This window comes from Abrus precatorius, unplaced genomic scaffold (assembly GCF_003935025.1).
Source record: "Abrus precatorius isolate BTA unplaced genomic scaffold, Abrus_2018 Scaffold3, whole genome shotgun sequence".
Taxonomy (NCBI): domain Eukaryota; kingdom Viridiplantae; phylum Streptophyta; class Magnoliopsida; order Fabales; family Fabaceae; genus Abrus; species Abrus precatorius.
Genome location: NW_020874373.1, coordinates 24,918,385 through 24,969,474, shown reverse-complemented (window position 1 = coordinate 24,969,474; position 51,090 = coordinate 24,918,385). Strand labels below are relative to the sequence as shown.

The window sequence follows — 51,090 nt, the reverse complement described above, 5'->3', positions numbered from 1 at the left end:
CAACAGAAAGTTGGACAGAGAACACTATTTTATAAAGATCCTCATTCACTTAAGCAATGCTTAAATAGCTTAAGCAAAGTTAAATTTGCTTAAGCAAAAATAAAATAGCTTAAGTGAAAATTGGATAGAGAGCATTATTTTTTAGAGATCTTTATTCGCTTAAGTGTCTGTTAAATAGCTTAAGTAAAGTTGAATTTGCTTAAGCAAATAAGAAATAGTTTACACAAATCTTGTGTGCTTAAGCAAATATTGGGTTGTTTAAGCGAATAATGCAAAATTTGGAGGAAAAAAAAGAAGACATATCTAAAATTGGTCATCTAAGCCAAAACATAAGTAAATACAATAAATTTTAAAAGAGAATGAGATTTTTATATTATAAATAGAAATTCCAAACATGAAGTTCTTTATATTAGATGTCCTTGAAACACTGTGAAATTAAATTAAACATGAATTAAAATGTGAAGTGAAATGAGGAAAAATAAAACTAAACATTTGGTCATTCTTTAACATCATCATTCATAGGATGATCCTCAAGCAGTTGATCTCCTCCCTTTATAGCATGCTACTCTTTATGACCCTTTTCCTCTTCAACTTGATCCTCCTCTTAAGGCTCTTGTGTGACCCATATCATCAGCCTTTTGTTTCCTTTGTCTTTGACACTTCATATTAGTTAGGGTAATTTGGGAATAGAATGGTGTCTCTTGCCCATAAGACATATGTTGCAAACTCTTTAGATGTAGGTTAGGGGAATGTTGAAGTGGCTTTGTGGTGTTTAGGATAAAGCTGTAGAATGACTATTCACAAATAAGTGTACACATCAAAAAGTAATAAAGGATTATAAAATAAGTTTCTAATATTGTCTCACAAATATTGTTCCCAAGCACCAAGAAATAGCTAAACATATGAATTCTTATCTAAAAGTAATGAATTTGAGATATAAAAGGATGCATAATGAAATAAAATAAAGAATATCCAAATCTAGTGGCTCTAAAGCATCGACACCTTTGTTTGGTGGAGTGTCCGGGTGTTGGACATGGCTCCGACACTAACATTGGTGTAATGTGGCCAAGACACATGTTGAACGTGGTTCTGTAGGTGACCAAATTTTAAAACAGTTTTTTTGTGGCTCTGGCACAACTCAACATGGGGGACAGAGTCTGACACCAAAAAATATATTTTAAAAAATTGGTTAAAACTTAAAATGTTAAAAAATGTTTCATATGCACAAAAGCTCCCTTCTTCCCTTCCTTCCTTCCTTCCTTTACACATTTCCATTTCTGCTCTGTGTAACACCTTAAATTTAATTTCAATCAAATAATAATTTCGCAAATTCGAATAACCAAATTTTCATAAGATATTTCAAAATAAGAGAAGGGTTACAAATTAATATCAAATAATTACTACAGGACTAGTTCAATTACAACACTTTCAAAATAAAATCTAAGTCCTATAGCAGTCCATCCATCCTTTCACTGAGTCTGGTGCTGATCGTCTTGATTACTTGAAAAATGAATGTAAAGATGACTACTTTACACTACTCAAAATACAACAAGCATAGAGTCTCACCTTACCTCTATTTTACTCAAAGTAAGCATAAACAGCATTTCATACATTTCAATTGAAGTTGACACTGATGCACCTATAGCACCAATCAATAATGCACACTCGCGCACTCAAGGCGCGCCGCCACGCTTACATTGGCACTGTGATCACAGATTTTGACTATAGATGGTCGCCGGTTACCCTGCCTCACGGATACCACGTGGGCAGTCACGGGTCGCGTAGTAAAGGTAGTGGTCAGAGGTCTAGTCAGGAAAAGAGTGTATGACCCGTGGTACACCTGTTCCACAGTCGGTGTCACCACCACTCTCTCCTCTCCAAGGTATTTCTACCGTCGTCATCTTCTACACCCTCAGTGTATCACTGAACCATTCACAACACATTATAACGGCGCTACACGCCCCATTCACACATTTTATTCACACCCGCAATATTCATGCTTGCACACGGCACACAGCCTATATTCAATTCACATTACACGGCACGTGGCCCACATTTTATACATAATAGACAGCACATAGCCTTCATTTATTCACAATATCATTAATTTACCAATCAATGGCATCCCATCACACAATCACCCCCACGGGACCTAACTATTCTAGCACACATCACATTGCACACCAATTTCCATCAAACACAAAATTTTTATTCCCTATCTCAGCCACATTGCATTAATCAACAAAACACACAAGAATTGCAACACATTGAGATAGGGTAGAGTCCTCCCTTACCTTGGATTGAAGACCTACACTCGAACTCAACCTCGAACATGCTCCCCACACAGATCTCAGCCTAAACACATGGAGAAACTCCATGAAAATCCCAAAAATCACCAAAAATAGAGAAAAGAGAGGAAAAACAAAAACTCTAACCGTTTAAAACTCACCTCCAACCGTTCTCCACACGGATTCAAACTTCAATTTAGCTTTCGAACAGCTTTGGAGGCAATTTAATTGGTGGAAAAGGGTCTGGGAATGAGAGGATCCAAGGAACTTCGAAGGGAATGAGAGAAATAACCTTCTCTGAATCCTAACCCCCTTTAAATCCTTTCTGGTCGCGACACTCTCGCTACAGCAAAAAACTTAGAGGAATCTGCACTCTGGTTTCTGCAGAATCTCGCTATAGCGAGACCCTTTCGCTATAGCGAGATTGCACCCAGAAATGCATCTCAAACTATCGCTCTGTTGCTACAGCAAGATGTCTCTCGCTGCAGCGATAAGGCGACAATTTCGGTCCTTCCTCCCAAGGCCCTCTCACTACAGCGAGAATCCTTTCGCTGCAGCAAGGACAACCCCGTATTACACCCTTAACCTGTTTTCAGCATCAAAAAATTCAATCCAATCATATATACACATCTATCCGCACTCATATGCATTTATACACATCACCATTGAACATTTACTACGCACTCAAGTGTCAATTCCAATATTCAATTACATTTACACACACACACACACACACACACACACATATAATAATGATCAAGGTTACCAAAAATTTCGGGTGTTACACTCTACAGTGTTGTGTTTTCTCTGCACGTTTCCTATGCTTGCCATTCACCCTTCTTCAATCATCACTCGTCGTTCTCATATTTGTTTCATTGTTTTTGTTTATGTGTTTTATTTATCTCTATTTTCTGTTATCATTTTTTGTTTCTGCTTCTATTTTTGTTTCATCTTTGTTTTGTTGTTAAAGAATGTTTTCTCTGTACATTTACATTATAGCTCCACAGAGTTGCTTTTTTGGTTTGTTTTCTTCCTTCTTTTGTTTCACTAAATCCTTTATTTTACAAATAAAACAAGTCATATGAAAATATTGTTAAATACAATAATATACACTAAAATAATGCTAGCTCGTGTTTTATACTAAGGGATTTACAACAAATCAAACATCATAACATCAAATCATTAATATTTCAGCATATGCATTAAGACCATATCATTTCATATATTCTTGCATAGATCAACATGTCATAATGGATCCAGATCCTCTGCAGTGTTGGCGGGAACTGCAAGGGGCGTAGTGCATTTTCGCTTCAGCGAAAAAATTTGCTTAAGTGAAATTTGTAGCAAATTCGTTTAAATATGAAAAAAGGCTTAAGCCAATAGGGAAAGGGCTTGACAGTGCGCCCAAGCAAGTCACAAGAAAGCATAATCAAGTGTCGCTTAAGCCCATAATTTCTTTTAAGTGATTTTCATTTAGCTTAAGCCCTTCCAAGTGAAAACAATTAAACCTAAGCGAAAATGGACCAGAGAGGCATGTATTTCAATAACTCTTTCACTTCAGTGGATTGTAAATCACTTAAGCTATTATATATTCGCTTAAGCCTTGACAAGCAATTTTAATTAATATTAAGCGAATTTCAGGTAGAGAGCAATGGTTTCAAGCATACAAAATGGCTTAAGTGAATTTGAATTGGCTTAAGCGAATAATGGCAGGGCTTGAGCCCAGATTTGAATTTTTCAGCTAATACAAATTCGCTAAAGCAAATATGTGTGCTTAAGCGAATATATCATAATTTTAAAAAATTATACAGACACAGACAGCATGCAACAAAATGGCTTAAGTGGAGATTAATTGGCTTAAGCGAATGGTAGCAGGGCTTGAGCCCAAAATTTAATTCCCCAGCATATTAAGATTCGCTTAGGCAATTTCATGAGCTTAAGCGAATAAATAAGAAAATGCAAACATTTTGTAGAAACAGACAGCATGCAAGGGGGCAAAATACATTAGATTACATCAGTTCTTGAATTTACATCTTCCACCAAAAATAGTTTATAACTACAAATTTAGCTTAGAAACAAAAGAACTTTTGCCAATTGCGTAATCAAATTTGATCAAGGATTGAAGTATTGGTATCATCAAGTTGTTCCTACAAAATTAAAAGAGATATAAGAACACACATAATGAACAAGAATGGATGAAAGAAAACAAGAATGGGTGGAAGTTGAATAGTCTTACCTTCAACAAATCTATGAAACTTAATTGATTGACTAATGTTTGAAGGGGATCATAATATAGAGGTGCTGAACAATGTACTTGAAATGAATAACAGAGCATTGGTTGATATTCCTTAAACATTTAAGTACAATGAAATTTATGATATGGTTATAAACAAGGAAATTAAAATAAATGCAAAGTACCTGAGATGTTGATTGACCTAAAGTTGGAGCTCAACCCAACTTTTGAATCTTTTACACTCTTTCCTCTTGGTAGTAGGTCTATGCTTGAATCCCTTAGGTTTTATACCATGAATATAGATCTTATTAACACCATTATTGTTATTATTGTCATTGTCTTGTGGTTGTAAGCAAAGCTTTGTGATTTGATTGATTAAAGTATTAATACTATCATCCACTAATTGACATTATTCTTATGAACTAGAAACCTTAGAGGCCAACCTAATCATTTTACATGCTAGGTGTCGGTATCTGTGTGTAGTAATTAGTTTAGGATCTCCTTCCACTGGTATTCTTTTTACATTGTGAATAATACCACAGCTTCCTTGTGTTGTCCATCTCTTTAGTATGTATTTGTTAGGAACAACCTTTACATCATTGGCTTCAAACACTTTCAAAGCATGACAACAAAGTATACTAAATGTTTCAAACTTTTTACGAGCAATTGATAGTAGTTAAGGAACAATCAAATGTAAATGTTCATGATCTTTGTTGACTAATTTTAGTAATTACATATTCAATCAAAGGGAGAGTTTCAATCCTTTGCGATATGCAACAAGCTAAGAATTGAGCAAACTCTTGTTGAAATAAATTATACACTATATTTGTGTAAACCTTGGCCATTTGTATTAGTATTGGTGATACCTCATATTGCAACATGGCTAGTTTGTGACGAGAGTCATACTCACACTTAAGCTCGTTGTAACGTTTGTCTTCAACCACCTGTTCAAAGTGTCCAAAGAATTTGTTGATGTCAACACTAGGTCGCATACATGCCTTGAAGTCAGAATTAAACTTTCACTTAACTGAGTGCTACGCATTCCAAGGATTAAACAATTTTTTAGATAACATGATGCCTATTTCTCCTTTATAGCATACAGTGAAGTAATCCAAGTATGTTCTTCAACATTGTATTCTGTAATCAACCTTATCCAAGCCTCCTCAAAGTCAATTGAAGTATCAAAGTCATATAAGCATCTTTTCAAATCTCTTAAGAAATGACTCCCTCCGTTCATCAAATTTCCTAAATGTTTTATGCCATTTTTCATTAAGTGTCACGTGCATAATGTATGACATGTCTCAGGCATTACATGGACAAGTGTCTTTGCCATTGCTTGATCTTAGTCTGTAAAAAGAGTTTAAGGTTTTTTGTTGTTGTGTGCTTCCAAGAAAGTCTCAAACAACCATTGAACTGATTTGGGGGTTTCATCATACAACAAGGTTGCCCTAAAGATAACAACGCCTCTATAATGGTTAAAACCAGAAAACAATGCTAAAGGTCTATTAGCTTTATTGGTGCAATATGTAGTGTCTAGTGATACAACCTCACCAAAAAAATCCATAATCAATTACCATCTTTGCATCTATCCAAAATATATTTGTGATTTGCTCCTACGCATCCATTTGGTACGCATGGAAAAAAGATGGGTTGTCTACTAATTATCGCTGGAAATATTACATTAGACAATCTGCTTCTCCGTATACCATTCCCCTTTGTCTCTTTGCCTTCAAGTAATTTTTTGCGTCTAAGCGAGTATACCCAACATTAGCTTGGTGTCCGGCAAGTGTGCTTATTAGTCGAAATGATGCCTTTTATCATAATCTGGATGCCTCAGCCAAATCAATTTCATGAGCTTGGACGTTAGTTATATTATGATGAGAAGCAAGCATATGTGTTGTTTCTGGCAATTGTAATGGGTGATTATGCTCTTCAACAAATTGATGAATAACATATTTATTATTGTTTGCCAAAGACAATGGTATTCTTATAAGACATTCAGTTGTAGTTTATGGCCGATACTTTTTCACTTGTGGATCCCTTTTATCTTCTTTTCGATGCCCCCCTTTGCAACAAACATATCTGCAATTCGTAATAACACCATCTCCCTTTCGCTTGTTAAAGTATTGTTTCCTCACTCAAAATCCTATTAGCCTTCCATATTCACACCAAAATTGCCATGCTTGTTCAAGACTCTCAAACTCTAACCTGACACTTGGTTTCCTTGTGACATCTATCTTTATGACTATCTTTATACTCCCATAACATTACAATAAACATGATAAATATTGATTCCAGTAATCTTAAATTAAAAAAATTATGGAATATATGTGTACCTTTACGCTTTCTCTATTTGATGATGATGATGTTTGCTAAAAAAGTAGGATTAGAATGTTGTCAAATGCTATGAACTTGTCAAAGCTTTTCCTCACCAATGAACTTCCTTCATCATTTGTTTCTTCATTGTTTCTTTATTAAAAAGATTAGGAAAAGTGTCTTTCTTCATAAATACGTCACTACAAATGTATTTGGCACCAATTTATTTGCTCAACACGCTTAAGCGCCTATTTTCACTTAAGCCCCTTTTCGCTTCAAAATTCACTTAAGTGAGGATATTCGCTTAAGTGAATTTTCACTTAAGCCAAAAAGTTCGCTTAAGCGAATTTCATGACTGTTGGTTTTTAAAAGATTGAATCTTCTCTTTCTATTTTCATTTTCAATTTTCATCTCTCTGTCTACTCGCTTCAACGCCGTTTACCTGTGTCCTCTCTTCCAAAGCTTGAAAGGCTTCAGAAATCCCTCCTTTCAGGTACAATACAAAACCCTAAACCCTTGTATATTTTATGTACCTTTGTTTGCTTTATATTGTATTCATTACAGTGTATGGTGTTAGATTGTTGATAGAGATGTATTGTTTCCAAGGATTATAACCCTTCACATCCATTTTATATTGTAAAGAAAGACATTTTTAAATCTGATTTGTGTTGGACTAATTGAAAACTTTGTCGTTGGTTAGACAAAATACCTTTTTGCCTTTATTTTCTGCGCTGCAATTTTCGCTTAAGCTCTTATATTCGCTTAAGTGATTCTGTCTAAAAAATGTTCTCTGGCTTTGGTTGCAGGATGGCACCAAAAAAATCTATTCCTCAAAGAAAGAGGCAGAAGGCAGAAGTTGGCCAATCCTCATAGCAGCCTGCTGAACCTATTGATGAACAGCAACAATCACCAGTTGAAACTCAAACACAAATAGAAATCATATCATGGGATAGATATAGGTTCAAAACCAGGGCCAAGGCTCAGAGATTTCTTGATTTACAGGCTAGGGAATTGCTACTTGGGAGGAAGGTGTCTTTAGCAAAAGGAGAGTATGAAGATTTTATGCAATTGGGAGAAGAAAATGGGAATTATTGGCAAATCTCCCCAACCATATTCATGATGTAATCATGAAGAAATTTTATGCAAATGCATGGGCTTTGATACCAAACAAGTCAGAAAGAATGTCTTGGGTTTAAAGGCATTCAGTAACGCATGACAGAGATGCAATTTCAGCTTTGTTAGGCAACCCTCTTACCTTAGAACAAGAGGAGCTATGCCAATACCCGCAATGCCGGAAGCAATTCTCAGGTTTTTTGGATAATAGGGTAGCTAGTCTTATGCATCCCTGGAAAGTCCTATGAAACAAATTCAACTGGGAACCCACTAAGATTCAAGAGACAATCTTTGAATACTTTGGCTCAAATTTGGTCATCCTTCCTCTTTGCCAACATATCCCTAACCACACATACCTCAGATATCCAGATGCGTCGAGCATATCTCATATACAGCATCATGCAAGGGATATTTGTTGACATAGCAGCAATCAATTCAGATGAACTGCACCAATTTGTGATCTCCAACGTATCCAGTACTGCATCAGCTACAAAACCTTTGGGATTTCTAGCACTCATCACTGCCTTATGTGCTTCCCAAGGAGTCACTATTCCAGATTGCTCCACTCAAACTTTTAGTTTGAAGAAACCAATCAATTCTCAGTTCATAAAAAATTACTGCATCAATCCATTAGAATAGTCTGCATGACCTTCATCTCAACCCTCCTCGTCTTTGCCACCTACGTCACAGTCAAGACAACCACGAACAAAACCATTCATGCCTGACATGCCACAAACGGATTCAAGCGTCCTACACCATATGAATCACGTAGAGCAATAATTGGCAGCAAATAACCGCACTTACACTCAGCTAAATGAGTCCTTCTACATGTCAGCTCTTCTCTCATTTAATATTTTAAAATATCTAATCATATTTGCAACACGTTAACCTGATCTCCTGAATTCCGCAGGTTCACTCTACATCAACATCATGGTGAGACATCAGCTTTCCTATGGCCTACACCAGAGCTTTTTGCAGCAGCTGTATCATGGCCTGGAGACAACCCTACCTTTCCACCCGAAGAAGAAACTTCACAAGATCATGTGTCATAACCACATGAAGGAGCGTTTGATGACATTCAGAACAATGATGACATTGAAAGGGGAGATGTAGAATAAAGTCAACACTTAGAGGAAGAAAGGGGACATAATGAGGGAGATGAGTCACAACCTATGCAAGATGAGGATAATGTAGGAGTTAGAGACCCATGATTAAAATTAAGATTACATTATATTTTAATGGATTTTAGTAATTAAACATTTTCTATTATGTAATGGATTTTAGTTTTAGTTTTTCAATGTTGAACTCCATAGTTTTCATTGTTAGATTTTAATATTTATCTAAAATGGTGCTTATTATAAACTCTTTTGGATGATACCAATGCTTCAATACTTTATGCAATTGCCAATACTTCTTTTATGTCTGGGCTAAATATGTATTTATAAACTCTTTTTTATGTAAGATGTAAGTTGAAATCATATTATGTAATGTAATCAACTGTACTTGACCCACCTTGCATGTTATCTGTGTCTACATAATTTTTTTAAATTCTAATATATTTGCTTAAGCGGATCTGTATTTGCTGAGAAATTCAAATCTAGGCTCAAGCCTTGCCACTATTCGCTTAAGCCATTTTGTATGCCTGAAACCATTGCTCTCTGCCTAAAATTTGCTTAATATTAATTAAAATCACTTGTCAAGGCTTAAGAGAATATATAATAGATTAAGCAATTTATAATCCACTGAAGTGAAAAGAGTGATTGAAATACATGTCTCTCTGGTCTATTTTCGCTTAGGTTTAATTGTTTTTGCTTGGAAGGGCTTAAGCTAAATGAAAATCGCTTAAGCAAAATTATGGGCTTAAGCGAGACATGATTCTGCTTTCTTGTGACACACTTGGGCGCGTTGTCAAGCCCTTTCCTTATTAGCTTAAGCCTTTTTCCACGCTTAAGCGAATTTGCTACAAATTTCGCTTAAACAAAAATGCACTGCGCCCTTTGCAGTTCCTGCCAACACTACAGAGGATTCGGATCCATGTCATAATACGTGCTTTATAATCATATTAATTGATGCATTACGACTACACTCATCAATGTATTACAATACTTATATTATAATTACACCAATCAATCTATTATGACTCACGTATTATAATCACACATTTCACAATTTCACAATCATTGCCTGTGGGACCCCTTGAGGTCTTGCATAAGTATAAATAGTCGCTGGTTAGCTCATGCACATGAATACAATACATACAATAAAGGGCCCTTCAATAAAAGTATAGTCAGGAGTTTAATCAAAAAATCAGTGTGAGGCTATGTAATGCATTCTCACTATTTAAATGTGCACCCATAAGCGAATGTCATTCACTACCCTACATTTCTTCCAGATTTTCTAAATTGTCTCCATATTTTATACTCTAAGTGTAACTATCCATACACATTTTAGTCAGTTTTTCATGGCACATTTTCTCGATAATTATTCTCAAATAATCACCTCCATTTTTTTTTATCACTTTTCTCATAATAATACAATTTACACTCTTTTTCATTCTCATCATAATATAATTTCACCATACTAAGCCATTAATCAATTTGCCAGATGTTGAACACCCTCAAACTCAGCCCTAATCGCATATTTTTAATAAAACATATTTCACTTTATTCATTACTTTAAACAAACAACCATAATCTTAACTCATATTTCCAAAATTAAAAAAAAAATACGTAATCACACACACACCAATAGTCTTTCTAAGATTTTCTATCATATGCAATCAATTTCACTTTATACAAATCAATACAATATGTCAAAAGTCAAACACCTTCGAACTCAACTCAATCGTATCGTTTTAAAAATACATTGCTAGAGATCATACTTTCTTGGTCTATATAAAAATCATCTATACTAAAGTTTATTCTTCTACTTTCCATTTTCTAACACACACACAAATATATATATATATATATATATATATATTGAATAACACATTTATGAAACTCATTCTTAAACCATACCATCGGTTTTCCAAACTCAAAAGTCCATTTTTAACCAAACAATTTCAAGAAAACTTTATAAATTTGTCGTTTAAAATAAGATAGTTTGAGTTATCTAAGTCAAGATGTATAAATGAGACTTAGGATTTAGAATCAACTCCCATTACCCAAAGGGATAAGAGATGGTGTCTCTAAAGCTAAGATCTCCTAGGATTCAAAGGGAAGTGCAACATTTTAAAGGAGAAATTGTCCAAAGACCAAGTTCTTCCTATACATTACAAAGGAAAGTACTTTAAAGAAATGAGAAAACAAAGAAATAGAAGTGAGATTGAAAGATTGAACTCTACGGAACTTACTTGGGATCAAAAGAAAGACATATACAAGCTTGGATTCAAAGAGATTTGGAGTTCAAAGGTGTTTTCTCTGACAAAGGAAGTGACATAATAGAGAAAAAGATGAGAATAGTTTCTTGGTTTGACATATATGTCTTTAGAAGGCCAGAATCACTTAAATACCCCTTTTTCTAACAAATTCTCATTTCAACGAGAAAACCAGTCAAAAATTACTATTTTTCTACTTATATTTTTGCTCGAGAAAGAGTATTTTTGCTTGAGGAAAACATGGCAAAAAGCTACTTATTTTTGTCATGAATTTTTGCTTAAGTGACATTTTTTTTTGCTTTAGCAAGAAATTTTTGCTTGAACTAAAAGGAATGTTATTTTATTCTTTTTCTTTTTTTCCTGTTCTATTTTGAAAACAAAAAAATGCAAGGAAAAAATTAGGATGTTACAGAGAAAAAATTTTCCTTTATTTTAATTTTATTTTTTATTTTTATATTTTTATTTTATATATTTTTTTAATTCGATAAAATTATCTTTAGTGTATGTTCACTCATTCTAAGTCTTTTACAGCTTGCTCATTTAATCTAGAACTTGATAGAACTATGAGGAAACAACGAAAAGTGTTGAGAAAGAAAAAAAATGGTTGAGTCAAGGAGATCAATTTAATATTACATCACACCTACTGTGAGAAACGCTTTTCAAAGCATCGTGGCCCCTAATGTGGAGGACAACAATTTTGAGTTTAGGGTTTAGGGTTTGGCGTTAATTACTATGGTACAAAATTCTACACAATTTAGAGAAATGTCTAATAAAGACCTCAACCTCTATCTAACAAAATTTCTCCTGCTCACAGACACTATAAAGTACAATAGAGTCACCACCGATGCTATTAGGCTTCACCTATTCTCATTCTCTAGCAGGAAAAAGGTGAATGCATAGTTTGCTACACTCTCCACAGGCTCCATCACAACATCAAAATATTTGACTCAACAATTTTTGGGAAAATATTTTCCCTCATCCAAATATGCTAAGCTTATGGCAAAAATTTATAGTTTTCAATTATACAAGTCGAAGTCTCTATTTGAAGCATGAGAATTATTTGGAGAACTTTTGAGGAAGTGCCCTCACCATAATTTCCTACGTGGAGACATATGCAAATCTTTTACAATGGCCTATCAGTCTCCAATAGGGCCACAACTAATGCATCAGCTAGAGGAGCCCTCATGAGAAAAGACCTAGATGAGATGTGTAAATTGGTGGATGAGATGACATTTGCTAGTTTTCAGTTGCATACAGCTGACCCTTTCAAGAGTAGAGAGAAAGGGACTGCTCCAATATATTCAGCAAAAGACAACAATCTCCTAATCACTCAATTAGAAGCTATGCTAAGCAGGTGGAATCCTTATTGAAAGTATAGGGCCAATCAACAAAACCACCTACAACTTCTTTGTGTGAGCATTGTAACTCTTTTGGCCACGATAATAACAACTATCCAGTCACTAAAATTAAATAAGCAACTTCCATAGGCAGTAATTACAACTCAGGGTGGCAAAGTAACCTTCCTAACTCTTGGAAGAATGGTCTTAGAAGTCAAAATTCAAGTGTTTATCTCCATATACAGAATCAAGGAGCAAGACTATAGGAGAATGAGGCCTCTAGATTCCTGTCCAACTTTTAAGAGTAAATGATGCAGTATATGCACTATTCTTATAAGAGGATGTCAAAAATTGAGTGTAAGTTAGAGCAAAACATTCAAAAATAGGATAGAAGGTTTGCAAGAATTAAATCAGAGATGAAATTACATTCTTCAAAGGTTGATTCTCAATTGGAATAAATTACTCATCTCTTTAGTTAAAGAATGTTGTGAACATTGCCAACCCAGCTTGAACCTAACCCAATGGAGCAATGCAATACTATCATTCTACGAAGTGGAAAGAAAGTTCAAAAATTGCATAATAGAGCCATTGCACGCCCAGTGCTTACTGAAATGCATGTCCCTACCCCCTAAAGGCGCACCCTTGCTTTCTAATAAGCAAGCTCATGCTCCAAAAGAAGCATGACCGTTCTTGACCACTGTGAATTTTGTGGTGCTTGACATGGAAGAGGAGGATGCTCCAATCATTATAGGCATACCCTTCCTGACCATTACAAGAATCATTATAGATGTCTAAGAAGGAAAGCTCACCTTGAGGCTAGAGGATGAGGAAGTCATTTTCTAAGTTTTTAGTTCTTTAAAGCACCCTTCTAGCCAAGAATCGTGCAACTTTGTGAGCACTGTGAATGTTACCTCTCTTCCTTTAAATTTTGTGAAGCATGGAACTCTGTGAAGAAGATCAATAAATAAGCAATTTGAGAATGAGGAGAAACAAAAGTTTAAATTATCAACTAATAAACCCCAAATTTATAACTTAAATTTTCTTTTCATTATTTTAATTTTCCTCCTCTTTCTCTTTCTATGATTAACCCTTTTGATGTAACAGACGTTATGGAAGAGAAGTTGCTGGGAAGACAACTACATATTAAGGAAGTTACCTCTATAACTCATATCTTCTTTTCCACCATAATTTAATAGGACCATCCGACTCATGACGTTAAACAAGCACTTCCAGGAGGCAACTTGTATCTTTCATTATAATTTTATTCCCTTTTTTTTATCTAAGTTTGTTTTTATTTATTTTTTTAGGGTGAAGAATAAGTATACTAGAAGCTCGAAGAAGCTAAGTTGATTATTACTGTACAAAGAAGTAGCTAAGTTGATCATTACTGTGCAAACACTTTGAGCTCTAATTCATAAGCATGTTCGTTGTCACGACCCCATTTTAGAAAGGATTAATGACATTATGTATTACTATTCCTAGTTCAATTATTTACTTATAGAATAGTGTACACATAGAATAGGCAATATAAATCTTCAAAATTTGAACTTCAGTTTCTCAATCAACATAACAACAATGCTCTGAAGGCAATTTTCATATAACCTAAGAATTTACATATATATATATATATACACACACACACACACACACACACATACACGATGGTTGTTCTGTAAAAAAACTCAAAATACAAGTTTTTAATAATAGTAATTACATCATTGAAGATATAACTAAATAGTTTAGGCCCACTACCCAAACCTAGACTAACAAAAATAAAGTTACATTATTCACAAAACTCCTAACTACATGCCTTCCTCAGTCAGACCTTCTAGCATGAGAAGTAGTTAAAGTACTTGTCACATCTGCTCACGTATCACAGTACGATCATTGCAAGACACACATACACACTAACACAGACAAAATAGAAGGGTGAGCTTATGAAATAACAATCATAATTATAGGAAAAAGATGTGAATATAATTGTTCATACAGCTCATTATTCAACAACTCCCTAACACCTTACTCAGCAATACAACTCTTTTATTAACTCACTGTGTGCCAGCAATCACAATGATGACAATAATAACAACAATATCAACATCAATAATAACAATATCTTAGCTCTACTGGCATCACTACGTTAGTAAGTCCAAAAGGAACCTACAGCTCGGCACATTTGCCTACTGCTTAGCATATTTGCCTACTACTCAACATGTTTGCCTACGACATTTCCATACGACTTCAACACCATTATATAATAAGCATTTAAATACATTATTCATGATGTTCATCAGTCGATCTCAACATAATATACAACTGTTTTTTGACAATTTTCTCAACATAATAAATATTATACCACATAATGAAACATCATAAGATTCCATCACATACATATCAGCTCATCCCATATATCAACAACAATCAAATTGTTCAACCATATTTACTCTAGGTTCTACCCCAAGGTTTTACCCATGTATCAACCTATCCTTAGCTAGAATGACATCTTTATGCATGTATATACACATTTCAACATTAGATAGGTAGATAAAACAAACTGAGGTAAACTCCCCTTACCTGGAATGAGTTCTAAGATTGTGCTCTTAGTGAATCCCAAAGAGATAAATCAAGCGTTTAGGTATGAAATACAACTCGAACAGTCCAGATCTACTCAAAATGACATGGTATAAATTTCTTGAGAAAGAGAAAACAAAGAACAAGAATAAAAACATAGAACTAGGCTCTAGAAACTAACCTAGATCTTGATGAAGTAGATGTTCTCACTTTGATTAGAAAGAAATTCGACTTCAAGAAGGCTTTCACTAAGAGAAAAAGGTGAGAAAACAGAGAAAAAATGAGAACAAAAAAAAGGCTGTCTGGTGAGAAATGAGCATTTCTCTGCGCTAGAGTCCCTTAAATACCCCACCAGGTTCACGCGCTCTCACTTGAGCGAGCTAATCCTCGCTTGAGCAAGCTCTTCTCTCACCTAAACGAGCAAACTAGACAGTGAAATCTCTCAAATTTCTGCTATTCTCGCTTGAGCGAGATGCATGTCACTCAAGCGAGCAACATTCTCGCCTGAGCGAGATCGAGTCCAGAGAGCTACCTAGTTTTCCTGCGAATTCTGTCTGAGCAAGCTTATCTCGCTTGAGCGAGATCCCTTCTCGCTTAGATGAGGAGACAGTTAGAGAGATCTTATCTTGTCTTGCTTGAGCGAGAAATACCTCGCTTGAGTGAGACACTCATCATCCAAGACTCTGAATTCTTCCTAGAATGAGACAATACAAGTCCTTGGCTATAATTCTTAAGTTATCACATATACAACACACTTAATAGTCAATCCTTGACCCATACTACTAATTACTTACAACAATACTATCACACATCAATGCGAATACATTGCTACCTATCCAACAATTATACGACTTTCATATAACCCAAGCGTATGTAACACTATTTAAAAGGAGTAAAGTATTCAATCAAAACACTTTCTACTAGTCTTACTCAACAATCAACCAAACAGCACTGCAACTCATAACTTCCATCGAGCAATAGCACAGCTTACCCATTTACATTTCAGCATATGTAATTTCATACAGTCCAAGTATAAGTAACATAACTTAATAGAAATAATTCATTTATAAATGTGCTAGCCTGACATTCGTGGTAGTGGCAAGCACAATTGTGCATGCAGTCATAGGTGAAGAAGCAGTTCTACTTTATAAGCACGGGTATGCATATGGTCAACACGACCGTGCTTCTCCACCAGAGGTTATTATGCCTAAAGAACCACATCTTGACTAGGCAGTTTCCTCATACTTATCATAGAGTCCCTTTCCTTTCACTTTAATTGACCTCTGTACGTATTTAATTCTTTCAAACATAAAGGAAAATGTTTTGCTTTAAATATGAGGAAATCCCTAATAATATGATTGTTATTGCATCTTCTTAAGTAAGTATTTGTGCCCTTTTCTCATAATAATTTGAAACTTTTATCTCCAAGGAACCTAATTTTTCTAGATAGAAGAGCATGTTCAATGGTTATTATTGGAGTACAATTTTCATTTAGAAACTAATAACTAGCCAAGTTCTCCACTTTCTTGCTTTACATTTAACTTTAACCCACAAATGTTAGTTTTGAGCTTTAAAGGGGATTTTTATCCTAATTTAATTTATTGTACCCTTTTTCTTATTGTTTTATGTGATTATTCCCTTAGAATTTATGCTCTAGAACTTGACTTTTAGTCAACTTAAGGTTACTCTTTTTGATTGCATGTTTTAATATTATTGAGGCATAATAGGATTTTGATTATTGGCCTTCAATATGTTTGAGATACAAATAGTTGCTCACTTTGAGCTTTATTGATTTTTCTTAGTCCCTTACATTAAAATTATGAAATACTTTGATGACCTTAAGTTTATCAATAGAGCAATTAAATTGTTGAATTGTTTGATAAATTATCCTCTACATCTCTTATGTGCAAAAAAAAAGAAAATATGCACAAATATAAAAGAAAATGAAAAATAGCAAAAAGGAGAAAAAGAGTTACAAATGAATGAAAGGAATGAAGAGTAAAGATATCGATTGAACTCTAAGAGCTTCATTTAAAAACTTAGGGGATGTTTATAATTTTTATTATTTATTACCCCTTTGTATATCTCTTCCCTTCATTTATCTCACCTCAATTATTATAACCTTTGGCCATATTACAACTTTAAAAAGACTTCATAATTTTTACTTGCATTCAATTTATTTAGTGGAGAGTTAGTTTATAGTCAAGCCTATGGTGGTACAGCTTTCTTTGGAGGAACTGAGTGATATCTCTTTTTGTTCTTAGACATTTATAGAGAGAGAAGAAAGTACAGTACCTTACTTTGATGTTTGAGTAAGAAGTTAAGGAATATAAGATTCTAATTGAGAAACCTTTTGATTACTTATATTCAGTGATATTACTCTCTTTGTTCTTTTTAACTCACTTGTCTTGGGTTCCTTGTTATGATGATATGTTTCAAGTTATTTACTTATTCTTAGTTAGGACTTTGCTTGAGGGCAAGCAAACCTTAAGTACGAGAGAGTACTAAAATAGAGGTTATTGCTAAACTACCCCCTTCTACATGTGTTAAAGTTGTTAGAAGTTTTCTTAAGGAATCCGAGATTTTATAGGAGGTTTATAAAAGACTTTTCAAAAATAGTTAAATCTTTCTCTGATATACTAGTTAAAGATGTAGAATTTAATTTTGATTATGCTTGTCTATCTGCTTTTAATATCCTAAAAGGTAGTTAATTGATGCACCTGTAGCCATATTCCCTAATTGGTCTTTACCTTTTGAGCTTATATGTGATGCTAAAGATATAGCTATTGGAGCAGTTTTAGGTTAGACGAAAGGCAAGCTATTTATTATGCTAGCAGAACTTAGATAGTACACAGTGCAACTACACCACTACTGAGAAGGAGATGCTAGCCGTGATCTTTGCATTCTATAAATTATGTTCTTATCTAATTATGTATAAATTAATTATTTTTACTAACCACTTTGCTCTTAAATATTTGATGGCCAAACAAGATGCTAAATCAAGAATCATACATTAGATTTTCTTGTTGCAAGAATTTGATGTATAGATTTGAGATAAGAAAAGAACTGAGAACTTGGTTGCTGACCTCCGATCTAGATTGAACCCTTAGTAACAAAGAACACCAAGGTAGAAATTAAGGAGACCTTTCCTGATGAGAGGACTTTTACCATCTCAGGAGCACCTTGGTATGCAAACATGGTTAACTACTTAGTTGGTAAAATCTTTCCCTCTAGACTTTCATCCCCATAGAAAAGGAAGTTCTTATCTTATGTCAAATATTATTTGCAGGAAGAACCTTATCTAATTAAAGTTTATGGAGATAATTTAATTAGGAGATGTATTCTTGAAAGTGAATTTACTACAATTCTTGAGCATTGTCATTCTAAAGAGGTGGGAGGCCATTATGGCCCTACTAAAACTACTCATAAAGTTTGCAAAGTGATTTTTATTGGCTTACACTTTTTAAAGATGTTTATAACTTTACAAAATATTGTGATAAATGTCAAAGGGGTGGTAATATATCTAGAAAACACGACATGCCCCTTTATAATATCTTCGTTTGTGAATTATTTGTGTTTAGGGTATAGATTTTATGGGCCTGTTTTCCTAAGTCTTTTAACAATGAATATATATTGGTCGTTGTGGATTATGTTTCTAAGTGGGTAGAAGTTGTAGCATTACCTACTAATGATGGTACAGTGGTTACTAAATTTCTTAAAAAAAATAATTTTACACGGTTTAGAACCCTTAAAGTAAACATTAGCGATGAAGGTACTCATTTTTGCAATAAATTTTTTTATAATCTTTTGGAAAAATATGGTGTCACCCACAAGGTTGATACTCCCTACCACCCCCAAACAAGTAGGCAAGTTGACGCATCCAATAGAGAGTTCAAAAAGATTTTAAAGCGCACAGTTAATAATTCTAGAAAAGATTGGTCTTTGAAATTAGAGGATGTGTAACACCTTAATTTAACTTTCAAATAAATAAATTTCACAAAAATGGAAAAAATAAAAATTTTCATTCAAACGATTCCCAATATATAGTTTAATAAAGTATTTCAAAATAAAGATGGATTACAAGTTTATATCAAATGATTGCTACAGGACTAGTTCAATTACATCAGAGTTTTCAAAATAACTTTCTAAGTCCTATAGCAGCTTCATCCATTCCTTTACTAAGCCTGGTGCTGATTGTCTTGTTCACCTGAAAATAAATGTAAGGGTGAGTACTCTACACTATCACACACAAGCACAGAGACCCGCCTCATATGTTTCACTCATTTACCAACATAATTCCAAAACATGCATCATACAAACACAAAATAACACTTTCAACATTCCATTCCAATTGACATACAGTGCGCTCATTGCACCATCAAACAAACCACACACATGTGCACTCACTACACGTAGTCACGCTCATTATGGCACTATGATCACAGATTCTTGATGCCCTCAACCTCAGGAACTTACTCAGTTTCACACCATGGATGATTGGCAGATAGCTCCCACTCCACGGATATAAATGTGCGATACTGAGCCTCCCAAGCAAAGGTATTAGTCAAAGGTCAAGTCCACCCTCTCTTCCTCGAGGTATTCCTACCGCCTCCATCTTCCACAACTTTCAGTGTATCGTTGAACCATTCATAGTTTCCAACACAATCATATTCACACTCAACATGTCATTCACACATATTCTCACCCATTTTACATTATTCGACAGCAATCAATGGCATGCAACCACATACAATCACCCACATTCTCAATCATATCACGTTATTCACTTTCACACAGGCACGTATGCCCACAATCACATTACACTCAAACATCCAATTTTCATAGAAACATTACCACAATCAACCAGTTCATCATACACATGTCCAACATGCATTTTATCATGCTCAATTAAGAATCTTCTATCAAAATACGCCTATTCCTACATTATATCTAAACCATATTCCAACTCATAGCAAATAAATAGATTCAAAACAAAAGAAGATAGGGTAGAGTCCTCCCTTGCCTCAAAATGAAGACCCACAACACAAATCAATGGTGAAAACATTCCTTGTAACGCCCCGAATTTTGTAAGGATATGTGTGTGTGTGTGTGTGTGTGTGTGTGTGTTAATTTATTCATGTGAATGTATGTGTGTTGAATTATGTTGCTAGTTTGGTTAATTTGGAAATTGGTCAAGTGTGTAGTGTAGAGTTATTCTTGCTGTAGCGAGAGGACCCTAGGAGGAAGATGTGAGACTATCGCCTTCTTGCTGTAGCAAGAGAGCGATAGTGAGGGATGCATTTCTGGGTGTAGTCTCGTTGTAGCAAGAGGGTCTCGTTGTAGCGAGATTCTGCATCATTTGAAGTGGTGAACATGACTGATTGTTGTCCTGTGTGCTCTTCGTGATGGCAATTTGGATGATTTGAGTGTTATTGCTGATACAAATCCTTGTTAAATAATATTTCTAGTATTGTATATATAAACATGTAATTATCTTGCTTATGTTCATGAGAGATTTAGTGGAGCGGGAGATACTCACTCTTACTAATATTTCAGGTGATGAAAGTGAAGAGATAAAGGTGTCGGGTCCATCCTAGGATCATAATCCAAGGCTATTGGAAGGAAGACTGCTCTGTAGAGACTAGGACCATTTGAAAAATTGTATTATTTTATCTTAACCGTATTTCGTGATGAGTAAATTTGGCAATGATTTTAAATGTCAGATTTTAGAATTTGTGATGCTTGGGCCAATTTCATTGTAATGAATATTTTGAAAATGTTCTTAGTGAAAATTCTAAATTTGTATATATTCAATATAAACCAAATAAGTTACGAGATGTAAACTTAAATTTTATTCATTACATTTGAAGTTTTAGATCATTCCCTTGGAAAATCCTAAACGTTTTAGAATTCTATGAAACTTTCATAAGAAGAGAGTATAAGTCTTGTTTTTATGAAATTCTTAAATCCATGAATAAAAACAAACATTTTTTTTATTTTATCCATTTTTGTTTATTCGTTATAAATTTATTTATTTTGAAAGACGAAATTGAAGGTGTTACATTCCCCACACAATTTGTGTCCTAAACACATGGAAAACTCCCTGAGACATCGAAAAAACAAGGAAGAGGAATGAAAAACCGAAATCCTAACTCTTAGAACCTAACTCCAAGCGTCCCAAACACGATCTCAACCTTCAATCTTGATCACAAACAACTTTGAAGACCATTTAAACGATGAGATAGGGTTGAGGGTTGAGAGAATCGAAGAGAGGAATAGGAATGAGTTTCTCAAACCCTAAACCCCTCAAATACTCCCTGAGTCGCGACACTCTCGCTACAACGAGACATTTCTCACTGCAGTGACACCCCCTCTCTACAACGAAAATATCAGAGGAAACTAAACTCTAGTTTCTACAGATTCTCGCTACAACGAGACTGCAACCTAGAAATGCACCCCTCTTTGTTGCTTTCTCGCTACAGCGAGAACACAATAGAATCACACCCTTCGCTTAGGACCTTCTCGCTACAACAAGAATGCCTCTGCAGTATACACTTAGCCTATTTCTCAAACAACTCCAACTTAATCACAAGCCCACATCACATTTCAACCACACTATACATATATCTTCACAATTATATTCACATCCAAATCATCACACAATCAAACGCACATTCAAACATCCATTCACACATTCATATTAATAAATCAATATATTGTTACAAGATCCAGGGCGTTATAGGATGCGCTTTGGGCTTACCGTACTACTTTTAAAACTTCAATTGGCATGTTTCCTTATTATTTAGTTTTTGAAAAAGCTTGTCACTTACCGGTTGAACTTGAACACAAAGCCTATTGAGATTTGAAGTTTCTTAATTTTGATTTATAGCTTACAAGTGAGAAAAAATTGTTGGAGCTTAATGAGTTAGATGAGATGCGTCTTGAGGTATATAAGAATGTCAAGTTATATAAGAAGCGCACCAAGAAGTGATATAACAAGCACATCCTACATCATGAGTTTTGTGAAGGAGATAAAATATTAATCTTGAACTCACATTTGCAATTATTCCCTAGAAAACTGAAGTCCATGTGGAATGGCCCTTACACAGTCACTAATGTCCTCCCTTACAAAGTCTTAAAAGTTTCTAAGTTAGGGGAGAGACGTTTCAAGTCAATGGTTAGAGGGATAAGTTATACATTGATAGAGTAACCACCACCTCACACGCTATGTTTCTACAATAGCCCAACAGGACATTAGGCTCGCAACATTAAACAAGTGCTCACAGAAGAGAACTATATATTTTATTTTCACTTTTTATTAATTAGGTTTCTCATTCTTTTTCAGGAAGGAGAATGACATATGTAGAATCTAGAAGGATGAGTTTTTTGCAAGTTCTAGCTCTACAAAGACAAGCTTGACTGAGCTTTCATAACATGCACAACCGTGCTTACTAGGTGTGCACGACCATGCTAGCAGCCACATCTAGATTCTAGGTTTTCCTTGCATAAGCACAAGTGGGCGTCAATAAAAGCACATTCATGCTACCCCACCAGTGGCCATTCTTACAGAAATACCTTGCGCTCAAAGAGTCCCTTTCCTCTCTATTTTCTTTTTTATTGACCTCTTTGCCTACAATTAATTTAATTTCTTCCTAAACATTAAGGACAATGTTAGGCTTTAAGTATGACGAGGTTCCCATAACCATAATTACTTGTTCCCAAGTAAATTCCTATACTCTCTTTTCTTTTCATAATTTGAAACTTGTATTCTAAGGAATCCAAATTGTTTGAATAAAAAAAAACTTGTTGAGTAATTATTATTGATTAAAAATTTATTAGGAAACTAGAAAATTAGTTAAGCTCTTTAACTTTTTAATCCACATATATGAGTTTTGAGCCTTTATGGAGATTTTTTTTATCCTAAATTAATTAATGATACCTCTTTTCTCATTGTTTTGTGTGATTTTTTCCTTAATATTTATACTTTAGAACTTGACCTATAATCTACTTAAGGCTACTATTTTGATTGCATATTTTAATATAATTAAGACATATTAGGATTATTTTTTCTTAACCTTCAGCATGTTTCAGATAGAGAAACAACTAGTTGTCCACTAAAATATTTGATGACCTTGAATTTATGAATGGATCAATTGAGTTGTTAGCTTGTTTGATAAATTTTCCTCGTCTCTTATGTGCAAAAAGAAAATATATTGAAAAAAATAGCAAAAAAGAAAAAAAAAGATACAAATAAATGAAAGAAAGGAGGAGTAAAGAAATTGGTCAAATGTGAAATTAAAAGTTAGTCTAAAACTTCATTTATAAACTTAGGGAAAATTTGTTAAATGTCATGATTCATTAACCTTTTGCGTATCATTTTCTTTCATTTATATCACCCCAAGTACTAAAACCCTTTGCCCACATTACAAGCTATAAAGACCTCATAATTTTTACTTGTAGTTAATTTATTTGGTGGAGAGTCGATTTATGGTCAAGTCTATGGTAGTACATTTCTCTTTGGAGAAACTAAGCAATATCTCCCTTTGTCCCTAAACACTTAGAGAGAGAATAGAGTAGAGTATCATAGTTTGATGTTTGATGATAAGTTCGTACTTTGACCCACTTTTATAGCCCATATATTTATGTTTTGCCTTTATTTTATTTTAATTTTGCACAGATTTATATATTAATTTTACATTTTAGCATAAGAAGGTCACAATTAGGTTTAAAGCGCTTTTTGAGCCCAAATTGGTGGCAAAATAGAGTTTCGCAACAGTCAGCATTCCAAACCTTAGAAATAAGCATGGGAGTGATTCGAGCTCATACATGACCATGTTTATGGCCCTACATGGTTGTGCTCATCTGCGACAAGCCTAATTAATGAAGAGCTTTTAGAGTTTTCAAACCCTATTAAAATGGGACCTCAGGCATCTTGTTCTACATCTAGTCTTTGATCTGTGATACACCCTTCATCTTGTCTTTCTTCTACACGGGATCTTTGGCATATTCTTGGTGGAACTTGGAGTTTCAAGCGACCATACTTGAAGACTGAGAACTCATCTCATTCTAGTTTATTTTTCTCTATGGCTTTGTTTATGATTATTTTAGTTCTTTCCTTTAGCATAAGTAACTAAGTCCATAGCTAGGGTTATAGAAATTACTGTTCGTGAATTTATAGGATTTTGAAGTTTGAATCTATGTTTGATTCCTGTATATGATTAGTGTTTATCTAATTGCGCATAATTTTATAACCTCAATTAATTATATTGTCAGGCAACCGTACCTGAATTAGTTAATGAATCTATAGGATAAAACAAGACAAAGGATCGAGTGGACCAAAACAATTTTTCTCTTCTAATCATTATTAAATTAACAAGTTCATAGGTGTTTTACGTTTTCTTGAATTAATATCTTGCATGACTATTGTAGATATTAATTTAGAGCAAAGAATATTAATAGTCCATGACCATTGGGTATTGATAGTATTTGTATGAATGATTAATAAATCACAAGAAAATCGAATTTAGAGTTAAACGAAAAAATAAAATAAATGGTTGAATGAGAAAACTCATATGCTCTAGGTTCCTCTCTTATAAATTCAACTAAGACATGTATATTGTTACTTGTTTTCATTCACAATTAATTTTATAATTAAATTCTTATTTTAATTAATCTCATATCTTTTAAGTTCAAACAATTGAATTAAAAAATTCTTAATAATTAGAAAACAATCCTTGTGGGATAATAATTTTGAGAGTTTAATTTAAAAACTCTATATTACTTTTTGACGGGTATACTTGCCCACCGAACATTTGAGCAAGAAGATAAGAGATATAAAATTCTAATTGAAAAAACCTTTTGATTACTTATACTCAGTTATATTACTTTTTTGTTCTTTTTGTCTCTACTATTTTAGGTTTCTTGTTATAATGATATGTTTTAAGTTATTCCTTTTATTCTTTAGCCAGGATTTTTGCTTAAGGACAAGCAAATCTCAAATATGAGGGGGTTGATAAGTCCATATTTTGATATGTTTTATAACTTATATTTATATACTTAAAGCTTATTTTATGGGTGTTTCACATTAATTTTATTGTTAATTTTTGCAGTTAAGCATAAAAGAATACTAGTGCATTATGAAAATATTCTAGACGAAAATGGGACAAATTCAACCGAATCTGCAAATAAGCACGACCATATTTCGCACACTTCATGGGCATGCTTCGTATTTTGGCATGGTCGTGCCTGAAGGATATGCACAGTCGTGCCTAAAGGATATACATACATGGTCGTGCTACTTGAATCTAAGTTCAAAATTTAAAATTTAATTTTTAAATTTTGAGAGTTTGAATCTAGATAAAATTCACAACATTCAAAGAAAGTTTCAGCTGAAATTTTGAAAGTTCACAAAATTGATTTCCTTTCTTAGAGATAAAGCTTATCTGTTAATGATCATTCTACACCTTAGATAAAGAAGACTTATGCTCTTGACAAAGGCATCCCTTTCTTCACCATTTTCCTCGTCTAAAAATTTTGACTTAGTCAACCATTGAGAGTTGTTGGAAAGTGAGAGATCATTGGCAAATTAAAACGACAAGCATTCCTTCAGAGTCTGAGCAAGTGCTTAATTTTTACTTAGAGAACAAGAACATCTTTCATCTTTCGTCCCTTTTGGGTTTCTTCATTTTGAATCATCTGTTGAGTTTTTATGGATTTGTTTAAATTTTTTCATTTATGTTATTATGAGTAACTAAATCCTCAGCTAGGTTTATGGTGAATCTTATTGCATACTATATGTGATTTTTATGTTTAATAATGATTTTGGTTTCTTTTTAATGTTTGATTTTTATCTTGTTGAATTGAATTTTGCATGTTAAAAATTGATCACCCTTAGCATCTTATAATTAGTTGAATCGTAAGCAGTCGTACCACATGTAATTAATGGAATTATAAGATAAAACGAGACAGAGTTAGGTGGATCAAATTTAATTCTTCTCTTCCAACCATTATTAAGATAACAAACTAACATATTCTTTATGTTTTCTCTACATTTGCCTTACATGATCATTGAGAATAATTGCTTAGTGAAAAGAATATTGACACTACATGATCATTAGGTATTAATAGAATAAGTATGAGTGGTTGATAAATATTAGGAAAACTAATATTGAAATTAAACTAAAGAAAACATAAAGAGGTGTAATAGGTGAAACCATATGTTTTAGGCTCATCTCATCCAATTTATGTCAAGAATTGTTTTATTTTCTTTTTAATTGCTCTTTGAATAATCTTTCTTACTTTTAGTTCACTATGCATCCTTTCAGTTTAAACAGTTAAATCAAAGTGATTTTGGTACTTGATAATAATCTTTGTGGGACGATAATTTGGAAACTTAATTTAAAATACTTTATTACTTTTTGATAGATACATTTGTCTAAAAACAGAAAGAAAGTAATGTTAAAGGATTGAGAACAACTTTTTTAAGCAAAGATTGTCTATTTTTCAGTTGCTAAAGAGAGAGGTTTATTTAAATTTTAAAATAATATAATTTTTTAGAAATTGTTTTATTAATATAAATTTTTTAAATAATAATTTTTTAAAATAATGAGAACATGATAATTACATAACAGTGATAAACTGATATTTAACAAATTACGATTAACGGTAAAAACTAAATCTTTATATTTTGAAAATGTTAGTAATTAAATTCTAACAAAATTTTAAGAGCTTTTTATAGATATTAAAAATATAATTAAGCATAATTTTCTTTTAAGTAAAATTTTAATTCTGTTGTTGTAAATGAAAGGAAAATTAGATATGCGCTAGCATAACTTTATTTTCTTACATTTACCTAATCAAATTTGAATAACAATTTTTTTTTTAATTTTAATATCACATAAAAATTAAAATAATTTTTTAATACATTAAACATTTTGAAATGAATTATATTTTTGACAAGAGGAAAAATATATAGCAAATAGTGGCAAAACATATTTTTAATACACTATTATTATTTTAAATTTATTAAAAATTATGAAATTATAACTAATTAAATAATATTTTTAACTAATAATAAAAAGGTATTTAAAATAGGATTAACAAATATTACCTCTCATCTTATTTATACGAAACAATTAACTAATTCATTAAAAACAATAAAAATAGATACATACTATAAATATTATTGTTATTTTAAAAATGTCCATTATATTAAATGACTAAGCCCACTTGTAAAAAAGAATAGATCGGTGTTTAGTTAACATATCATTATAATAAATTAATTTTTTTAAAAATTAACAATTAATATATTTAAAAATAAGCTTTTATTTTTTATAATTATGAGAGAGAAAAATTTGATAGCAATTATTATTAGCTATCAGGATTGGACATCTGCATAACAAGACTGGATATTTGTGGGCAACTCAACATTCAAACTGAATAGGTTTTGATAGCCTGTTAAAAAATTTGGACCTACCTCACTCTCAAAAAAGAAGGCAGCTGCCCTAGCCCTTATAAAAAGTATCCTGACTCTATTCTTAACCAATGTGGGATATTTCAACAAACGGATTATAAAATTTTTAATCATTGGATAAATAATTATACACATTAACTTAAGTAATAATAATTCCAATCATCATATTGAATTTTTTTCCTAAGGGAAGCTATGCTTTACAAGGAGGAGAGAGAGTATATATTCTTGATAATGGATGTTTTCTGAAGTTACAAGGGTGGTAATACTTTTTGATATCTCCAAGGGGTGGTGTTTCAAAAATAAAATAAAATCTAACGCTCAAGTTAGAGAACATTTTGGTCAAGAATGATGTGTAAATTCTAAAACCTGCATACATCTGCTATGAAAATTCTTTTTTATACAAATGTAGGAGGTGAGTGCAGTTTTGATAGTCTGGTCGCAGTTACATATTTGATTCTGAATCGTATTATATATAATTTTTTGTATAAATGCATTTAAGAATTTTTCACAAAATTAAAACTAATATAAAAAGATGTATTACTTTAAAGCTTAGATGTCCTCAAAACATTAAAAAAATAAAATAGAAAAATCAAACTCACATACTTACAATTCTTGCATCACAAAACTTAATTAATTGAGCTAATTCAGGGGTCAACATACTCGAATTTTTTATAATGTAGAACTAGTGTACCTTCTCTATATATTATAAATAAATAAAGATAAAATGCAAAATTAGTAGGGAAAAAATCAATTAGTTTTTTTTTTTCCTCCTTAAGTTTTATCAACTTTTTGCTTACCATGCATATTCTAATCTCATCAATATCATTGAACTTAAATAAAATATTGACTTGATTAAATTATTAAATGATCGATTTAAAGAGTGATTTAATGGTTCAATTGGTTGAACTAAATATATAAAATAAAATAAAATAATATTATTTTAAAAAAATTGTACAGGAATTATACTCGTGTGTTTCAATTTAATTACTAGTCCATTATGTTTTGTTCAAAACTAGAACATATGCTTTTATATATTCAAAACAAATTAAAAATCTAAAGAAAGGCACATGTGTACGCGTATTATGGTTTCTTCTAAACATTTATAATGTAATAAAAGCTTTACAATATATATTTAATATTTTTCCAAATGAAAAACAAAATCTCTCGCTTTTTTCCTCTTCACTCCATTTTTATGCTTCTATGGTATTACAACAATTTATTTCTATGCTTCTATGGTATACTTAAAGACAACTCTTAACTTCCTTTTCAAAGCATAAAACACCTATATTAGAGTAAAGCACTATTAAAAGTCTTCCAAGCCAAATATTATCTTTGAGTTTCTATTTGCTAGAGCAATCTTTTAATTTTGCATGCCTCGGACATATTAAGAAACACTTGTGTGAGTCCGCTTTCCCATGCTTTGTAGCATTTGTAATTATGAAGTTGTTTCATCTTCAATCTCTATTTTAAACTCTAAGTTTATAAGCTTAAGATGCACACTTGTGTAAAGACTTCACTTCTTTCGTTACTCTTCCCCTCTTTTATAAGTTGTAGCCATTAATTGTGACAAGTATTTCCACTCTCTCCCTCTCTTACCTTCTAACCGTTTATGGGTATTGCTCCCCCTTGTAGGTTGACTTTCGTATTTCTATTATGGAGTTTCATCTGCCAAGTGAAAGGTCAAAGCGACATGAATCTGTTGAGAAAGGAACCCCTTGCTGATTTCACCTTCTCGCAAATCTTGCCCTGATATTACTTGAGGAGACAGGGCTTCATGTTTTGGTTTGTGCATGTGTCACCCAAGCCACACAATGTTGACTTCACAGATGCTTTTGTTCAAACGAGCGCTTCATCTTCCTCTTCCTTATTAGAAAGCACTTTGTTCTTTTCTTTTTTCATTTTTACCCTTAATTTTGTTTATTGTATTCCCAACACCAAGTATTAACAACTATATTAAGAAAGAATCCAAGTAAGAACACCTCCATCTTTCTGCTGTAAACACAGGTTACAAGTTACAACTGCAGCAAAATTTCTGATTTTTTAGCATATTCTCAGCATAAAATAGTGGTATTTCAGACTCAAAAACCAGCACAAAAATCCATTAAAACTCTTCTAAAACCATAATTTTTCTAACAGCAATAATTTGTCATATTTTCAAGTATCAATACAACCTCAAGATAACGTGTGGATTTTAGTATGAATGCAATTATTACATGCAGAAAAGAAGAGGATCAAAACATATTATACCTATTGTGAAAATGAAATTGGGAACCAACCAGGACTCAAGTTTTCCGAGTCAAGAACCATAAAACTCTTCGGTCCAGCAAACTATTCCGAAGCAGAGATGATTCCATCATTAAAATCAACTTTTTGACCAAGTCAAGTTGCAAATCCGTTTTACAACAGCATAGGGCTTCGGCTTCTTCAATTATATTATCATTTGATATTCCCCAATATTAGAAATTTCCACAAAAGGTGAGCATGTTTTATTTATACTATTAGCATTGTTTGGACTAACATTTGCTTACTAATAAGGTGTGTTATGAAGGGATGGAGATGGGGCCAGGATCCCTGGCTTGGTGGTGAACAAAGCGAACCTGGTGTGAATACCTTTCTTTGGAGTTGACAATAGAAGCAAGACCCTTAAGGATGTCTCTAAGGCTTCTAAGCATTTCTCCTGGGATTTGTTCCCCTTTCATATACCATAAGTGCAGGTCTAAGGATGTCGTTGTGAGGGTCAAGGTTGGGAAAGGGTGAATGCACAGTAATCCGGGGCCGGGGACAAGGCACATTCTTTAGATATTGTCAGTCAACTCTAAAGACTAGGAGATTCTCATTTCAGATGGTGTCATGCATTTCAGACTGGGGGAAATGACACAGGACATTTTGAGCTAGGAAAAGTAAGAGACAGGGTAAGTATTCTGAAGGCTACAGGCCCAAGTCCATCTTAGTACAAGGCAGGGATCTAATAAGTTTTCTGGTGTTTCTACGGGGTTTGCCACATCTCAACAACCCTGCCTTCATTAAATGTCATCACATCATCTCCAAGCTACCGAGAGCAACCTACTTCCTAAACCTCAATTGTGATCTTTAATCACACTTCTACAGTTCACTCCCAAACAGACAAGATAAAAGAAAAGCTCTGCAATACAAAACATGTAGTGGCCTAAAGCATGATATTGATAACTATGATACTAATATATGACTCTAAACCACAAACCCTTATCAAGAATGTGCAATACAAATAATTTCATCTCTGTTATCAACCACAAAGCAATTTCCGTACAAACAGCATCTGTTTATAAATTAAACAATGCCGATTCAAAGTATTGTGTTTGGCATACCCAGAGTCCTCACAAAAGCAGGTACCCATTCAGACAAGAGAAGAGAGAAAACATGATATCAATGCCAAATAGTACTATTCCAAACATAGATACAATTCATAGATTCAGTAACAAGAGAAACACCAATTATTTGTTCATTTGTCTGAAATAACATTAATAAACATACCATACACTAAACCGAAAACCTTTATCCAAATAATGCAATATAAATACTTCCATAAATTCCATGTCTATAACCAACACCTCAAACTCAAACTAATCATTAAATTATTGCTTAATTTTTGCTTCCACCAGCATTATTCCCCCCTGCATCCTGCGCTGCTTTTTTTGCTGCCTTCTCCTGCAGTGCCTTTGCATCCCTGGCCATGAAGAAAGACAACATTTTAATTTAAAATCAAAGCTAGGCACAACTAACATTAAATAAATGAAAATGAAAAAAAGAGTTTCAAAATAGAACTGACAAAACACATTAACCCAACCTTTCCCTGCGCTGTTCAGGGGTCAACCCATCACCCTTTCCCTGCTTGGCTTTACCACCGACTCTAGCCTGAGCCCTTTCACGATCGCGTTCCCTCTGGTTACCACGTTCGCTTTAAAGTTAATTCCAAACAATACCAAAACCAGCTTCACAACCGTTGAATTATGCCAAAGGAAATAAAAAAATAAAATAAAATTCAGAAAATTGCGTTCCTCTTGTGTTCCTTTCCGTGGATCCCAACTGAATCAAACTATAAATTCCAGCACAACCCACGAGATCAACAAGAAAAGGGGTTGGAAAGGGTAAAATGAGTTTTTTTTTCCTCGGATTTTCTCGGGCTCCAAACGGAAAGTCAACCCTATCCCTAAATGACGAAAATTCGTGAAAAAGTAGCAGTAAATTTATTAAAGGAACAAAGGATATGAGTCATTAATGCTGATCGATTCTTCGACAACGAAACTCAGCCTTAGACGATGAAAGCCCTAAAAACTGGAAATCAGGAAAATAATAAATGCAATTAACGAAATAAAAAAATAAAAACAGAGTCGGAGAGAAAAACAAAAGGAAGAGCCAAAGAGAAAATACGGTACCTGGTCGAAAGAAATCAGACTGCAAATTATGAAAGCGTTGAAAAAAGTAGAAACGAGTAAGAGATTAAAGGGAGAGAATACGGCCACTTAAAAGATTCGTTCCCAGCTGGACATGCAGTGTCCAAGACATAAAATTATATTTATTATATTTATTTATCAAGCCTAAAATTATTTGTACATATATTTGTATGACTTTTTATATAAGAGTTGCAAATTATTATTATTATTATTTTGTTATCTAAATTATTTGTATTATTTAAATGATTTAAAATAAAACATTATAAAATCTATCGAATCAAATAAAATAAAGGCAATACTCCTTTTTTTATTAGCGTAATTTACATAGTTAATTTTTTATTTTACTGAATTGGTATAAATTTTAAAAACTTTACTAAGCCACACATGAGAGATTATAAAAAGTGAGTCAAATGTAATGAATACATATTAAGTCAAACTATTTTTATAATGAGTCATATGTCTAAAACTATGACATGTGATTGTTAATTTATTTTTTATTCTAACATATAAGTTATATATGATATAAATATTTATTTTAAAATTATTTTGTTTTAAATTTATATTTTGATAAAATATTAATTATAATTATTAAATAAACAAATTAATTAAATGAACATAAATTATTATTATTATTATTATTAATTTTTATGTTTGTATTTATTATATATATAATAAATTAACTGAAACCCCATTAATTAATAATTAATTAATATAAATTAATAATAAATACATTAATAAATACTACTAATCTTTCTTTGAAGAAAAGTAAATTTTGGAAAATAAAAATCTAAATTTCTTCAACTTATTTCTAGAAATTTAGTAACTATAATTAATTATTTATTATTATCTAAATTAAAAATTAAAAGTTTAAATGTGATGTTATTTGAATAAGTTTTACTTGTTAGATTGTGTCATGTGTACTTATTAATCTTCTCTATATTTAAAATTATTTAAAAAAAACGTTCATTTTTAATGTAACAATGAAATTTCTTAGAATTTTAACACATATGATTGCCCTAAAATTTTGTTCTCTAACATAAGAACTAATTTAAAAAAATTCTGCACTTTTAATATGTAAAACTTGTGATGATGTGAAAAATATACTCTATAATTTATTTTTAAAAACATTAAAAAGAAAAAAGAAGGCTTGCATATTAAAAGTCAAGTAAAATTTTGTTGAGAGGGTATTGGTTTGAATAGGATCGACCTATAAACTTTGCCTTAGATAATTTAGTTCAAACTTTTTTATGTGTAGATTTTTTTCCTTTTTCAATTTTCATAAAACTCTCCCAACAAGATTTTTTTGTAACATATGTTTAAAAATAAATAAATGAACAACTGCATTGTGACTCAAATTATTGTCTTTTAAGGTAAAATTTTGTAAGACTTTTGATCCAATCTCATAGCATATTTTGTTTCTTAAGGTTAATACACAACAAATTCAAACTCGTGCACAATATGTGCCTAAAAGAAGATGAACAATAAAAAAAAATATTAATAGATAAAAGAATAGTCCCGTAAAAAAAACTCTTTTATATATATATATATATATATATATATATTTAAAAAATAAAAGAATAAAATAGAATCTATCGACCATGACAATTAAAGTATTTGACTTCTAGAATATAGTTACAAATCAACAAACTTTTCATAAATGTTTATAATCTCTAACTGTTATAAAAATAAATAATACTAATAGTTATAAAAATAAATAATAACTTAATAAACTTGAATTGTTATTGTACAAATAATCTCTTACTAATGACAAATAAACAAGTAAAAAAAGTAAGATGAAGAAAAAAATTATATATATACATTTTAAAGTTTAACAAAATTTATAATACTTTCACTTTCCCTAATTTATATAATTCCTCTGAATAACATCAGTTGAGAAGGGTGACGCACGTTTTCCTTCCTTCATGTATGATGTTATATGTGGTGAGTGTAATTATTTATGGTTATGTAATTCTTGTTTTGAGTTTAATAAAAAAAATATCATCAGCCAGAAATTGTTTGTGAATTAGTCTTAGGGTATCATATTCTTTATTTATTTGTATAATGTATTATTATTATTATTATTATTACAAAATATGCAAAAATTAAATTAAATTAATGTTATTTAAATAATTTTTCATTAAGACATAAAATAGCTAAATTAAAAGATGATTGAATTGATAAATATGTTAAAAAAATAAAGGTATGTTCGGCCAATTGGATCAGTTTGTTTGGCAAAACTATTTGAATGCCTTGGAATTTTTATAAAAAAAAATCCTTTATTTTTATTCAATTTTCTATGTAATTGTCTTTCCTTAATGAATAATGTTCTAAAATAAATTTATAAATATAAGACAATATTATAATATAACATTTAAAAATTGCTGTATTACACGGTAAATTACGCTAATAATAAACTTGTGACCCGTGCATTACAATGTAGAATGTGAGAGATCACAAGAGCATCTCCCTGCAAACATGGGAGAGCTGTGTTTCCCCATAAAATTCGTTTCTCTGTCCAAAATCCAACATTCACAGCCCCACTCTCTCTCCCTCTCTTTACGACTCTCTTTGTCTCTCGTTACAATGGACCACCCATTGCAATTTGCAAATTCACTGAAGAAGAGAGAACAAAGGTGCCAATTCCAAAAGACCATAACCACAATGCAACATCTTTTATCCTCTAACTATGATCATCGTGAGCCCCTCACCCCACTACGATCGTCACTCTTCCTTCTCATGAATTCACCGTTTCTTTTTCCAATTACTTCCTTCCTTTACGATTCCTTTTCTTGTTGCTTTTCGAGTAATCTTTTTCGTTTCTTTTTTTTCACAGAAATAAACTAGGCCAAACAACGCAATCATAGAACTGTGACCTCAATCGACTCGGGGACCCAAGGTATCCAAGGCTTTCCCTCTTTGTTTTATATTTTGTCTTGCTTTCATTGTTCTTTTTGCAATGGGCCCCACTCTGAAAATGAATGATCACAAAAAATAAGCAATGCATCCAATTAGTTTTTATAATTATTTGAGTGTCAGCGATTTTAGTACTTAAAATATAAAAATAATAATTTTTAAAATGATTATAATTTTGATATACTATTAGTTAGAAATCAACATAGCAAACAATTATTAGATGATAATGTAAAAAAAAAAAAAAAAAACTATCAGCATATTTTAATTGTTTTTTATTCTTAAAGCGATAAATTAATAGTCATTTTAATCTGTAAAATTATAATAATAAATGATATTTATGATTTAAGAAACTAAATTGAGCAGTATTGGGTATTCCTGATTAATTTGGTATGTTACTCGAAGTAAAGAAAAAGGGTTTTGTGTTCTCGTCTTGCACTCCAAGTTCTGCAGTCTTGTTTTGTCTTGCATATGTTTATGTTGCTTTATAAGCAGCATTAAGAAGTCCCATTTCTTGCGGTGCTGTGGGGGCAAAGACTGCAACCTTAAATTGATTATTCAGTGGTGGCTTTGGATTTATGTGTGAGTTGAGAGGTAGTAACGAATAAAATTTGTGTTGGGGTGGGGGGTGAATTATGGAAGGTCGCCGGAGAGTAACGCTACATGAACAAATGTCAGCTTCGGAGAGTGGCCGAGAGCTAGCTGGCTTGACCCTTGATGACGTTTTAGCCAACCAGAAGAGACCACCGCCACCACCCAAGAGCCGAACCCTCCTTGACATCATCAAAGAAGACGAGAGCAATAAGAAGGACCGAAGGTAACAAATTGCATCATTAAGGTGCTTTCTGGCTTCAACGCTGCTCTTTTCTCATGTCTTTGTAGTTCACCTATTTCTTTCTTTTCCTTCTTGCGTTCGTTAAGAAAACTTATTCGTTGTTTAGAAAGCAATTACACGTACTTAATTAAGAGTTTTAACTTTAAAAATATATAATTCCTTTTGTGAAATAAAGAGTTCATATTTACATATATATAAAATACATATCAAATGAAAAAAAAAATAGATTTTAAATCTTATAACCATGATTATTCAGTTCAAATTTTCTTATAAAATACTCTTAGCAACTTTGGTTTGCGATAATAAATTTTAATATCATGAAACATATTTTAACGCGAGGTTTTTTCTTTTATTAAAAGTAACATTGATACACAATATAATGAATCTCATTAACATTTTACAATTATTTGTTTATATATTTTATTCATGTTATAGGCTATTTTTATATTACAAGTTAAAATTCATTGCTTCTCTTACTGTGTTTAACAATAGCTTAGTGTGTTGATTTGGTTGATAATGTTGCAGATCTTGGAAAGCTTTCAAGGACAAGCTTCGGCTAAAGCGCGCAGGTTCTGCTTGGACATCTTCTATTCATATCCCGACTTCGGATGTCCCTATCCCTAACTCAAACAACAGAAACTCTTACCAATTCGGTCGCAACTCGGTCCGATTCCAGACTCAATCCGACTCGGACATGTCAACTCAGTACATGACTCGCCAGGTCGATGACCTCGATCCATCCCCGGACGACTCCTATTCAACGGCCAACGCAACGGCGGCCAACGCACCGCTGGCCAAGGCACAATTCTCTCGCCGTAGCTCCACGCGCTTCGCCGGCGACACCTCCGACAACACCGCCGGCACTCTCCGGCCGCAGCTGTCTCGCCGAAACTCCACCAACGTGCAGTCGGAGCCGTACCGGCGGGGGCGCGTGGTGACCTTCCGCGACAGCTTGGACGATGACGAGCCCGACGACGAGGACAAGCCGGGGAGGACGCTGTCGGCGAGGGAGGCGGTGGCGGCGCAGGAGGCAGCGGAAGCGGCAGCGGCGGCGGCGGAAGAAGCTGAGGCAGCGGCGGAGCAGGCTCCGGTGACGATGTCGCTGATGGATTTGTTGGAAGAAACTGATAGGGAAATGGGGCTTGAAGGTTCAAGGTATATATTGAGTGATGATGAAGATTTTGATGAGGACGAAGAAGAAGGAGAAGATGATGAAGATGGAGAAGGTTCTATGGAGCATACTTGCTGCATTTGCATGGTGAGGCATAAGGCTGCGGCTTTTATACCCTGTGGCCACACTTTCTGCAGGATGTGTTCTAGGGAGCTTATGGTTAGTAGGGGTAATTGCCCACTCTGCAACAATTTCATTTTGGAAATTCTTGACATTTTCTGATTTTTCTTTTTCTTTTTAAGTCTCGGTTCTCTCCTTATTTGAGTTGGGAACTTCTTAAAAAGATTGTTGTTGTCGTTTTTGTGTTTTAAATATTGTTATTGTTGTTAATATTATTGTTTTGGAATTATTTTATTTTATTATTTTCTGTGTTTCTATATGATCTTTGGTGCAAATTTGAGATGATGAGAATGGGAAGGGTATACAAATTTTCCCAGTGAGTTCTTTATAAGCTCTACACCATTGAAAAATTGACTATTTTAATATGAAAAATGACAACATCAATTCCTAGAACTGAATACAAACAACTAAAATTCATAAATTTTGATTAAAAAAATATTTATTACCTTGGGAATATGAAAATATAATAAATTTTATATTTTTAATTAAAAAAAACCATTTTTATATGCTTAAATTAAATCTTAAAACTTAAGATTAATAAAACTATTTTAATATTTTTTTTCTTACAAATATTTTAATTCAAGTAGAACTTGGGAATAATTTTCAGGTCATTTATGTTACTGGCTTATTTTGCTTCTTCAGTATTCAAATTGGAATTCCACAAGTGAGGTTGAGATGAGAAAGGCATCAAAATTTTCCCATGCGAGGTCTTTGTACAAGCACTCCACCAATGCCCTATGAGTCTCACTCTCACCTTTAACAATATATTGGCCATTTTCTCCATGAATTAGGAAGATATAATATCATCATTGTTAGAGTTGCACGTAATTCAAATAATTGAACTTGTAATTCCAATAAAACAAATTCAACAAGAATTCAGAAGTTCTAATTCAAATTTTCAAATGCGAGTTTGTAGTATGCATCATGTAACATGACTTTTCTTAAGTTAGGAAACATGTAAAATTTGAAAGGGAGAGTCTATTTATCTTTAGTTTGAAGTTAATTATATTTTCAAAATGCTTGAATACAAATCAATAGTAAATAAATTTTCACTTTATTCACTTTACACGTCGCTTCATTTTGGAAGAGTTAAATTTTAAGGTAACTGCATTTTCATTCCCATTTTGATCAGATTATAGCAAAACACTTAGGATTTGAATTATTTTGTTTTCACACCCTGTAGATTGATCGCTAATTAACAAGAGTTTACTTTAATATTGGGCCTCAGCAGTAGGTAGCATCAACAGCCTAATAAAAGATAGATTGTATGCCTACTCAACCCAGAGGTGACATTTAAACACTATAGTCTCCACAGGTTTATGTTCACCTTTTGTGACATTTTCATGAATCACAGCAAATGAACATGTCTCCTAAATCAAAGCAATACAATCTCTATATACCCTTTGATGTACAGGACATATATCAGGTTGTCTCACTATGTAAATTTGATCCCCCACTTCCTTGTAAGAGTCCTGATTACGATACCAACTCCATAAAGCCCATGTTTCATTTTTCACCTGCATAATACACATTGAAACATTCCATCAGGTAAGAGCAAGAGTTCTGATACCTTGTTCAGCCAATTTGAGGTTCAATAAGCTAGAGTCAAATGACCTTGACGTCATAATCAAAATTAAAAATAGATTAAGCAAACAAAGAAAAAGGATTGCCTCTGCCTGATTTTGATAAATCCCAAGTGCAATATGAGGTTGTGTACTTATTGTAAGTGTTAGTTAATGTTAACAATGCAGGCTGCGCATTCTTGTAGTATAACACAAGTATTAATTCCTAGTGCAGAACCAAACATGATATGGCAGAGCTTTTAATGCTTCACTGTCCACTAGAATTAGTGTGGTATAACTAGTATCAATTTATTGAATATAAATACTAATATTTGTACCATCAGGTTTGTGTTGTAATGCACAATTTGGGAACAGGTGGGGCACAAAGGAAACAGTACCTCTAGAATCCCATAGCCAAAGCTACTTTCTCTGAAAGCACTGTAATCTGGCTGGCGATCCCAACAAAACTTGCTCACTGTTGGACCAAATGTAAAATTTGTTGCACAAAACCCACCCATATACGGATCAGGAGTACTTAATGGATCAGGACAATGACCAGGCTCGTCTGCGAATTTGATTGCCATCTTCTCTCTGTTACCCCCATCCCCAACGGTAATATACACAGGACCACATGGATCTAGATTATAATTATAAACCCGATTCGACCTCTCATAAGCATGAACCTGGTGATCAATTCAAGGGAAAAGCAAAAATCACAAGCTTAGTAGTAAATAATATAAATATTTGACCAAGTACCTGTGCATATATGCACATGCACTGTTGTTAATCACTTAATTACATGCTTGTGTTGTGATGAACAAAGGTAGGAAGCATAACAGACAAAATCCATAATCCTGGCAGATAATTGTTCCAATTTTGTTTCAGAAAAACAAAATTCATTTGATTGCCATGATTTTATATGCTGCCATACTGAAGCAGCTAAAGCTTTTAATTAGTGGATATATCTCCAGCCTACACCACAAAGTAATAAAATGGCCCTTCCCCATTAGTATATTACATTTTTTTTTTCATTTTTTTCTCATGACTATGATAGTTCCTTGGCTGTAAGGAAACAAGTTGAAATGGATTATCATCTATTTATTGATAAGGGTTTAGGATAACTCACATGTCCATTAAATACTATATCCACACCATATGAGTATAACAGGTCTTCCACCTCCACCCTCATACACTCTGCCTCTCGGTAATGGGCTTCATAAGAACTATACCATGGTGGATGCCAAGTAGCTACAAGCCAGGGAGTTATTGATCTATCAAAACTGGCCAGATCTCTCTCCAGCCACTTGTATTGTTCACCTGGCAATGAGAAGCTCAGATAACAAGAGAGGGATGGGGAAGGGAAAGCAAAGTCAACTGCAGTTAAATTTATTACAATGCAAATTTTAAGCAAATTCCACACCCATTAAATCATTCTTTCCTTTATAACTGAATATTAATACTTCTCTCTATTTCTACAACTGAATATTATCTTCTCCCTTTTCACTTTGGTTGTAACTTGCAAGAACTAAAACATACTGCTTCTCTTCCAGAATTTAAAAGATATGTTAGGCTTTATTATATTTTATTTCTGACTTGAGGAAATATTGTTTTATCAGATGTGAAAATTTTCTTCCAGGCCCAGGTTGAAGTGCTTATCATTCCTATCATCCAAAATACAAGGTCAATCAAAGTAGTTCCACAAGTGGGAGCATATAGGTGAATCCATATTTACTGCTAACTCCATGCCAACCCATATACTTGAAAAGCTCAATGCAATGAATTTCATATGGCTCAACCACTTAGCTCTCTATTTTTTCATTTTCAGTTTTGGTATTTACACTGCTAGAAATTTAACAAAATATGAGACAGTTTTCATATAAAATAACCAGTCAGTGTAGATAATAAAATCTAATTAATTCCTGAAATTTTTTTTAATGTTTTAGGGAACTTAGCGGGCAGTATACAAACAATCAATCCATCCTAGTTAACCATGATTTCCCTGCACAGCAGAAATTTCAATTTCATCTTTTCCTTTTAATTTGATTCTGTTCTGCCTATCTTTCATAGCAAGCATTGAAAAGTCTGCCTACTAAATCAATACTAACATGTAATAACCCAAAATAAATCAATTGAAAGAAAATTGATTGTACAGTGAAAAGGGGTAGAACAGGGAAATACCTGTTTTATTATAATTAATATAAGCCCCAAGCATAATAAAATGAATGCCCCCAGCATTGAAAGAATAGTAGAATGTGGAAGAAGATCCACTTTCTTCAGCAGGGAATGCAAACCTAGAACTGTAGGCCACGAATGTCCTGTCTTCTGCCTGCTTTTCTATTTCATGATTTCCTTCTACCACCATTATTGGAACTTTAGAAACCAGATTCTGCATAAACCTGGAATCATTCAGTTATGATAGCATAAGAAGATACAATGTAACATTACAGTTCTTTTCAATCAGCCTCAAACTATTGCTTAGAATTTAATAATTTCCCATGTACCTTCCCCAATAATCCCATCGAGGCTGGTAGGATTCATGAATAGGAGTTTGTGGAAACGAGCAACTATAACAGTCAGAGCCAGTTCCATTTGTAAGGTACAGATTTGCATATGTTACATCTCCAATCAATAGAAGAAGATCAGGGTCATTACTAGTCAAGTGACTGATTGTTGTAGTCGTATTATAAGTGAGACCAAGATCCCCTACTACTGCAACTTTGCTTGGGTAGTTCTGTGGACCAGAAATTGGCATGGTCCTGAAATATTGTATATCACTCATGGCTGGTAATGACGGATCTCCACATTGATAATAGTATAGTGTGCTTGGTTCCAATCCTACATATACAGTGGAAACTAGTTTAAATAAATTAAACTGTAAAACGAAAATTCCATACAATAACAACTATAGGTCAAGACCAATGACCAAAATTATTTTGATATTAAATAGAGTACATAGACAATGCATTAACAGAATTGGTTAGGAGCTTGGGATCGTTTGAAAAAGCAGAAAAAATGGCTGAGGGTCTGAACAAGTATAAATGACCGGTTCTGTAATTGGAAAGACAGTGAATATTTCTTCTGTATTCTCCTAAGGAGCAGCCTATTATTTTTGCAAAAAATGCCATTGATACCATAATCCAAAGCCCTATCTTTCGCTGCGCTTTTTAATAAAGTGAATGATAGGACTTACAAAATCTTACTCATTAGAATCAATTTGCATTACTTTTAGAGTTGGGATCTCTCTATCATGATGAGGCCAATTGTCCTTTCTTTTTGACCTGTAATGAGTTTTTGAAAGATTCCCTCTAGCATCTTAAGAAAACCATATCACAAAAGCTCAACCCACACTAGAATCCATGGCCTTATGAACTTCATACTAAAATCTCATACTTTCAATGCCAGACTCAAGTCCCATACTTGGCCATTGGATCCTAACATTTAACATAACACTTAACATAAAATTAGAAATAGTTATTTGGGTTGGTTTGTTCTATTAAATTCTTTCTAGGAAACAGAAAGGAAAAAAGTTCACCTGTGAGTCTAACATGATGGATGATTCCAGAAGTGTAATTCTGAAGGCCTTCAAAAGGATAAAACTGGTTGTAGATGAGAGATTGGCCTCTAGCTTCATGCATTAGTTCAAATCTTGAACTTCCATATTGAACAACACTCGAGACAATTTTAGGGTCCAGTGGTTTGATGTCGTACCCAATTTGAAACTCACCTAGAATAATCATATCATCAAGAAACTAACATGAATAACAGCGTTGGATTGAAAATATCCAAATCCAATTTATGTTCCAGTCACTACCGTACTTTAAATTGTGGTCCGGGTCACATTTGTCGCTAATTTTTCTTTTTAGAATTTTATATTCACATTAATATCACAATTTAAAACAATATCACTGAATCCCAAGGGTTGCTCAAATAGAATAAGACATTGCAGGATTCCAAAATAAAGCTATCACCTATTCCTTTGAAGCGAAATAAATACAAATCCTCTAAAAATACCTTTAAACACTAAATTACTTAGTAAAAATGTATCATCTATCTATCTATCTATCTATCTATCTCTCTTTATACATATACATACATACAGGCTAACTTTACACATTCACTCGTTTTAAAGGAGCTAAATTCAAATATATGCATTATTTTCACAATCAGATATAATATAGTAACTGGAGATACCTGTAATCCATGAGATCCAAACAGAGTCATGGGTGGTAGAGAGAGACACTGAAATCTGTTCGGGCTCGAATCCCTGGACGCAGCGGCGAACGCGGGGATCGGTGGCCGGCAAATCGACGGCGACGCCACGCAAGGCGGGGTCGAACGGAACAGTGACAGGGTCAAAGGGACCTTCTAAGGTGGTTGGAATGTGGCAGTGACTGAAACCCTCGAGAAGACTCAGTAGAAGAACGAAAACAAGAGACATCATTGGAGAATCCAAATCCGTCACACGGAGGTTTTCCCAAAATGGTGTGTATATTTTGATGTTAATTGTTACGTGCAAGAAAGAGAAGAGTGCATAGTCAGAGTTTAGAGTGCAGAATATCTCGGAACTGGAACTGAAGTTCACTTTCAATTATACTGACAGTTTAGTGAGTGACGGGAATGATGTCTTGTTTTATAATCGAAAGTTCACAAAAGCTCAACCAATACTTCCAAGAAAATGCTCTAAAAAAAACACATGTTTTTATATGTAAGAATAAATGCAAGAATAACTAAATAAAAATGTGAAAATTTTAAAATTAAATATGCTAAAGAAAAAATTCATAAAAGTAAGAAATAGTTAAAATTTCAAAGGCAATTAATAGAAGAGAGAGTTGAACTATAAACTTTTTTTTTATATATGGGTTTTTTTTTAAATTCAAAAAATATGAATTTTTTTTGTGAAATTACGGAAATGTGATTTTTTTAAAAATTACTATGGGTTGACTTTTGGCAAAAAAAAAACTATCACAGGTGACTTTTAATATACTTTTTAAATATTTAATTATTTTTCTAAAAACTACCATTGGCGACTTTTGAAACTTTATCACTTTTTTTTTATTTCTAATTTTTATACTATACCAAAAATTGTCAATAATAATTTTTGAACTCCATATTTTCGTAATTTTGTAAAAAAAATTCATATTTTTTAAATTTTAAAAAAATCATATAAAAAAAAAAAGTAGTTGTTGAGCTACAAAGGTAATATTAACATTATTTGGAACAAAATAACTACAAAGATCAGGAAAGTATCAAGAAAATTTTATGTAAATTTAAAAGTTTTAGACCAAAAGACAAAGAATCATTGTGGTGGAATGAAAATATGCAAGAAAAAATTAGAGATAAGATGATGTGTTTTAAAACATTGCATACATGCAATAATGCTAAAAATTAAACAAAGTATCAAAATGCAGGAAATGAGGAAAAAAAAGAAAGCAAAAACACATTTTAAAGGGTTTTATCAAGATTTTGGGACAAAGTATTGTGAAAGAAAAATTTATAAGCTTATTAAAAGTAAAGAAGAAAAATTTAAAGATTTGGATCAAATGAAATGTATTAAGATAAAGAAAAAATGGTTTTAAATTAAGACATTAAAGATAGATGAAAGAAATATTTCTATAAACTTTTAACGATGAGCAAATAGAAATATAACAAAATTAGAAGTACAAGTGAATAATTAAAATTAACATAATATTGAGGATTTGAGTAAGAAAAATAACAAGAACTTTTAAAGGACAATAGTAAAATAGTTGGCTCCATAATATCCCTACTAAAGTTTGTAAAAACAAAAAGAGTTAAGTGACTCATTAAACTTTTTAATAAAATTTTGATATATAAGAATATGCAAGATGAATAGATGAATACTTCAATCCCTATATATAAGAACAATAGTGATATCTAATACTGCTTAAATTATAGAAAGATTCAACTTATAAATCACACTATAAAGTTATGAAAAGTGGTTATTGAATATAAACTACAAGATTAAACTAGAATTATAGAAAATAAATTTAAGTTTATTCTAAAAAAATCTACAATAAAATTTATATATTTTTCATAAAAGATAATAGAAAAGTATAGTTAAAAAAAGGTCATATATATAATTTTTATTAATTTAAGAAAAGTATATGATTATATAAAAAAAAAAGTGCTGTGAAAGATTTTAAAAAAAAAACAAAAATTCGGGTAACATATATTTATATTATCCAAGAGATGTATCAAGAAAGTAACTATATATGTAAGATCTTTATTAATTCAAAAAATTTCCCCCTTCCAAAATTGAAGCAAGTCGACTTCTTTACAGCTTATTTGCTTAACAATGAGTTACCATATACTTCAATTCGATATCCACATTTAATCGTTGCGTGGGCAGTCGAAAACAGGTTTTTTTTTTTTCTTGAATATAACAAATTGCAGATATATTACACTAACGCCCAAAGCCCGTGGGCAGCCCTATTCATTCTAATTATTCACACGACCTAAAAAAAGACCAAAAAAACTTGTGTTTTTTTAAGAGTATCTTATCTTATGAATTTTAATTCACAATTTATAAACATGTATAATACACATGTAATTACTAGAGAACGTAACTAAAAGGAAATTAAATTACCGTTTTAATCATGAACAAAAGTTGTCACAAGATATAGAATTACCTGACTCATTTGTCCTAATCCAATGCTTATCCACTTTTTAAATAGTATTTTAACATTAATTTTTACTTAATATCAGGCTAAAAAATGTAAAAGGAATTAAATCGGATAGATATATGTGCTCATGAGGTGCAGTTCCTGTGTCAAAATGCATCCATGAAACTTGGATACAAAATTATGGAAACAAGCTATAAAACTAATTTGGACCTCGCTAACAAATTATTTTTTAAATGTACTAGTTAATGAATTAATAGATAGAAAGTTTTACTAAAAATGTAGAGATGAATTGAAAATCACAGTAAAAATGTATTAATAATATATTTTTAACTCTTAATTCTTTAACCAATACCATAAAGACACATTAACATTTGCTAACTAAAATTTATTTGATTCAATTAGAAAAATTAAGTGCTAGGGACTGTATCAAAATTCTCATTGCAGAACTAGCTAAAACAAAAACATCAACGTTTTAAACAAAAAAAAAATTCTAATAAGAGAAAAGGCACACGAAGACATCTGAATGCCCAACCAGGACACACACTAAGGTGGCGTCATTTAAGGATGCCAATATGAGAAAGGAAAAATTACAGTACCAACTATAATTTACCAGGTATTTTATTTACATACATAAAATGAAGTCAATCCCACAAGTTAATGAGGTGAGACAAAAGTTAGTACTGAACAACTTAATCTTACTTATACTTAGCCTTTGGTTCTCATAATTGTGATGCTACCTTTTCCCCCTTCAATGTGAATTTTTGTTTTTCCAACTACAGGCTTACCTGAAAAGGCTGATTTTGGGTAAGCTAATGGATCTTCCTTGCTTTCCTTTGATTTCAAAGGAAGTGGAGACAGAATGCGCTGATTTATTTCCTTAAGTGTAACATCTCCATGGGCACCACTAGGCTTAATGAAGGCAAATGGGTAGGCCACAGAAGAAGCTAACTTTGTGGGTGTTCGTATAAACGATTTCCGACCTACACATGTAAAAGAGAGTCACAATTTGTTTTCATGCAAAAAAGTGCCATTAACTATTATGTACAATAGTTCTTGGCTCAAGGGTCTTTTGCATTTAAAAGAAGGTAAAGACCCCAGCTGTAGGACTAAAATTATGAATCTTGCATAAGCATGCTAACTTCTATAATTTGTTTTCATGTGAAAGATATTTTGCCAATAAATATTACGTACTATATAGTTCTAGGCACAAGGGTCTTCTGCATTTCACAATAATTGAAGACCCCAGCTTGAGGAATAAAAACACGAATCTTGTAAAAGCATGCTAACTTCTATTCTCATGAGTGCCTCACTATACAGCATTATAGCACACAAGAAAATCCAGTTTTAGGTCTGTGTCACTGGATGATCTTCGTTGATGAGAAATTAAGCAGATATCCAGTACAATTAAAACAAGCAAGAAAGACCATATCAAGAAAAAACAAGTCAAACCTTTCAAGACAATATTTCCGGGTGTTTGAGTGATGTGATGCTGAACCTCGTTTTGTTCACATGCCGGTGCCAAATTGCATAGCTCTACAGTAGCACATAATTTTTGTCAAAAATAGGAGTCAATGCCCACAACTAAGAAAACAAAAAGGAAGAAATGGGAAGACAATATTGAAGGGCAGACATTGTCGTATACCTGCAACATTAACATGAACATCATCTGCCCCCGAAAAGTTTCTGAGTCAAATAACATAAGCATAAGATTGTTTTGTATAAATAAATATATTTCATAAATTAGTGGTGGTCTTTCGAAGCATACAAAGCATCAGGACATAATTTCATTTCAGCATCCTTAAAACAATCTGCTAGCCACCTTTCAGCTGACTGAAGGTCCTCATAATTAGAACCAGATGCTATTCCTAATGCATATTTCAACATGAGGGGTTAAAGACATCAAATCCATCTATGAAAGAAAAGGAAAATTTAAAGCAGAATTTTGCAAGAGGCAAACCTGATGCCCCAGACACCCATTGTGACACTTCTGGGAAAACATCCTCATTTGAGTCCTCCTTCCCCTATATAAATAATGTAACAATCACATAATTTAGTAAAAACAAAAACTCGAGCACAATTATTTACTCAAACAACATCTTATTCAGATCCATAAAGTACTAATGTACACACTTGACAAACAAACAAAAAAATATCTTTAAGTGCTAGTGCCTAGTGCTGACATTCTGCATTTGCAAATCATGAACTCTTGAAGGCATAAAAAAGTACCAAGATTGTTGATCAACCCAAAATAGGACACTGCATTATATGTAGGTCTAAGACCCACAACAACAGAGAGGACCTATGATGAGAGTATATATCACTAAATAATTACTATAAGGGGTAGCAGAGACTCAAACAAATATTTGAACCCAACATTTCACTATCAAACTTTAACAGTCTTCACAAACATTTAAGTTAAAACAGGGTTCTATATTAAGTCATCAAATAACTACAGTAAACTTGCAGTAGAAAAACTTGAATAAGTCCTACTTCACAGCTGAACCAATACAAGGTGGTAACACAGACCTATATGGGCGAACTAGTCATTTCAAGAATGATAATTATGAAATCTAATATCAGAAAAGAGAAATATAACAGAAAGAACAAGGTAAAGGTGTACAAATAGTTACATCAACACATGATTTATTCCTTCTGTAAACAACAAAATCATGGTAATATCATGTGAAATTTATTACAGTAAAATATAAATCATTTTCTCAAATTAAAGCAAATCTTCACTTTTTTCTTTTCATGTGGCTAGACCCATCTAACATGCTATGTTATGGGTGTGAAAAATCACTCCAAGTAAAAGCTACCACTGACATTGAATTCCAAATAGGCTGAAGACATCTATTCATTGGAAAGGGAATGATTCCCAACTAACATGCTATGTTATGTGTGTGAAAAATCACTCCAAGTAAAAGCTACCACTGACATTTAACTCCAAATAGGCTGAAGACATCTGTCCATTGGAAAGGGAACGATTCCCATTTTCAGTATTGAATTGAAGCATTCGCCGTCTCTTGATTTGGTAAGAAGTCTTCCAACATTCCTCCGGCTCCTTTTGTATATTGTTTGTCTCTGAAATCCACCTTATTTGAATTAAAAAAGGATGAAGGATAACAGGAATAACAATAATAATAGAAATGAAATGTGGCCAATGCATGAGGCTCCCACATAGACAAAGTGGGACCTTGGCAGAGTAGATGTACATAGCTCCCTGCAGGCAAAGAGACTGTTTCCAGAATTTGAAATCGTGACCTCTGTGTCACAAGGAAGCAACCTCACCATTGCATCAAAGCTCACTCTTAATAAATGGAAATAACAAAGAACCATCTATTCAGGTAGCACATATTAGTAGTTAGACAATGTCAAACTACCTGCCAGACAGAAATGTCTTACCAATATTATTGACATTGTATGCAAAATCCCCACAAGCCTTCACTGGGGTTGTTTCATCATTGAACATGTAGGATAGATCTCCATTTTGAGTAACGTCATTCCACAGCTCTTGAGAAATGTCTGCTCAAACAAAACGGTTTTGTCAGGCATCAATTAGTTAGGCTAATTGAAATTAAAATCATAAGCCATACTTACCAAAATTGTAATTCCCCTGGAGACAATAATCTTCCCTATGCCAGTCCCATGGCTCCCTAGCACCATTTAACATGGAACAAATAGAAAATGCTGATCATGCAACAAGAAATTGGTGCAAGAAAACACAAACCAAGCTTGTCCCACAACCAACTTGTAAGAATCACATAGGATAGGACAACCCACTCCCCGTACAACAATTGTAGACATAATGATTAGAACAATAGACAAGCCAACCGAAAGTAAATGGATCCAAGACTGACCAAACCAACCACACAAACAAATCACAGCACTAATTACCAAGCAAACATCCAAACAAATAAAAAGGTACAGAACCATCGGATTCTATGTTAGAAAGCAATCATGATATGCGTTTTAGCCAGGAATTTTTGCAGAAAAAGAGAAAAGAGAAAAGAAAAGAAAAGGGAGAAAAATACAAAAATAAAAAGCAAGGAGACTAATGGGGGAAAAATGATGACCCGCCAACATCATCGTCATAATCCTTCCTCTGTCCATAAAAACTCACATGAATCGAGCATCTCAAGAGCAAATAAAAACCAAGAACAGAAAAAAACTAAACCAACCATAGAGTTCACACAGAAAAGAAAAATACATCAGTAAAATGAAGATCAACGACCCCATACACGAATAAACCAATTAAATAAACAGATAAAGGCACTTACAAGTAAACTCCCAACAAATTGATGGGAACCCACTTTACCATCTCTCAAACAAAAAACACAGAACAGAAATTGAATAGCATCAAAATCAGAAAGTATATGTTGAAAAACACAAATGCAGTGGTCAAAGAGTGTCTTTTCCAAGAGATAAAAGAAATAGAGAGAGATAGAGAAAAGGGCAGAGATATACTTGTCATTGCTATAGTCCATTTGAGAGGCAGCAACCAGACCAAATAGGAGTCACTGATCAGTGTCCTTTCTCTCTTCCCCTTCTCAAAAATAACCGCTACGGAGAATTTCAAGATGCTGCATGAGATACATGTATGATATTTGTTGCATATAAAGAAAGGAAACAAAGAGAAACAACCCTCTTTCTCTCTATACCTGTGTATATATATGTTCCCTGTTCAGTGCTGTTTTGTCTGTCTGGTTTTCCATTTACTTGGGGTCATTATTATATTATTTTATTTTATTTATTTATTTATTTATTTATTTCCATAATTCTATATAGTATATAATCCAAGAAAGGAAAGTGGGGAGAGACAATGAGGGTCCACGCGAACACGACGACACGAGATACGGCAAGCGTGCTTTTACTCACTGGGACCCACTCTGGTCATTACTCTATTTACATTTTTATACAATAGGAATGACTTTTCTTCCGTTACAATTTATATGGTATTCATATTTTGAGAAAACAATTAATTTTATTAGTTTATTGTGGTATAATAGATTAATTTTATTAAAAGTGATGAAGTTATTATAATATTCAGGCAATAATTAGTTTTAAATTTATTTTAGCAGTTAGTTGACAAAAATTATTCTTAATAAATAAGGATATTATTAAAAAATAATAGATATTTTTTAATATTTTAAAATAAAAAATCAAGACAAATAAAAAATAATCAAGTAACATATCATATGAGATAAAATAAATATTTAACATAAAAATGATATATAAAGATAAAACAATATAATAAATAAGGCGATAAAAACAAATATATAATTTATTTAAACAAATATTTCCTAAAATTTAGATTTGGTGTTTAAAAAATAGATTTGATCTTTACCATCCGTGATTTTAAAGTGTATAAAACAAAGATATAATTTGATTTGATTTAAAATCTCATAAAATTTGTTTTGATGTCTGAAATAGGGTGACAACTTCAAAATGCATTTGAATATTTTTTTAAATACATAGTTAATGTTTTTAAATAAAAGTTGTTAAATTTTATTAAAATAAACTGTAAATAATTTATTAAAAATTTATTAATCTTTATATTATAAATAAGAGTTAATTAAAAAAATAAGCACTACTAAAACTATTCTCTCTACAAATTGTGATGTATACATTTTAAGATTAAAATTAATTAAAAAATTATATATAAATTATATTATTACTCAATATTTTTTAATTATATTTTTGTTAATTAAATTT

The 51,090-nt window shown here is 32.7% G+C and overlaps 4 protein-coding genes across 7 annotated transcripts; 1 reads left to right on the top strand and 3 right to left on the bottom strand.

Annotated features, from left to right (window-relative positions):
• Positions 1 to 28,791: 28,791 nt before the first annotated feature.
• Positions 28,792 to 32,233, bottom strand: LOC113863440 (putative SERF-like protein). Its single transcript, XM_027497024.1, has 4 exons — positions 32,122 to 32,233; positions 31,955 to 32,020; positions 31,533 to 31,638; positions 28,792 to 31,412 (listed from the first exon to the last, which is right to left on the bottom strand). Exons 2-4 carry the CDS (start codon positions 31,959 to 31,961, stop codon positions 31,328 to 31,330), a joined length of 198 nt encoding a protein of 65 aa, XP_027352825.1. The 5' UTR covers positions 31,962 to 32,020; positions 32,122 to 32,233; the 3' UTR covers positions 28,792 to 31,327.
• Positions 32,234 to 35,720: 3,487 nt separating this feature from the next.
• Positions 35,721 to 37,277, top strand: LOC113863550. Its single transcript, XM_027497179.1, has 2 exons — positions 35,721 to 35,866; positions 36,410 to 37,277. The coding sequence occupies exons 1-2, from the start codon at positions 35,721 to 35,723 to the stop codon at positions 37,275 to 37,277; spliced, it is 1,014 nt and encodes a 337-aa protein (XP_027352980.1).
• Positions 37,278 to 38,529: 1,252 nt separating this feature from the next.
• Positions 38,530 to 43,331, bottom strand: LOC113862818 (purple acid phosphatase 15). 2 transcript variants are annotated; one of them, XM_027496042.1, is made up of 7 exons: positions 42,929 to 43,331; positions 42,270 to 42,461; positions 41,239 to 41,572; positions 40,916 to 41,133; positions 39,864 to 40,054; positions 39,136 to 39,420; positions 38,530 to 38,692 (listed from the first exon to the last, which is right to left on the bottom strand). In XM_027496042.1, the coding sequence occupies exons 1-7, from the start codon at positions 43,176 to 43,178 to the stop codon at positions 38,546 to 38,548; spliced, it is 1,617 nt and encodes a 538-aa protein (XP_027351843.1). In that variant the 5' UTR covers positions 43,179 to 43,331; the 3' UTR covers positions 38,530 to 38,545. The 2 variants fall into 2 exon arrangements, with proteins under 2 accessions (XP_027351843.1, XP_027351844.1); XM_027496043.1 differs by lacking the exon at positions 38,530 to 38,692 and having other exon boundaries at positions 39,341 to 39,709.
• A 2,461-nt stretch (positions 43,332 to 45,792) lies between these two features.
• LOC113863320 (protein XRI1-like) lies at positions 45,793 to 50,079 on the bottom strand. 3 transcript variants are annotated; one of them, XM_027496864.1, is made up of 10 exons: positions 50,037 to 50,079; positions 49,843 to 49,958; positions 48,976 to 49,031; positions 48,781 to 48,900; positions 48,314 to 48,459; positions 47,336 to 47,399; positions 47,144 to 47,243; positions 47,021 to 47,061; positions 46,828 to 46,911; positions 45,793 to 46,358 (listed from the first exon to the last, which is right to left on the bottom strand). In XM_027496864.1, exons 2-10 carry the CDS (start codon positions 49,860 to 49,862, stop codon positions 46,084 to 46,086), a joined length of 906 nt encoding a protein of 301 aa, XP_027352665.1. In that variant the 5' UTR covers positions 49,863 to 49,958; positions 50,037 to 50,079; the 3' UTR covers positions 45,793 to 46,083. The 3 variants fall into 3 exon arrangements, with proteins under 3 accessions (XP_027352665.1, XP_027352664.1, XP_027352666.1); XM_027496863.1 differs by lacking the exon at positions 50,037 to 50,079 and having other exon boundaries at positions 45,938 to 46,358; positions 49,843 to 50,015; XM_027496865.1 differs by lacking the exons at positions 48,976 to 49,031; positions 50,037 to 50,079 and having other exon boundaries at positions 45,938 to 46,358; positions 49,843 to 49,996.
• Positions 50,080 to 51,090: the final 1,011 nt, after the last annotated feature.

Excerpts from the sequence above, each read along its gene's own strand:
- LOC113863440 (XM_027497024.1), bottom strand. Across the intron at positions 31,413-31,532 it reads CCTGAACAGCGCAGGGAAAG|GGATGCAAAGGCACTGCAGG; the intron begins GTTGGGTTAATG and ends CTTCATGGCCAG.
- LOC113863550 (XM_027497179.1), top strand. The coding sequence starts at position 35,721 with ATGTCAGCTTCGGAGAGTGGCCGAGAGCTAGCTGGCTTGACCCTTGAT. Across the intron at positions 35,867-36,409 it reads AGCAATAAGAAGGACCGAAG|ATCTTGGAAAGCTTTCAAGG; the intron begins GTAACAAATTGC and ends ATAATGTTGCAG.
- LOC113862818 (XM_027496042.1), bottom strand. The coding sequence starts at position 43,178 with ATGATGTCTCTTGTTTTCGTTCTTCTACTGAGTCTTCTCGAGGGTTTC. Across the intron at positions 42,462-42,928 it reads TTGGATCTCATGGATTACAG|GTGAGTTTCAAATTGGGTAC; the intron begins GTATCTCCAGTT and ends TGATTATTCTAG. Across the intron at positions 41,134-41,238 it reads CGATGGGATTATTGGGGAAG|GTTTATGCAGAATCTGGTTT; the intron begins GTACATGGGAAA and ends GAATGATTCCAG.
- LOC113863320 (XM_027496864.1), bottom strand. The coding sequence starts at position 49,862 with ATGGACTATAGCAATGACAA. Across the intron at positions 49,032-49,842 it reads ATGGACTATAGCAATGACAA|GGAGCCATGGGACTGGCATA; the intron begins GTATATCTCTGC and ends AAATGGTGCTAG. Across the intron at positions 46,912-47,020 it reads TGTTCATGTTAATGTTGCAG|AGCTATGCAATTTGGCACCG; the intron begins GTATACGACAAT and ends GTGCTACTGTAG.